Here is a 72,089-nt window from a genome sequence, read left to right as displayed (position 1 = left end):
ACACAGGCTTGCGGGGAATGAGATTTTAATATCAATTTATGATCAATTTAATAACTTATCTCATTCGACAATTTCGGATCGCTTATTATCTGTCATTGAGTAAAAGACAAACCCCGCATAGGTTAGATAAACCCCATAAACTGACGCCACTCTGAAGAACCACTTACAACTGATAAAGTTTTAAAAGTTTTATATAAAATCAAAGTTAAAATGCATATACAATCCTCTCAGGATAAATCTCGAAAAGTATACAAAAGAATACAAAATCAATTCCAGAATCAGCAAATTAAAAGCATCGGTATAAAGTGGTTCCTTTGCGTCATCTACAGAAAGAGAAAAATAATCAAGTTAAATAATGTCCCTACTCTATACTACGTGACATCCCTACTTCGCAAGTTCCTAACCTAAAAAGGTGTCAGCAGTTTGACTCCCTAAAGAAGTTCAAACTCTCTTAGCCTCTAAAGGTAACTTAAGTTTAAGAAGCAGTACCCTTTCTGCCTACCCATCCGCTCTCTAAGGGTCCTCGGCCTACTGCTCTCTTGCGCTCTGATCTCTCTCAGCGCATCTGCTCAAGTCATCTGCTCTTCTCTCTTCTCCCTGTTCTCGCTCCGAGCAATTAGCTTCGCTGTTCCCTTCGCTGATTGCTATCTTCTCCCCGGGGTACTGTCCCTAAAATACACAATCACAGTGTGGGTGGAACGCCCCTTCGACGCCCACCACGGACTTTCCCCGTGAGGTCATCTTCTAGCTTTTTCCTTGCTTCGTCTCTTTCGCGTCGTCCGTTAAGTTGACCTTTCTTCTTTAGACGCCATCTTCGTCTTCTCGTTGATGACTTCATTGACACTTTCAGATCAAAAGTTTATAACCTTAGTAGAACTTTAATCTTTATGGCTATGTATATAACCTTTCTTGGTCCTGTGAATGGTCATTTCAAAACAAGACTCAAATTCCAAGCGTCTCCTCTCACGTTTAGGCAATAAACTTTGTCCGGCATTGTCACCTTAAATCTAACAAGAACTAGACTCCTTGGCTCTCACGTTCACATCAAGGCTATTCACGACTCCTGTGAGCCCACTAAATTACCAACAGCGGACTACACTCCTGTGAACCCTTGGTCAGTCAGGTTAAAATCACAAATGACCTAAACCCTTCTAACATTCTTACAAGAAGCCTTTTACACAGTATAACCTTTAACATACATTTATATACAATTGCATTTAGCAAATCCTTTACGTATAAGTGAATATATTGTACATAGAATATAACTACGTAGAGTATAACTTTTATATTCTCATTTGTTACATCGCCGTGTATGCTCTCTGCACATTTCTTCACGTTACATTTCACGCCATTTCTCCATTTCAAGTTACTCACGTACATGAATTCTACTTTGTTCGTTCTACATTTCGTAAGCATTTCTACACATTTCGACATCAGCCCACTACGTATACGGGCCTTCTAAATCTACTACATGTTCTAAAGTGAATACAGTTACATTTCCTATATTACTTTTGATTATCTCAGTTAGCTTTATGCTATAAGTGTCAACTTCCCATTACGATATACATTTCATTCCTACGTTATACAATGTGCTTGTAAATATGGCTCGCATATATGTTTTATTCAAATTGCGCTCTCTCAGTTCCCCCCTTTGATGACTTCTGGGAGTCATCACTAAATGCAATTTGAATAAGTCCTTTACACAGAACTAGTTACAACATTCCCTCTTTTCATCGTTTCGAGAGCTCTTAAGCTTTTGTACTGTTGATCTTGTAACGCAGCCAATCTCCTTTCTTGTTCTCTCATTGATCTTTGTAACCGGTTCGACCTATACCATTTATATAGTTTCACTAATCCTAATAATGTGATTATACAAATTAATACTATTAATACAGGTTTTAGTATATACCATACTATGCTTTTACCAAGGTTGGCAAACCAACTCCCAACCTTTCCTACTCCATGACCTACTTTTTCCCAAACATTTATTTTTGATAAATCTTCGATTTCTTGATGAATCTGTGTAATGTTTTGTATGACTTTCTCAAGTGGTTTTGAATTATCAGGAATATAAGTACAACATTCCTGAACCTTCAAAGCCTTACAAACTCCGCCTTCTTTTGCTAGCAGTACATCTAAAGCAAGTCGGTTCTGAAGAACCATTGCTCTAATCGACTGCATCTCACCTTCTACTAGCATTAATGACCTTGCAGTACTTGCAGATAATCTATCTACAACTGTAGCTAGTCTCCTGATCTTAACATCGTTAAGTATTAGACCTAACATAGGAAACATCGCTCCAAATATGTCTCCAACTACTTCTGCATCTCCTACTTCCCTTTTCGCTCTCGTCGAAGCCTTTCCTTCTATTATCGCTAAATCCTTTGCATGATATATTTTGGGGAAGACAATTGCCAAGTAACACGAACCATACCAATTGTCAGGTAGTTTTACATAGGCATTTCTTCCACATACAAAATACACATTCGGAATAGCTTGCATCCCTTTCATGAAATCTTTCGTATAGTACTCTAATCTAAAAGCATGTTCGCAATTTACTTCACCTACAAATACACTCTCATAATATGTCTTGCTTCGAGTTAAACATAACTTCCCTTTTTGCGTTCTATCCAAAGCTATTGGACCATTGCTACCTTTCTTTTTATGTGCCTTCTCTTCTTCGGTCCAATCTGTTTTCCATTGTCCTGACATTTTTAGAATCTTCTGCCTTCTGTATCGGTCATCTACTTGTCCTATGAACTTTTTCTCTACCTCTGACACTTTGCAAGTTAGATTATTTCTGCGTGCGTATGATGTATCTAATGTATCCCAAGGAAGAAAGAATTTGGCTAATCTATCCTCCTTTTTGTAATAGTCCCACTTATTCATTTGCTTATAATTCGGAACTTCAGGCAGTACCGAATCATAATTTGAAAAGTAGTACTCAAATCCTTCCCTACCATAAAATATACTAAGCAGTAAACTACATGTTATCCCATAAGTCAGTGGGAGATGATGATATCTAATGCCTTCGTCTACAGAAACCGGCAATTGCATACAAACGTAGCATTCTTTGGCCTCCATGGCATCGATATGCTCGTACAATAGTTTAGCATATGCGTTTGACCTAAAGTTTCCCTGTGACTCGTCTATGTGTAACCTACGAGCTTCATCTGCCAGTAACGCCTTTTCACGTATTACATTGCTCTCCTCCTTCTTCCCCACAAGAGCAGGTCTCAAAGTCGTTACAGGCTTTACATCTGCTGTTTCTTTATCGCTTTCATGTCCTATTATGTATGATATTGTCACTACTGTAATTATGAGAAAAATTACTACTGCTATTAGTGTACCTACTATGCATCTAGCTTTTCTGTTTGGGTTGCCGTTCTCCATGTCATCAAAAACAGCGTAGCTCGTTCCTTAGCGAAAAGTTTTCTTTTTCAGTCTTTGCCTTATTTGCTTTCTCAGTCTGTAAAGTGCTCTTCATCAACAAAAGTCTCTTTTTCGCAACCAATGTCTTTTTCTCTTTAGCAACAGACAACCCTAACCCTTCTCCGTCCGCTAAATGCAATCCCTAATTTTATTCTTCTTTCCACTCGGTACTAGGTTATCTTCTTCTTTATAGCTTATATACAAAAAGTCTTTATGCATCAACAATTATTCTCGTACCTGCAGCTTTCACAACAATTTCCAATAATTCAAAACGAATGACTTTTTCTTTTTCCTCTGGAATTTGATGACCAAAAGTCGGAAACTGTAATCTATTTAGCACTAGATCTTGAATTTGACTCAAATATGGGGGTATGGGAAGTGTGAAAGTCAGTAACCCCTCAGTCTCGAGTCCAGGCGTCAACATCCATATCTCCACTGCCACAAATGGATCGTGATCGATTACTTTCACTTTCTTCACTCTCCCAGACTTCTGTCCCCAAGACATCTGCTAGATAAGTCCACTCTGGGGTGGCGTACCTTCTGCAGGGCACACGTACCCTTCTCGATCTTCTTGGACTCTCAGTTCCTGAGTCTGTAGTTTCCTCTTCCTGATCCGATTCTTCAGCGATCGGGACAAGAGCTTTTTCTTGATCTGCTTTTAAGCTTGGCCTTCTCCTTCTCTCCGGCCAACTAGCTTCGTCACTCTTTGTCCTCCCGCTCCTTGTTCTTGGACTTGTCTCCTGGTCACTCACGACTTGTTCTGTATCTAATTCGATCTCCCAATTACTCTCTGCTCGGAACTAGATTGGGGTATTTCCTCACCTTTCTTGGTATCCCACTCTGTTACTGGGATCGATTTATATTCCCCCCATCTAGCTCCGTCTTCCTGTTGTAATATGGGACTTGCGGCCCCTCCGCTGTACGGAGGTGGTCTATCCGTTAATAGCCTCTCTATCAGATCCTCCTCCGTCTCGCTTTCCTCATCTTCCTCTAGAGGTTTCTTTTCTCCCGTAACTTCTAGCATCGGGTACAGTTTGTCTGCTTCTATCTTTTGTACCCTCCACTTTTTGGCTTCCTCATCCCATTTAGCATCCTGCACTGCCTTTACTGATCGTCTCACTCTTTCTTGGCGCCTCTTTACGCTCTTTTCGTGTGCTGCTCTAAACCATGCACTAAGGGCTTCGAACTGTGTTGGCCTCGGTAGAGGTCTCGTTGCAAGCATTACCGCTTTCAGTTCGTTCAACACGTCTAGCTTAAACGTTCTGAATCTCGGAAACGTCAGTTCCTTATTCCCTTCAGTTAGCTTATTCCACTCGGAGATCCATAGTATCGAGTGTAAGCCTACATTTACTGCCATATGATAAGCTGGCGTGCCTTCTGGTGGAGCTTCTTCTCCGGCATATAAGTTTCTTCTATTCCTCCTAAAGATTGTTCTTAAACTCTTAAAACACTTCATTTTCGCTACTCTACTATTTTCCTCTTTCTCTTCCTTGTTTATGTCCCAACGATAAACCAACCAATCCCTACTCGGCTCTCGCTAAATCGGCCTATCCCAGCGCGACTCTACGCTGACCGACCAATCTCAGCGCGGCTCTACGCTGACGTATGACAAACTAACCAATCTCAGCGCGGTTCTATGCTGACGTCACTCGTTCCCTCTGCAGCAGTTCTCCTCCGTTCTCAACTCGTCTCACGATCTCGCATGCGTTTTCATTCATACACCGAAAAATGACTACTTCCGTCCAAGCGATCACTTTTCTCTGACTGTACGGCCACAGTCTAACTGTAATTGCTACCTCAACTGGCGAAACGTCTTTCCTCTGACGGTCAGACACTTGCCTTAACTGATAGGTTACTTACACACAGTAAACGTACGACCAGCGTCCGTTACTCATACACTCACTCTTACGCTCCCCCTATCATCGGTCTGTCGGGCGATCAATGGTACCTCATGACCCCTTTTCAATGGTAGACAAATTACTCTGGGTGTTCGATACACCCGAACCACTTAAGTCCTTCCCTGGAGCTTAAGATTTCATCCGGTTGCGCGCGCTCACAACCTTCCCTCAATCACACTACAGGCATTCAACTCCGCTTGACATTACAACACAGGAACAACATAAAACACCGCAATCTTACAACGCATGACCCTTATACTCACTCTCGACCGACTCTGCTGCTTTTTTCCTCGACACACCGTCAGCACCGTCTTCGGCAGGGATTCTTCTTCTGGTCGTCGATGACTAGGGACCTTGGGGTAAACTAAACCTGGCCTAGGTTGTCTTCCTCAAGAAGAAAACCATCTTTCTCTGCTACCAACTGCGGGGAATGAGATTTTAATATCAATTTATGATCAATTTAATAACTTATCTCATTCGACAATTTCGGATCGCTTATTATCTGTCATTGAGTAAAAGACAAACCCCGCATAGGTTAGATAAACCCCATAAACTGACGCCACTCTGAAGAACCAGTTACAACTGATAAAGTTTTAAAAGTTTTATATAAAATCAAAGTTAAAATGCATATACAATCCTCTCAGGATAAATCTTGAAAAGTATACAAAAGAATACAAAATCAATTCCAGAATCAGCAAATTAAAAGCATCGGTATAAAGTGGTTCCTTTGCGTCATCTACAGAAAGAGAAAAATAATCAAGTTAAATCTGTCCCTACTCTATACTACGTGACATCCCTACTTCGCAAGTTCCTAACCTAAAAAGGTGTCAGCAGTTTGACTCCCTAAAGAAGTTCAAACTCTCTTAGCCTCTAAAGGTAACTTAAGTTTAAGAAGCAGTACCCTTTCTGCCTACCCATCCGCTCTCTAAGGGTCCTCGGCCTACTGCTCTCTTGCGCTCTGATCTCTCTCAGCGCATCTGCTTAAGTCATCTGCTCTTCTCTCTTCTCCCTGTTCTCGCTCCGAGCAATTAGCTTCGCTGTTCCCTTCGCTGATTGCTATCTTCTCCCCGGGGTACTGTCCCTAAAATACACAATCACAGTGTGGGTGGAACGCCCCTTCGACGCCCACCACGGACTTTCCCCGTGAGGTCATCTTCTAGCTTTTTCCTTGCTTCGTCTCTTTCGCGTCGTCCGTTAAGTTGACCTTTCTTCTTTAGACGCCATCTTCGTCTTCTCGTTGATGACTTCATTGACACTTTCAGATCAAAAGTTTATAACCTTAGTAGAACTTTAATCTTTATGGCTATGTATATAACCTTTCTTGGTCCTGTGAATGGTCATTTCAAAACAAGACTCAAATTCCAAGCGTCTCCTCTCACGTTTAGGCAATAAACTTTGTCCGGCATTGTCACCTTAAATCTAACAAGAACTAGACTCCTTGGCTCTCACGTTCACATCAAGGCTATTCACGACTCCTGTGAGCCCACTAAATTACCAACAGCGGACTACACTCCTGTGAACCCTTGGTCAGTCAGGTTAAAATCACAAATGACCTAAACCCTTCTAACATTCTTACAAGAAGCCTTTTACACAGTATAACCTTTAACATACATTTATATACAATTGCATTTAGCAAATCCTTTACGTATAAGTGAATATATTGTACATAGAATATAACTACGTAGAGTATAACTTTTATATTCTCATTTGTTACATCGCCGTGTATGCTCTCTGCACATTTCTTCACGTTACATTTCACGCCATTTCTCCATTTCAAGTTACTCACGTACATGAATTCTACTTTGTTCGTTCTACATTTCGTAAGCATTTCTACACATTTCGACATCAGCCCACTACGTATACGGGCCTTCTAAATCTACTACATGTTCTAAAGTGAATACAGTTACATTTCCTATATTACTTTTGATTATCTCAGTTAGCTTTATGCTATAAGTGTCAACTTCCCATTACGATATACATTTCATTCCTACGTTATACAATGTGCTTGTACATATGGCTCGCATATATGTTTTATTCAAATTGCGCTCTCTCAGGCTCATGATCCAAAATACATACAGCAACCCTAATAAGTGATTGTCCAGCCAGATACTTGCTCTTATGTGCATGTAGTATTTATATATATGAACACAAAGTTAAATATGGCACACCACAAACAATATACACAGTCTTCCAAAGGCAGATAGGCTACTGTTACTCGGTTCAGCATCTTGAGCTCCATCTCCTCTATAAGGATTGTGGTTATTCCCCCATTCATATGAGGCAACACGCAGGCTAGACCATGCTAGCGAATTTCAGCCTTAGAGGTTCTGCAATATCTCTTTGGACAGTCAAAGAATCCCCACCCTGTAGCGCTTTAGTCAGAGCAAGCTCCCCCAGATGCCAGGTGATTCAGTATTTATTCTAACCTGCTGCATTTGTGGTTCGGGGCACCAGACGTGCATCACATAGGGCTCGATGCTGAGGTCAAGGAAGCAGACATCCACAGCTCAAATCCAGTCTGGCGGTAGGTTACCCTCAGTCCGATTACAGGTCTTGGGCACTCTGGTTTCAGGTGAATCGGTGCTCTTCCTCCATGGGTCGCAGCCAACAACCTCTTCGTTGTTCACCCTGCCCGAGGGCAACGGCCCTCTATCCTTGCCACGGCTACTTTTTGCGATACGGGATTACTCACAGTGACACAATGGTCAACGACTCCCTCACGTTACCAAGCTGCACTGGGTGAAAGCCCTCTACTCAGCACAGTGGTACACTAGGGTGACTGCCCTTAATCTTTTTCATGGCCCCCACCTGGCATACAGGCATTATGTACAGTACACTAAAGGTGGTGGCCCTATGCAGGTGACAGCACTGCACAGGACGATTGTGAGAAGTTGGCCCGATATGCAGCGTTCGCTATTCTAGCGACCACTATGTATCGTTCCAACGACCCTTATGGTGATTGGTTGTAAGTCAACCTTAGACCAGCTATCCTAGTAGCGTGGATACGAGCAGTCTTCGGGCTAAACTCTAGAGGGCGTGTTAAGCCAGCTGTAATACCATCACATACCCCTTGAACACCAAGTGAAAGGACACCACACAAGTGTTATGAAAATAAACAGTATATTTATTAGAATCACAACAGCCCTGTACTCTTTATGAGGACAGGGTACTAAGCACAGAACCAAAGCTCTTAGAAAATACTTCAAGTGCACAATTTAAAACAAGTGCCCGAGGTCACTGAAAGTTTAGTGGTCTCGGGCGGACCCGATAAGGCAAGTCGGAAGCGAGGGACTCGGGACCCTAGAGTAAGGAGGCTATGCAGGCACCGAAATTCCGAAGTTACCTAGCCACGAGGGCTGTGGCTGCACAAGTCTTACAGGCGTCGGGGTCTTCGCTGACGAGCCAGGAGCCGGAAGAAAAGGAGTTGCTGGCCGGCGACCAGTGATGAATAGTTCGTAGAGATCCAAGCCTGGATCAGTGATCGTTGATACCTGAAAGCAGAGGGGACCAAGTTCGTACTACTAGCCAGTAGTCAGAGGGTACCAGGAAGGCACCGGATGGCTGTCACCTCGACTAGGTGAGTGGGCGACGCTAGGCTCTGCAGTCTCACGGACCAGGAGGTGTTGTCGGCGACCAGGATGGAGGTGCGAGCTGTCCCACGAAGGTTGATGCTGTCGGCGTCGCTGGGCCCAGGATTGGGGCAACAAGCCTTGGCAGATCTCAGGGCCACGTGGTGGGCCTAAGATGGCGTCTTGAGTGGACCAGGGGGGTCCGGGGTGCTCCTCTCGAAAAAGGGAGCAAGGGCCGATCTGGAGCAACCAGACCAGCAGTGTTGGTTGTCGGATGTCGTTAAAGAAGGGCACAAGCCAGCGGCTAGTGACCAGACAACGGGCTGAGCAGCGAGCAGAAGGGCCCCACGCAGATCGTGGAGATGCTGGGAGACTGCACTTCGGTGCTGGAGCTACTCAGGGTCGGGGCTTCTCGGACCCCGGAGCACTCACCAGAGAATTGCTTCGATGGTCGTGCTGGTTAAGAAAGCGTGCAGATTTTGATGATGGCAGGTCCCTGATAGGAACTCGGGTGTCCATTTTAAGGTTAGGTATAGGGATACTATACCTACAGCAACGGGCGAGTACGCCACGTTGCCCCAGCTGTCGTGCAGCCAGTTGTGTCAGATTTAGATGGCCATCCAGGGGTGGCATAATACATGCTTCAGCCCCTGGTAAGCCCTGGGTACACCGATGCCCTGAGTTACAGGGTCTGATAAGGTGGCCCAGTCCCAATTGGAAATGTACCTAAGGTACATGGAATCCATTTTAGAGAGAGAGCAGTAGGCCTGGGGTCCTGATTGGCAGGGCCCCAGGTCAACTAAGTCGGAAAACCAGCAAAACACCAGGCAAAAAGTCGGGGGTAACCATAGTCAGGTATCTACCTTCCTACAACGATGACCCTATCTTCCTCACAGCGCTGCACAAGGGCGACGGCTCTTAAGTTTCCCTCCTGCACCCAGCTAACATACAGGGGTGAAAACAATGCAAACAGGTGGATGGTCCAGTTGGTTTGATAGTACCAATATACCAGAATCTCACACTGAGCTCCCAGAACCCACTAAGCAGGATCCCCTCTAGACCTACTTCTTCTAGAAAGTCTCCTTCTCTTCACAGGATCCTATGGTCACATGTAAGGTCCTGGTGGTCCAGGTTTCAGGGTGAGTGGTCTTGATTCTCCTTGTTGATGTCCCCTAACCCAGCAGGGAGACTGGCAGACCCGCAGTCCACAGTCCTGGTCACAACAGACAGAAGTCATGCTGAAGTTCTCTACACTAATGTACAGCTTCAGTTTGACATTTTTGTCATCAGTTTTCAGAAATGAATGTCATTTATTGCCTGAGTCTTTCAAGTTTGTGTTTTGGGGGTTGCCCTCTCTAAATTTCCATTATTTTGTCTTATCCTTCCTCCAGAGGCAGGTATGTCACAGCAGGAGTGTCTCCAAACTTGTTAGCCCCCAAAACACAGGTCATGGGAGTGACTAGAGGATCACACCTGGATATCAGCCTCTGTGATATATTTGTATTGCAAGGTTGCAAAAGCCCCAATCCCTACTCTTCATGATTCCATTATCACCCCCATCTTCTTCATGAGATGTGTTCAGCCCGCTGTGACACGTGGGGTAGAGGGGTATTTTTAGGGTTCAGGGGTAGGTTTGGTTTTGGGGTACAGGGGTATTTTAAGGGTTCAGGGCTAGGTTTGGGTTTTGGGGTACAGGGGTATTTTAGGGTTCAGGGGTGGGTTTGGGTTTTGGGGTACAGTGGCATTTTTAGGGTTCATGGCTAGGTTTGGGTTTTGGGGTACAGGGGTATTTTTAGGGTTCAGGGGTAGGTTTGGGTTTTGAGGTACAGGGGTATTTATAAGGTTCAGGGCTAGGTTTGGGTTTTGGGGTGCAGGGGTATTTTTAGGGTTTAGGGATAGGTTTGGGGTTTGGGGTACAGGGTATATTTATAGGGTTAAGATGGGTTAGTTTTTAAGGGTGTTGGGGTATTTTAAGGAGAAAGGGATGGTTGTGATTATGGGGTGCAGGGGTATTTAAAGGGAGCAGGGTGGGATTAGCACACAATATGAGACATGGCGTGAAGGGCGGAACGTACCACGCGCCCCCAGCGTTTGTCACGCCACACAGCACACACCCACAGCACAACGCAGACATGGCCACAAGGGACTACTTTGCTGGCACGTTTTTTTTACCTTTAAAATGTATATAGTGGGCGTCAGCATAGCCTATGTCCTTCTGCTGAAACTGCCCTTTCCAACGCTGTATTGGGTGTTGTGATTGGTGTTGTGGTTCCTGAGATTACCCGCCTCAAAGGTTTGGGCTCTCTCTTTATTATATTAGTATAGATATCACAACAAGGTATCCTAAGTGAAAAAGAAAGATTAGTTGTCACAAGTCCACAATCTTTTTGGTTTGTTTGTTAGATCCTCACACATTCTATTGGGGCCATGCTTCATCATCAGATCTCATTTTGGTCCCTAAAAACCAAGATGAGCTCAGCCATATTCCAGGGAGCACTTTGGATGATTTCCTGTGAGGGCCTCTTTAATACCAATGCACAGCAGCACCTAGGTATTCCTTTATTCTTGGTGTTCCTGGTATGATTAAAAATGTAGGGGAAGGGTGTCTGTGAAAGTAATGGTCCTATACCATATATAAAGCCCTAAGCAATAAGGCCAAAGGGTCCTCGGATTTCATCAGGACTAAATAAATTCAATGCCATGGAGTAATGTCAATTTGAAATATTCGGTGCACTGAAGTCATAGATTTTCACCGGCGGCAGTGAAGACCACAGGTGAGTTTTTGCTCCGCCGGCAGTTGGGGTTTTGGCATCAGTGGAATGGTAAAAGTTTCTTGTTTCCAACAATGCCTTTTTAACATGTTTCCTTGGATAGCAGCGCAACCATGATCCACAGCCAGGAAAATCACTCGGTGATGAGGGACCTTTGTTGAGGGTGTGAGCCCTCATGGCAATGGGCTGATGCCCCCCCCCCCACCCCAGGTGGGAATTGGGGTCAGCCGTACTTCCACATGGGCTGACCCCCTGTGGGCTCTAATTTAGTTTTTAAGAAAATGTGTGTTTTCCTGGAGAGGGGGAGTATCGTGGCTCCTATGGGAATCCACATATTACCTTAAAAGAACTTAAGAGGCAGGGGATCATTTTCGCCAATTTGAGGTGCAAACATTAATTTATATGTAAATCTGCAGATTATGCATAAATTATAGATTATGCAGCATTTGTTTTATAAATGTGAGTTTTCACCTGGGGAACATTGCGCTTTCCGGAAGAGCACATAGTTATTAAAAGAAAATGCCACATAATCTGTTATCCCTGTGGGTTGTTTTTGATTGCTATACTGGTGCTATTGAGTGAAATCTTTGCCCAGGTAGTATTATGTTTTGAAATCACAGAAAAAGTAATGCTGTCAAAAAAGTGCAGCATTGTGTCACTTAATTTGACTTTTCTTTCCGCATAATTTAGTCAACCCTATCTCATACTTTGGTGCTCTTTCGCTGCATAATTCTAGTGATGCTTGTGACAGTACTGTGAGTTTTCACAAGGAGTATGCGTGCCCACAAAGTTGCAAGGGCAACTGTGTGAATGTAGGCTTTTTAACAACAATGGTAGATTTTTGGATTTTCAGAAATTACTTTTATACTGGCAATGGCCCAGCAGGTCCCCCAACAATAACGTTTTGAATAAGCCATGACTAAAGTATGCTGTGGTACTGGGCATGTGGCAAGGTGAGTAATAAGTAATACTGTAACTTTTGTTTAGTGTCATTGAAGAGCCTGCAGATTTAGGGAACCAGATAAGTATTTTTGAGTTTGTTTACTGTTGCACACATCTCACATGCACACACCCACTGACTGATTTTAGAAAAAATCCTTATGCCTTCCACGTAGGACAGTGTTTTAGAAGGAAGGTTTTAGTCATTCAGCAGAGATGGCATCTTGTGTAAATGACTGCTACCCAGGCTCTAACTTGGGTTATGGAGGACAACTATGAGACAAGTTCAGAGACTGAGACTGCAGATACTGAGACAACATTTGAGGAAGAGGAAAATGGAGCAATATCTGGAAGTGATTTTTCAGTCAGCTTAGTTACATCCGATGACTCATCCTCCAGCAATTCTGAGAGACATTATGATGGCAGTTGTGCTACCCCTTCACAAGCACAGTCTGCAGTGGAGCAAGGGGGCACTAGGTGGCACTCACGCAAGATGGCCGCACAACTGTGAGGCTCCTGCAGCTCAGCGTGATTATCCTCTCATTTATCATGCTTTGAGGTCCCAAAGATGTGTTAAACTATGGCCTCTTGGAGAATTAGAAAGTGTCATGTGTAACAAACACTAACATTGACTAACATAACCATTAAACATGAGATATGAATCAAGTTAATGACAAGTATTGTCCTTTATTTTACAATACCGTATTATAGTCAATATAAAAATACATGTCTACTTAAGAGCCCCAGAGGGGGAGGAAAGGAAAGGGAAGGGAAGTGCTCAGGGCAGTGTCAAGTCAGAAAGGAATACACACAATCATAAAAGTTCACAAATTGTAACAGTTTGTAATTCAAAATCAAAACAAATCTAATACAACAACCCAAATTGTGGGCATCCACTTGAAAGCTAATATAACGTGGACATTCAACGGACACATGCACAATTGCAATTGATCAGGGGCATGTGCCGGAGGTCTATGAAGAAAAAGGCCGTCGGCGTTTCGACCCCTAGCCGTAGAATATGTTAAATCCTTATACGGGGTCTTCATCAGGACGTGTGCAGGAAAAGGGGGGGGGAGGTGGCAGGGGCAATTCTTTCTGTGGAATTTAAAAACAAGAATCAGAATAATGTATATATAGAATCGTCATTTTATTTGACATCATCACCAATATAGTCAGCGGGGATAATATACCATGGGATCTGCCCCTGTCCAAGTTCCAACAGATTTCATACTCGAACTGTTGAGTATTGCTATGAAGCAAAAATTTTTCATTTTTCAGGAAGATTTCTACGTTCAGACGAAGGGGGTGGCCATGGGGGCTACTTTTGCCCCAAATCTGGCCATCATTTTTATGGACCATTTTGAGCAACAGCATATTTTCTCACCCAACAATCCGTTTCAAGATTATCTGGCCCTATGGGTCAGATATATTGATGATGTCCTGTGCATCTGGAATGGTAGTAAACAACAACTAAACGAGTTTCATGACTGGCTCAATCTTAGAAATTTGCATATTCAATTTACAATGGAATCCAGCAATGAATCCATTCCTTTCCTGGACATCTCGATTTATGTGGGCAAAGATCATTTACAGACTACGCTTTTCAGGAAACCTACTGAAAGAAACTCTCTGCTGCAGTATGGGAGCCATCATCCCCGTGGTCTAAAAGACAATCTGCCGGTGGGGCAATTTCTGAGGATCAGAAGAAATTGCTCCACTCGAGCTAATTACATTAAAGAATCGGAGACCTTGAATGAGCGTTTGGTGGCCCGTGGATATCCAGCACGAATGGTTAGGAGAGCCCAAAAACGGGCCTGGTATAACCCCGTGAGAGCCTGTTGAACCCTGAAACCACTAACCCAACTGAACTGGAACGTATTATCTGTGTCACCTCCTTCTCTACATGAAGCAATGAAATCAAACAAATTATTAATAAGAACTGGCCTCTGGTAGCTGACGAGATTAAACAACCGGACCTGCCACTCCACTCCTTTAAAGGGGCCAAGAATATAAGGGACTTGGTGGTTCATTCCTATCTCGAACCAGTGAGTCAACCGACTCTTACTACCTTATGGAATTTACCTCCTTTGATTGGACATCACAGATGTGGCACATGCACTGCATGTGATACTACCATCCAGACCAAGACATTTGCTCATGGTGGACGTGTCTACACCTTGAAACATTACACTAATTGTAATTCAACCTGTGTAATTTATATCATTCTATGCCCATGCAATCACTTATACGTGGGACAAACACAACAAAAAATTTAATCTCGCATCTCATCTCATTGTAGTAGACTACGATGCAATGTGGTAGGAGCACCACTGGTAGAACACTGGCAAAAGGCAGGACATACAGTGTCTGATTTGAAATGGTTGGTCATCGAGAAGGTATCCCTGGGGAGAAGAGGGGTAACCTGTTGTCGATTCTGAACACACGCGAATCCAAATGGATGTCCCTTTTGGACTCCATAAAAAATGGATTAAATGAACAGGACAGTAGTCTGGCACAATTAGCGGCGCTCGGCTAATACCTTTAATATTCTATCGTCCCATAGCTAACCAGTGCCCAAATATAGACTCAACATCCCTGTTGTAAAGTCTTCCAAAAAGATAAATGTGTACCTTTGACTCGTTTACACTCTCATGCTAGAGAAGTGCACGAGCAAGTCTTTTAATGATATTTGTCAATATATAGGTAATTGACTCGTCTACACTCTCGTGTCTGAGTAGTGCACGAGTGCTACTTTTTGGGTTGTTTATTATAAGCCTGGCACATGTGAAAAACACAATATGAAAACTGTTAATTTAACTTTAATTCAGATTGTGTCCCTTGATAATACTGTTGGATGATATTTTATCACCACAACATGAATACTGTTAATTTAATTGTGTCACAGTGATGTCTCGCGTACAACCTCCTGCGTGAGAGTTGCTCGAGGTGATGATAATACTGGTATTCACCATCATTTCCATCGATATGGAATTACTTGCAAGACATTTATAATTTAACCAATTGTGCCCCCACTTTGCATTAAGCCTTGTGTTAATACTGATGGTATCTGGTAAGCATTATATGTAAACTGTCAATTTAATTGTGTTACACTGATGTCTCACGTACAACTTCCTGTGTGAGATTTATCTGAGGGCATTATTTATGGTTCTGTGGTACTACTGGCAATCACTATTATCCCCATCGATATGGAATTACTATGTAAACTAGTTATGAACTATCTGTGCCGACAATTTGTATTAGGTTTTGCCCATTAAAGTTCCCCCTTTTTTTAAGGTGGTGTAAGTTCGACCATGCCCTCAAATTTCGCGGGTTTAAATCGCGTTATTGGAACAACTAGTGCTGTTGAGTGATTCTTCTATGTCTTTCCGAGGTGGTTAGAGTGGTGGCCCCGCCTCCTATGTTGCGTAGCTGCTTGAATCAGTAACCTTTAAATAAGGTGGTGAGTCAGTAGCCCCGCCCCCAACTCCGCGTAGTTGGCTCACGGAGCAGACCACAGACGAGCTGCAAAGCGAAATGTAAGTGGCCCCAACAATTCCTATCCTAGCATTCATTTATTAAGTAGCCTCTGTATTCTGAATGGGTCCATTCACGCTTCTTTAACCAAGCCGTTTTCCTATTTAGGATACGGCCGTATTGACATATTTGTCAACAACAGCTCGAACGCGCCTTCAACTTCGAAGAGCTGTTTCACGTAGCTGACAACAGACGAGCTGCAAAACGAAATGTAAGTGGCTCTACAATCCCTATTCCAGAATTTATCTATGAATTAGCCTCTGCATTCTGAATGAGGTCCTTTGACACGTCTTTAACTAAGCCAGTTTCCTATTCAGGATACGGTCATATTGACATATTTGTCAACAACAGCTCCAACGCGGTATTTAACTACGACTAGTCTGCGCCCTCTGATGATACTGACGTACCCCCGAATAATCTAGAAGTGGCCTTGAACCCTTGTCTGGTATGTACAGGCGACTTAGCCCCTCTAAAATATAACGGTTAATAATTGTAGAGGTTTTAAATAACCGGAATGTATGTGCAATATGAGACTCTGCATGCGTATCAGTGAAATTACACGCCCATAACGCAGTCGTTTTTCTACCTAGGAATTGATCACACTGATGACTTTGCAAACTCCAGAATCGAGTGCTTGATTTAATCACCTCTACCCGCTGTACACGAAAATAACTATCTCACATGTAGATCTTTGTCAGAAAAGTACCTCCATAAATGTGTAGGTGAGCTTTGGAATGTATTGGTAATTTGCCTTGTCTAGCAAGTCCACTCTTTTTTAAACCACCAGCTTTCCTTCATTTAGGATTTGGGTACTGTGGTATCCTTGAACTACTGGTCCAGCTCGTGACTCGAGGGTCCGATATAATTGCCGCTGAAGTTCTCTAACCAACTTAGAGGTATGCCATCTAATTTTGGCGCTCATCAGTTGTAATTATTTTGGAGGTTTCTCCTCAACCCTAGAGTTCTCTCATAGGCGCCTTGAGTCCCAATATCATACAGCGCCCTTCACCTGTGTACTAAGTGTTAGTAATATGTGTCTAGCTGTAAATGTAGCCTGACCCTATTGAATTCCATTGTAGGACAGAACAGTCTGCCCCACTTTGGTTAATTTTTCACTCTGTTTAATTGAATACTGACGAGTTTTGACCCTGACAACGGGCTGGTCTCACTCATATTCCTTGTTCTGAGGCCTGGTCTTGGCCCAGACCCCATGGTATATTATCCCCGCTGACTATATTGGTGATGATGTCAAATAAAATGACGATTCTATATATACATTATTCTGATTCTTGTTTTTAAATTCCACAGAAAGAATTGCCCCTGCCACCTCCCCCCCCCTTTTCCTGCACACGTCCTGATGAAGACCCCGTATAAGGATTTAACATAGCCTACGGCTAGGGGTCCAAACTTCGACGGCCTTTTTCTTCATAGACCTCCGGCACATGCCCCTGATCAATTGCAATTGTGCATGTGTCCGTTGAATGTCCACGTTATATTAGCTTTCAAGTGGATGCCCACAATTTGGGTTGTTGTATTAGATTTGTTTTGATTTTGAATTACAAACTGTTACAATTTGTGAACTTTTATGATTGTGTGTATTCCTTTCTGACTTGACACTGCCCTGAGCACTTCCCTTCCCTTTCCTTTCCTCCCCCTCTGGGGCTCTTAAGTAGACATGTATTTTTATATTGACTATAATACGGTATTGTAAAATAAAGGACAATACTTGTCATTAACTTGATTCATATCTCATGTTTAATGGTTATGTTAGTCAATGTTAGTGTGTGTTACACATGACACTTTCTCCTTGTGGGGACCCCTTTCTACACTTACCACTTAAACGCCCAGGTCCCCCCGACTGCATGGGTTAAAAACCCCCCTTTTGTAACCTCTTGGAGAATTAGACCCAATGACGAATCGCTGTGAAAACTAGCCGGATTGGGCTGACCCTACTCCTGCTGCGGAGGCGAGAAGATTCGGCCGAGGGTGAGAGGTGAAACGTTGTGACTCCTCAGTGCGGCCACAAGAGCTGGGAAACGCCACTGCCCCACATGAGGCGACTAGGCCCTGGGACGCGGGTTGGGTGGAGGCGCTGGGGGTACCGACCCGACTTGCCTAATCAGCACTCGCATTGACTACATCGCTGGAAGCACTGTCTTCCTGCTGCCTAGAATGGAACGTGCTTACAGCACCTAAACTGGGGAGGACAGGTGAGCGACGGCGCGAAGTAGGCACTGAAGACGCACTGGGCTCTATTGAGGTAGGAGCACCGCCATCGATATCTTAAGTGGGGGTCCGGTGCAAGGTGACGGACTGGAGTGTATGCGACACCCTTACATGCATTAGAACTGATGAATTGGCACTGGGATATACGCGTGCCACTGAATGCTGCACCGGTGGGGCTCTGAGTGCTGGAGGCCTCCCGCGGACGCTGCTCTGCTCCCGCCGCACTACAGGTACAGTTCAGAAGTTAAGGCTGGCCTTTCTTGTCCTGTGCACTGGTTTGCAGGCGTGATCCATTCTCCCCGTTGAAGGTAGCGGGGGACGGGGCACGTGATTGCAGGACGGCCTTGTAGTAACGGCCCCTGGTAAACTGTGTATAGACGCCTGGGTGCTGCTGGGTGCCTTTTTGTGTGACAGAAAATTGGTGGTGCAGGGCACTCACCCTATGTGCGCTGCTTCTCTCTGGAATGGGGAGCTACTGCTGGATGTGGCGGTGAATGCAGAGGTGGGGCAGGATTCAGGACGGCTCTCCAAAGGTGCCCTTTGACTTTCTACTACGCCTCTTGTGCAGTGGGGCATGCTTTGAGGATCTCCTGAGGATGACTGTCTGCGGATGAGTGGGAACACGTCTGTTGTGTGGCCCACTGTACTCATCAGGCTGACTGGAGTCCAGCTGTGGCAAAGTGTGCGACTGAGGACAAAGACACCGGAATACTCTACACAGCTCATTGCTGGCTATCTGGAGAGGCTGAATCCTGTCTGAAGCCTGGGTGCCGTGTGATATACCCGCTGTGCCGCTGTCTTTCCTGTACCTGGGCCACATAGACCAGTGTGCATGTCGTATCCTTCCTCTGGGGACAGAGAGGGGTGGCAGCTGAGTTGGACGAGCAGTCCGTGGATACAGGACACCCAACAACCTAAACTGAACTTTGAGGCGGCAAAAAGGGGTACCCGTAACATGCAGGAGAGTCAGGATCTGGACGGGAGGTAGGAGATCCAGGTTAGGGCGACTGCACAGAACGCTGATGTACAAAGTATACTCCAGGAGGTGCGACAAGGATTCGCCACTATAGTGGATAAAGTGGATAGAATTTCATCGCGTAAGGATGCCATTGCGCAGAAGCTGGAAGGACATGAGGACTGCATCAAGGAGGCGGAAAGGGGCATATCGGCCACTGAAGATATGACAACTCGAGTTTCAACACAAGTCGCACGCATGGATAAGCTCCTGAAACTCATTGAAGCAAAAAAGGAGGACTTAGAAGCGCGCAGTCAGCGCAATAATATTCGCATTGTAGGTATCCCGGAGTCCACAAACACGGGGAAGATGAAGGAATATGTGGAGAAAATGTTGCTATCATCAATTGGAGCGCAATCCTTCTCCAGCCAGTTTATCATAGAGCGTGTGCATAAGTCTCTGGGGCCGCGCACTCCGCCAGGCAGCACACCATATTCCATAGTGGTGAGACTTTTGAACTACCGGGATAGGGACGTTGCACTCCCACAGTGCAGGAGGAAAGGCGCAAATTCATAGATGTAAAAAACAAACTACGACTGGCACAGATTGATTATGCGCTACTATACCCCGCACGCCTTAGAGTCACTCACCAAGGCAAGCAAAGATTTTTCACCAAGTCACAGCAGGTGGAAGAGTTTCTGAAGCACTTGAAACGTGTGAATGGCACTAATGGGACACCAGCATCGTCGCAGCAGTCTTCTTCAATAGGGGCGGAAGATGACTCACAGTGACCTTGTGCATTGCTCTACACTGTTTGCTGAAAGGCGGAATGAGAAGAAAAAATTAGGCTGATTGTCGCAGCCACTTCGCGGGTCAAATAATTTTTTTCAACTGTTGGGCCAATCTAAGCTGGACCGTGTTTGTGATAGGCTGATCAATGGCTAATACAGACTCCGGGAACCTGAATATTGTTACATGGAATATAAGGGGGCTGGGGAATCAGCGGAAAAGGCGGCACATACTAGCCTATTTTGGACAGGCATCGATACATATAGCGATGTTGCAAGAAACACATTTTCACCCTCAAAGTGTCAATACTTTTGCATGTAAATGGGTGGACCACAGAATTTTTTCATCCTACTCGTCTTATGCAAGGGGGACAGCCATACTTATTAAAAAACGGACACCCTTTCACCTGGCCGGGACTTCCTGGGATGCGCAAGTGTGGTACTGTCTGGCGTGGGGGCGATTGGGGTCTGAGTTGGTCACTCTGGCCTGCTGCTACGGGTCGAATGTGGATGCCCCGGATTTTTTTACCTCCTTGTGGGCTAAGATTTTTTAAATAGGCTCCAATCATATAATCAGGGGAGGGGATTTTAATGTTGTGTGTAACCCAAGTGTTGACAGGTCTCACCCTGCCCCTCATCACTACACCAAAGCACGCACTGTCCTGCAGGACTCGCTAACCTCTTATCAGTTGATTGATGCCTGGAGGCACACCCACCTCCATGGGCTAGAGGGGACGCACTACACTGCGCAAGCAGCCACTTGGGCAAGGCTGGACTATTTGTCCAGAGGGCTAGGCCCAGCCATATCTCATGTACAACACCTGGCCCGCACATACTCGGATCACGCTCCTGTCAGGCTCACACTTTCCTCGTCAGATTATGGCCCCCTACAAAATAATTGGAGATTACATGCCCCTATTCTCTTGGATACAGTTTTCCAGGAGGAATTGTGGGAAGAAGTGGGGGATTTATTCATGAGGCATAAGGGTTCTGTCGAAAGTGTGGAAACTATATGGGAGGCATTCAAGGTTACACTGCGGGGGTACTGCATATCAAAAGGTTCTGGAGTGCTAAAAGACATCACTAACACACTGTCCAAATTGGAAAAAGAACTTAAAGCGCTGGAAGCGAACCTGGCCTCAGATCCGGATAGCTCCACCCGATCTAAATTTAGAGAGACACTCACTGAATAAATGGAGTTAGCGAAAAGGGAAACAAGATTCAGGGGTAGGTACTGGATGGCTCGTCGCTATGGTAAGGGGGAGAGGCCAGACAAAGCATTAGCAGACACGATTAGGAAGCAGCGCTATTCCAATTATGTGTTAGAACTTGAGGGTCCGGGCGAGGTGGTCTACAGGGACACCGCAAACATACTGAATGCTTTTACCTTCCATTATGCTCAACATCTATACCATGAACAGGACAGGTAGTTTAAACTTGGAGAATTATCAGAGAGATGTGACACTGGGCTGGTTGAGCGATGTGCAACAAAGGTTTTTATGTGTCCCGTTCCCATTGAGGTCCGGGAAGGCGTCATGCACATGCAATCTGGGAAGGCAACTGGCACAGATGGCATCCCAATATAGTTCTATAAAACCTATATGGAACAGATGGCCCCCATACTGCGTGAGGTGTATGAGGACTCCTTGGACACTGGATGCCTCACCCCCTCCATGAGAGAGGCTCTCATCATTTCACTGTTGAAGCCTGGAAAAACATCCCTCCGGTGCGACTCCTAAAGACCACTGTCCCTCGTTAATTGTGACGCAAAAATATTGGCCAAGCTCATTGCTACCCGGCTCAGCTAGTTGATGGAGAATCTGATTATCACTGACCAGTCGGGTTTTGTACCCGGAAGGGCCACCTCCCATAACTTGAGAACCCTATTCACCATTTTAAATAATGTCCCACCTGAATTACCTTTGGCGGCTGGTGTTTTAGAAGCCGCAAAGGCTTTTGACTCAATTGAGTGGGACTATATCTTCGGAGTGATGTTGTGCATGGGTTTTCCATCCTTCTTTCTTTCCTGGATACGATTATTATATAACTAGCAGCCCGTCCCGACGTTGTCCGGGGAATCAAAGTGTTAAACTCTGTTTGAGATGAAAGTTAGTGGATTGTGGTGAGAGAACAGTGCTATTGATGAAAGCGCCATGAATTATCATATAGCACTGTGTGTGGCCAAGTAAAATTAGCGGTACCGAAATCGTTATGTTTTTTTTATGTTAGCCCCCTTTCAGAAGGTTTGAAGTACTCCAAAGGGTGAAAGTCAGTTGTATTTCACGCAGTAATTGTAGAGAGTGGCAGTGCGAGGATGCCTTTCTCCGTAATTCAGCAATACTGGCCTCTCTCAAAAATGATTGTATTGTTGGCAAGGTGTGAATGAGAATGCGAGTGTGTTCGTTGCGTCAGAAGGGTCTTTCTCGTTTCCCTCGTCTAGCCTCCTATTTGGAAGGTTGTTGTTTGACAAATACGTTAAGGGTTTGCATAGTAGCAGCCCGTCCCGACGCAACCGCCACCTTCAGGGCCTCCAAGCAGCTGCGCACGGGCCGCGTGCACAGACCTCTGGCAGCATTTCGTTCTTTACCTGTCCAGTTGAGATGTGCACGTTACGCCACTTCGAGGCCCCACAACGCGCCCAAATGAGCAGGGCAGCCTGACCGCTGACTCGCCTGTGCACCCGCCTCATTACCCGCACCTGACGCCATCGCCCACACACCATGTTGCCTCTCGTTGTATGCAGACGCCTTGACGCCATCACCCACACGCCATCTTGCCTCTCGCAAGCGTTGTATACGCCCAATGCGCCTAACTCCGCGTTCACATCACTGTATGCATACGCCCATGCCCCAACGGATTACTTTTCCCCTAACGTTCTTTCACCCCCCCTAATGTATAGGGTGTGGTGCTGTATAGCCTATGCCCATCTGCTTAAACTACCCTTTCCAATGGAGTATTGGGTGTTGTGATTGGTGCTGTAGTTCTTCAGTTTACCCGCCTCAAAGGTTTCCAGTTCTCTATTTATAATAGTAGTATAGATTTACCAACTGCTAAGGTACTCATAAATGGATGTGTGTCCCAGGTGTTCCCAATCACCCGGGGGACCCGGCAAGGTTGCCCCTTGTCCCCCTTATTATTTGCGCTCGTGGTTGAGCCGCTGGCTGCAAAATTGAGGCAGCATCACAATGATAAAGTATTACGTTGCAATATGAGACAGATACTCTTGTCCTTATATGCGGATGATATCACTCTGTATGTTCGTGACCCGCAGCAGAACCTCAACCCAATTCTTAGATAGTTCATTGTTTTTGGGGAACTGTCCGGGGTTAAAATCAATTGGAGTAAATCCTGTATTTTTCCCTTAACGACTGCAACTACTCGCTTTGCGCTGGACTATCCCTTAGAGTGGTGTGATGAAGATTTGAGATATTTGGGCATTCGTGTCACTAATGACAGGGATGAGCTGATGCGCCTCAATTATAGTACAGCGCTGACTCGCATAACGGACAGGCACGGCCCGTGCCGGGTGTTATACTGGGGCGGTGACGTCAGGCAGGGGAGGGTCAGGGTGGGGGATTGTAAAATGCGGGATATGGACCATTAGAGGTAAGTACCGATAAAAATAAATAAAACAAATTTCGTTGCCCACCCTGCATCATGCAGCATGGGCAACGAAATTTGTTTTATTTATTTTTGTCGGTACTTAGCTTTAATGGTCCATATTCCGCATCTCACAAATCCCCACCCTGACCCTCCCCTGCTTGACGTCACCGCCCCAGTATAACGCCCGGCACGGGCCGTGCCTGATAACGGACTGTGTCACCCGCTGGATTACACTTCCTCTTCTGATGGCGGGACGGGTGTCCTGATAAAAATTGTGATATTGCCCCAGCTGCTCTATCTGTTTTCGAATATTCCGTTCCATCCAGGGGGTTTCTTTTTTAAATCACTCCGGGCAGAGCTGGTGTGGAATGTTATTACTAGGCCTTATTCACAAAGGGGATTTGGCGTACCCAATTTTGAATTCTTTTATTTCAGTGCCCAAGCACATTATGCATATTACTGGGTGTATCAGCCGCAATGTATGTCTCACGTGTTTATAGTCATTTTCATGCTGTTATGGAGCCAAAACTCAAGATTTGGCGCATGGTTAAAAGTGACTTAAAAGGACCCAAATGCTCAGTTCGAGAGCTCGAGAGCTCGAAACTTGTTTATTCACTGCGGGAAGAGATATAAACAACATTCCGCCTCTTAGAGAAAGGGAGCTCACCACTGTTACAACTACGGTCACAGCGTGGCATCGCATAAGTCAAATATGGATCACTGACATAATATCGAGGGATATCGAGTTTGTATCTACAAACAGGTAAGTACAAAAATATCGAGTACAAAATATCGTTTACAAAAATATAGTTTATAAAAATATAGACTTTATTAAAAACAGTGTTAAATTAAAATAATATTAAAAATTAATTACTAAAATATACTTAAAAATAATTACATTAACTTATAATAATTAAATAATTAATGAAAATTATTAAAAAAATACAATCATATTTGTTAAAACATATATATATATATATATATATATATATATATATATATATATATATAGTAACATTATATAAGTAAATAATATCCAATATTATTACCGTATGATAGCAGAATTGTAAAAAACACTATTCCCACTCCAGTGGGTGCAACAGTAGAGAAAGCGTTGGATAGCGTAGGGGTAAAAATTACTATTCCCACTCCAGTGGGTGCAACAGTAGGGAAAGCCTTGGTAGCGTAGGGGTAAAAATTAATATTCCCACTCCAGTGGGTGCAACAGTAGGGAAAGCCTTGGATAGCGTAGGGGTACAAATTACTATTCCCACTCCAGTGGGTGCAACAGTAGGGAAAGAGTTGGATAGCGTAGGGGTAAAAATTACTATTCCCTCTCCAGTGGGTGCAACAGTAGGGAAAGCGTTGGATAGCGTAGGGGTAAAAATTACTATTCCCACTCCGGTGGGTGCAACAATAGGGAAAGCGTTGGATAGCGTAGGGGTACAAATTACTATTCCCATTTCAGTGGGTGCAACAGTAGGGAAATCGTTGGATAGCGAAGGGGTAAAAATGACTATTCCCACTCCAGTGGGTGCAACAGTAGGGAAAGCGCTGGATAGCGTAGGGGTAAAAATTACTATTCCAACTCCAAAAAGTGCAACAGTAGGGAAAGCGTTGGATAGCGTAGGGGTAAAAATGACTATTCCCACTCCAAATAGTGCAACAGTAGGGAAAGCGTTGCATAGCGTAGGGGTTAAAATTACTATTCCCACTCCCGAGAGTGCAACACTAGGGAAAGTAAATACTTCATATATTATTTATAAAAATATAAATTAATATCTATAAAAAATAAATTAAAAGTTATTACCAATTCAATATAATTTAATAATTGACCTATTAAAATTACTAATTAACATTAAATATTACAATTAGTTACCTATTAATACAAATTAATTACAAATGAACAAATAATTATTTAACAATTAAAAATTAATTAACAATTGATTCAAATTAAATACAATTAAATACATTTCATTATTTAATTAATTATAAATAAATTACTTCCCACCCTATTCCCCTATAAACCCACAACCCGCTACAGAAAATAAATTAGTAAAATTAACATAATTAGCAATTATTCAATTAAATTAAATTAATTGGCAATTAAAATTTCATTATTTACACATAAAAACGTAATTAACAATTAATTCTAAATAAATCCCAATAATTAATTTTACATATTCAATTAATTATAATTAAATTACTTCCCACCCCATTCCCCTATAAACCCACAACCCGCTACAGAAAATAAATTAGTAAAATTACCATAATTAGCAATTAATCAATTATTTAAAATTAATTGCCAATTAATATTTAATTAATTACCAAACATAAATTAAATAAAAATTAATTAAACATTAATACCAATAAATAAATGTACATATTTAATTAATTATAATTAAATTACTTCCCACCCTATTCCCCTATAAACCCACAACCCGCTACAGAATTAAATGACGCAAAAATTAAAAAACACAAAAATCATTATTTTAAAATTATTTATAACATAAATACACACTTTTCACACATATAATAACATAAAAACCACTATACAAAATTCGATATTATTAAAAGTTTGATAATTTTAATAATCTATAATATATACTTCGATATTTTAACTTTCTATATTTTTTACATTCGATATTACATTACTTACCTTAAAAACGATATTTTTGCTGTCTATATTCTGTCCATTCGATATTTTGTCCAATCTATATATTGAAAATCGATATTATGTCCAACCGATATTTTGGACTCGATATTTTGTCTGTTTACCGTCAAATATTGGACACCTTGCTGCTCTATTCCCCGCTATTGCCTCTCACATACTTTTCGAGCATGCCTCTCCTACAGGAGACGATATTTCACAAGTTTGCGGAACAAATGCACAGCAAGATCTGGCGCGACCTATATCATGAGGGCCAATTTCACACAGCCCAACATGTCTTTCAGGGCACACAGCGTACTCCAATGGATGTTTTCTTACAAGTGCCACTTAGACAGGGCATTCGCTCTCTAACTCCGGAATTTCCGTTTGAAACCCCCAACTCTTGCTCCCCTACACCCAATGCTTAGGAACACGACACCCAAGCGCCTTGTTTCCCTCATATACCACACTGTGCACACACACAAAGACGAGCCGGCTGCACTGGCACGCATGCGCTGGAGTGTGGAGCTGGGCTTCGATGTGACGAATGATTCAGTGAACTCATTGAATTGTGATACATCATTCAACAGGACCTAAATTGCTGTAATCGTTTCTCGTGGGCAGTACTAGTAACTCATTGTGTCTCGTTGTCCCCTGGGCATATGTACTTGTCTATCTGGAAGAGGTCCTGAGGAAGGTGGCCCTGTGCTGCCAAAAAGCGCGTCGACCAAGTGCGAAGTCTCACACTGTGTTTTGAGATTCACCGATTGCCAGGGTGCACTGCCAATTGGATCCAGTTCCTTTTTTTTCAGATTTTGTTGGCATGAGTGTGGTCAGGGTATGACTGTGTGAGTATGTTTGTGATGGATTGTTGGTTACCAGGGGGAAAATTATTTTGGTGTATTGTGCCTTTTTGTATATAGACCTGTATCTTATATTATGTATATACTGATTTGTCTTTCTTTTTTCTTTTTTGAATGAAATACCAATGCATTTGGATTTGTGAGATTTATATATCTATTATGAAAGTGGTTATAAATCAGAAAACAAAAAAACTCTTTTAAAAAAATGAATTTCCTCTTTGAATTAATATGAAAAAGGATTCGTACAAAAAGAAATAATATGGAAATAATGAATAAAACGTTATACTTTTTTAAAGAAAGCTAATAAGACTGTTGTGTATTTGTCACCCATACTGAATTGACTGCTAAAACAAAGACTAGAAAAGTATATACTTGTACTAATACATTGTGGCCATCAAGGGAAAATCGTTTTTCTTATTGTAACCCCCATCTTTGCACCACACATGGGCAGAAGTTGTGTTTTGCTATTGCAGTATATGCTGCAATTCAATGACCATCCAGGCCATGACAGGTTGTTTTATAATCCAGCCTGTTGTGGAACATTTATCAACCAGTTTTCCAGAGATTTATACTTGTGGAAAGAATTTACCAATCATTGAGGTCTTGATCCAGTACAAAGGGCAGCTGCTGTTCAGAATGTACATTGTGAGCAACACAGCTTGCTATAGCATCAGGTCATACATGCTGTGTGAGAGCTCCACTGGCTATGTGTACAGATTGAGAGGGTATACAGGGCAGTATTCAACTTTAAACCCTCTAGATTGCCTTCCTACACTAGGAGTCACAGGAAAGATTGTATGGTAGCTTGCTCAGCCTCTCCTTCACAATGGTTATAACCTTTATGTGGATAACTTCTATACAGTAGAGCTGTTCAGGGGGATGTGCAAAGATGACACTGTGGCATGGGGCACAGTTTATTGATGCCGCAAAGGATACCCACAGAAGCTTGTTTGTAAGAAGCTTCAAAAATCTCAGAACACTGCAATGCAGTCCAACAAACCGCCTGCCTCAAAGTCTCTTAGAGGTTTGAGGTGCACATGCTCATTACAATTCATAATGAGAGCACTTCCCCCATCACAGTTTGGGGGTCACATGGCCGAATCTCATAAATCCACCTGTATACTTCTTTACAACAAGTACACGGGTGGATTGAATAAGAATGGCCAGGTTCTTTAAGCCATACAATTCAAGTTGTAACATTTCCACTAGATATAGTAAGCTGTTTATTCATCTGATCCAGATGACAACATAAAATTCTTAATGTTGTTTATTGTCAGACCACCACAGGAAGACCTATGACCTTTCTTGACTTTCAGTTGACCATCATTCAAAACCTTACTGCTACAGAAGCATCAGCGTCCACTTCATATGCTCTGCTGGGCGTGCAAAGGCTGAAGGTTCAACACTTTGCTGATCGCATTCCTGAAACAGCTAAAAAGACTAGGCCATGTTGTTGTTGTACAGTCTTCTCTAAGGAAGGAAAGAGGCAGGAGAGTTATATTTACTGTCCCCAGTGACTCTCCTCGCCAGTCCTGTGTTTTTCTACTTGTTTTATGTTGTACCATACAAAGCAAAGTATTGGAAAATTGACTGAGGTGGAGCTGCCATAAGGGAAACCTATCAATGGTGGTGCATGGATAACTACCTTCCACGGGTCACTACTTCATTAGGCAAGCAGCCATCAAATGTTTGTTCCTTTACTTGAGGGAATCATGGACCTGCTTATGGCCTGCTCGATTTGCCGATTGACAAGTGCATTATAGTCCTCACACTGCACACAATGGTAGATAGAACATAAGCCACATTGCCATGTGTGGCAAAAATTTTAAGTCTTGGCTAGTTTTTGAAGTGCTTTTTAGGGAACGTATGTATATAACACAAGGACCACCCTGATTGCCCACGAGAACCAGAGTAAGTGTAGTAAGCCAAACAAATGTCCCATGGGGCTCTTCCACCAATACGTCTACTTGCTTTGAAAGAGTGCAAACTCAATTAGTAACTTGTATCATAATCAATGTTATTGAAAGAGGATACATGATGATGATTTTCACATTTTTAGTATTAAGACAATATACATTTCAGTATATATCTAAATTAGTGCAGATGACGCAGAGCTCAGAAAATGAACAAATATGTATACAACATAGAACAAGACAGTGAACACATTCCAAGGTTGTATATGATTTTATATTGATGAAACATAAGTGTAGATCTTGTCTGTCCATATATGGTATTTCCTGGTGAACCCTAACATGTTTTGAAAGCAACTTAAGAAGGGGATGTTGAAGATTCGACCTGTAGTTAGTCTTCAGGTCTCATCAGAGCAAAAGTCGCCTGACTAAAGGTCCCTAGAAACAGTGGAATCTTGGGAACTATGATAAATCATCATGTAAGCAATATGTGCAAGAATACTTGAAGAATGAGTCTACAATGTATATCAGGCTGCTAAACTAGTTGGGCGGTTCCGACGTGTAAACAAATTATTCTGCAGAAATATACCTTTGTATTCTGTGGAGAAAGTGATCACAACTACACATACAGGAGTACTCCTGAATAAATCCAACGATGCAAAATGGGCCGTTTGGTTTCTTAGATGGTTCCATAGAGGTAAATGGATCACTTGGGACAAGCACACGTTTGCATTGTGTCACACCACCAAGATGATTGTAGATCCTTACCAGGGAACTCTCATTGACCTTGGTTTGATCTGTATCTGTAGCGGGCACTAGGACCATCAACACAAGTGGGGCAAAGTTTTTATCGCATTAGTGGGGTAATGCTGGGTGGGACATATTTTTCTGAGGATTCCAGTAGTTTCCATCACAGAAATGTAAGGAAAATGCACAGTTTCAGGCAATGTTTTAGTTTTGCAGGGCATTGTGGACAAGAAAAACGTGTGGGATCCATGCAAGGCACACCACCCTGGACTTCCATCATAGTCTAATTTTTTTAAATGTCAGTGGTTTGTAGATTTGCATGGGTGGCACCACACCATGGCCCAAAATACAGCAGCTACTCCTATTGCTTATCTCTCAATGTTGCCTTTGTGTTGTGGTCTCTTTGCCCACCCACACAAGTGGGGCACTGTTTTTATCAGGATATGTGCGGGAACTCAGAGTGGTAGAAAATGTACGGCTCCCTGCAGATTCCAGAAGTTTTCCACGTAGAAATGTTTGTAAAATGTATGTTTTTAGTAGAATTTCAAGGTTTGCAAGGGCTTCCGGATAAAAGGACCTTATAGGAGATATGCCATCCACACACCCCTGCCATCACTGGTTGTCTAGATTTTAAAAATGTGCAGGTTTACTAGGTTTGCCTAGGTCCTGGCTAACTTAGGGCCCAAAATCCACAACTACCCACTTCACAAAAAAAGGTCAATTTTCAGTGCAAAAATGTGATGTATCCATGTTGCGTTTTGGAACGTTTCATGTTGTGGGCACTAGGCCTATCCACACAATGGAGGTATCATTTTTCTCGGGAGACCCACCGAATGCTGGGCGGAAGGAAATGTGTAGTTCCCTGCAGATTACAGAAATTTCCATCACAGAAATGTGAGGAAATTTTTTTTTCAGTCAAAGTTTGAAGTTTGTAGGGGATTCTGCGTAAAAAAAAACATGTATCAGCCATACAAGTTAAACCACCTCAGATTTCCCCAGGTGTCTAGTTATCAAAAATTTGCACATTTGCTATGTTCCCCTAGGTGCCAGCTAGGGCACAATATACACAGCTACCCAATTTGCAAAAAGAGGGTCCGTTTTGAGTGGGAAAATGTGATATCTCCATGTTGTGTTTTGGGACGTTTCCTGTCTCGGGCACTAGGCTTACCCACACAAGTAAGGTACCATTTTTATTGGGAGACTTTAAGGATTGCTGGGTAGAAGGAAGTTCGTGGCCCCCACATTTCCAAACCCTTACATCACAGAAATGTGGGGAAAATATGTTTTTAGTCAATGTTTGGGGTTTGCAAGGGATTCTGGGTAAAACAAACTGGCAAGAGCCACTCAAGTCATTCCGCCCTGTATTCCCCATGTGTCTAATTTCCCTAGTTGCCGGTGAGCTAGGACCCAAAATCCACAGCTACCTACTTTGCAAAAAAAGAGTCAGTTTTGAATGAGAAAATGTGATGTATCCATTTTGCATTTTGGGCCGTTTCGTGTTGTGGGCTCTAGGCCTACCACACATATGAGGTACCATTTTTATCGGGAGAATTGGGGGAATGCTTGGTGGAAGAAAATTTGGGGCTCCCCATGGATTCCAGACTTTTCCATCACAGAAATATGAGGAAAAATTGTTTTTTTAGTCAAAGTTTGAGGTTTGCAAGTATTCTGGCTAAACATACCTGGTGAAACCCACACGAGTCAGCCCACCCTGGATTTTACCAGGTGTCTAGTTTTCAAAAATGTGCACGTTTGCTAGGTTTCCCTAGATTCTGGTTGAGCTAGGGCCCAAAGTCCACAGCTACCCACTTTGCAAAAAAGGGTCAACTTTGAGTGGGAAGATGTGATGTATCCATGTTGCATTTTGGGATCTTTGTGACCCGGGCACTAGGCCGACTCACACAAGTGAGGTACTATTTTCATCAAGAGACATGAGGAAATGCTTAGTGGAAGGACATTTGTAGCTCCCTTAAGATTTCAGACCCTAACATCACAGGAATGTGAGGGATGTGTTCTTAGTCAACACTTAAGGAATCATTGAGAGCAAGTGGAGGAGGAGCTTAGTGCTTTGAAAAGCGCTGATGCTCCACCCTGGCACTGGAAGGCTTGCAGACTTTGTTGCTGGCAGGTGGTGGGACCCCATGTCCCAGGAATCATTGAGAGCAAGTGGAGGAGGAGCCTAGTTTTCAACCGCACCGTGTCGTGCTTTGAAAAGCGCTGCTGCTCAACAGCAGCGCGGGACGCACCCTGGCAAAGCCCGGGCGAAGTGTGGGCCCGTCCGTGCCAGTCAGAGACAAAAGGAGGCCAGGCTGGGTTCACTTTCTTGGTCTCCTGCTCCAACCCTCCCTCGACACTCACAGCAGACATTTCGTTTTTGGAGAGCTGTCATTGGAGTGCTTGGAAAGTGGGCGAGCATCATCCTTTTGAGGACACAAGGTGGGCAAAGCAGGGTTTTCAGCTATAACAACGGGCATCTAGCACTTGACACTGTTCTTGCGGTGTAGACATTGTCCTCTCTTGCACCACAATGCCTCAGGCAAGCTTAGTTAAGCTAAAGTTAAGCTCAAAACTCAAGTCAATTGCACCATCCTACCTTGACACTTTCAACTTTTGATACTAACCTGAAAGGTATCGTGGTAACTGCTCTTGGTCTCATGGGGAAGCAAAAGGTGGTAGTATCAGCCCCTGTGGTCTCTGTGGCCCCGGCTATAATGACAACGGACTCTTTTCTGCAGCGGGGGTCTTAGATAAGGAGACCGAGCTTGTGGCATGCAGAGTCTCTCGTTCACCAACAAACCAACTGCTCCCATGCTTATCCAGTCAACGAAGAGGGCCAGGCTTCATTTTGCCCAGCCAAGAGACGGTGGACCCAATGGAGCCTGCTGAGGGGTCCACTCATGTATCACCTATGGGTAAGGTTCTTTTGGTTGTCCCGGGCATCATGGATAAGGACAGAAGGGCTAACCTAGCAACCCTTCAGGTTTCAAAGGAATACTGGGTAAAAAACCTGAGAGCCACACAAGTCACCCCATCCTGATTTTCCCTGTGTGTCTAGTTTTCAGAATTGTGCACATTTGCTAGGTTTCCCTAGATTCTGGCTGAGCTAGGAACCAAAATCCACAGCTACCTACTTTGCAAAAAAAGAGTCAGTTTTGAGTGGGAAAATGTGATGTATCCATGATAATTTTGGGCCATTTCTGTTGTGAGCTCTAGGCCTACCACACATATGAGGTACCATTTTTATCGGGAGACTTGGTGGAATGCTGAGTGGAAGGACATTTGTGGCTCCCCATGAATTCCAGAACATTCTATCACAGAAATGTGAGGAAAATCAGTTTTTTTACTCAAAGTTTGAGGTTTGCAAGTATTCTGGCTAAACATACCTGGTGAAAGCCACACGAGTCAGCCCACCTTGGATTTTACCAGGTGTCTATTTCCTGCTACTGGGACTAGGCCTACCCACACATGTGAGGTAACATTTTATTCGGAATGCTGGGTGGAAGGAAGTTTGTGGCTCCCCACAGATCCAGAACTTTTCATTACAGAAATGTGAGGAAAATGTATGTTTTGGGTTAATTTTTGAGGTTTATCAAGGGATTCTGGGTAAATAAAACTTGGTGAGAGACACATTTCACCTCACTCTGGATTCCCCCAGGTGTCTAGATTTAAAAATGGGAACATTTTCTAGGTTTCCCTAGGTGCGAGCTAAACTAGGGCCCAAAATCCACAGCGAACCACTTTGCAAAAAAAGGTCAGTTTTGAGTGAAAAAAGTGATGTATCCATGTTGCATTTTGGGCTGTTTCCTGTCTCGGGCACTGGGTCTACCCACACAAGTGAAGTACCATTTTTATCAGAAGACTTGGAGGAATGCTGAGTGGAAGGACATTTGTGGCTCCCCATAAATTCCAGTCAATTCCATCACAGAAATGTGAGGAAAATCCGTTTTTTTACTCAAAGTTTGAGGTTTGCAAGTATTCTGGCTAAACATACCAGAATATGCAAGGAATTCTGGGTAAAGAAATTCTAGTGAGATCCATGCAAGTCACCCCTCCCTGGATTATCACAGGCATCCAGTTTAAAAATCGTTCAGCTTTATTAGGCTTCCCCAGGGACCGGATGAGCAATAGTCCAAAATCCACAGCTATCCACATTGGAGAAAAAGGGACAGTTTTCAGTGGAAAAAATATGATGCGTCCATGTTGTGTTTTGGGCCATTTCCTGTCGCGGGCACTAAGCCTACCCACACCAGTGAGATACTATTTTTATCGGACGGAAGATGTGGGAGCATTGAACATTAGAATTTGCTATTTCTGATTGAATTTCACTGCATCTCTGCCTTCCAAATGTAAACTAGTGTGTAAGAAGGAAGGCATTTCGAAACATATCCCCTAAATCAAATTCTAGTACTGGTACCCACAAATTCTGAGATGTACAGATAGCAACTGCTCCTAAACTCTATATCCTTTGCCCATTTCAGAAATACATAGGTTTCCTTGATACACATTTTTCACTCTACATATTTCAACATATGAATTTGTCTATACTCGGTACACAGTGAAAAAACATTTTATAGTGCCGCTCAGTTGTTGACTCTGGGCAGGGCCAGCTTTATGGCCGTTTGACTGGTTCAACTGCACCTCGTGTTGACTTTGGTGGGGGGCACTGTATTTAAAATTAACTTATGTGTTTAAAAGCAGTGAACTTCCTTGTGCATCCAGCAGTTTCAGACATCAATATAAATGTCAAGATAACTCTGGTGATTAACGTTACAGCTGGTGAGAGATCAGAATGTTGTCTAGTGGCAGTTTTGACTCATCATAAAGTAGCAGGATGAATAATGTGCCTGCTGCAAAGAATGTGTACCATGCAGATCACAAAACTGAGTGTGTGTCAACTATGAGTAGCGCTTTAAAATAAATAAATGTATGTCAGAGAGGGACTATGGTGAGATGAGGGACACTTTTGGAGAATGGTAGTGAGGGAATTCGTGAAGACCTAAGTCATGAGGAGGGGGTGCCAAAAAGGACTGTGGCACTGGGCACCACCAGCGCTAATGCCGGCCGTGGCTCTGGGCACTTTGGTTTCTTGGAAAATATATAAACCCTATATAACTCCAAAACAAGAACGGTCCAGCGGAGGTAATGGTAAATTGCTTTTGTAAATCGGCCATGACAAAAAGTTGCTAATTACGTGACAAATGGCATTTTTTTACTTCTCATTTTAAATATTTCTTTATTTCAACATTCAGTTTCTTTGGGAAAGCCTTGCTGGATCTACAAATATAATCCCTTGTTGGGTTTGGAATTTTTACTTTTTAGAAATCTATAGCTTTTCTGGATCACCCATGGATTTCACCCTGGTTTTTACCACAAACTGGATGTAGGTTGAGAGCACAAACAAATAGAAAAAAATGGACATCCTCTTTAAAAAAATGCCAAACCTGTGGTAAAAAACGTATTTCTTTGTTTTACTTCACTTCTGCAAGTTCCTGAAAGCTGGGAAGATGGTGACTTTACCACAGCAAACCGTTCATTGATGCCATTTTTAGGAGAAAAAACAGACACTTTCATTGGAAGCACTTTTCTTCCTATTTCCCCAACAAACTCAAACTTTTGCTATATATTGCCAATTTTCTCGGTCCCCTCCTGGGGAATCCACAAAACCTGGGTACCTTTAGAATTCCCATGATGTTTGGAAAAAAGGGCGCAGATTTGGTTTGGATACCTTTTACGGAAAAAAAGCTTATGAAGTCCTAAGCGTGAACTACCCCAAAAAGCCAAAAAGAGCTAGGACTTGGGTGGAGGGGGGAAAGCCCCAGAAATTAAGGGGTTACATTGGAATTTGAAAACAGGAACATATTGCTATTGATATGTCCACCCAGGTAGTGTTTATGTGGCACTTCCATTTTGTTGCTGCCATTGACTTAGTGTAAAAGATGCAGTTAAAGAAACGTCTACTCTATGGAATGGTATGCACATCGGAGGGCGCTTTGTTATAATCTGTTTGGTTCAGTACCTGTCTCACACTGTTTTGTCCATGCTGGTTAGGGCAGTGGTGTATGCAAATATTGTTATGTGTTGCAGTGACATTTGTATAGTGCCTCATACACCTGACAAAGTCGTGAAGCACTTCTTGGTATATGGGCAGGTTGGTAGAGTGTGGGTTCATATTGAGTTCTGTGTGCGAACAATTTTATTGCTATTTTTGATGGTCGGAGTGGTGCTCTCATCATGCTGTGTTGCACTTTTAGCTGTCTAAGGCAAAGAGAAGTGAAATATGTAACCAAAAGTTGTGTTAAAATGTACTATGTTTGTGCTGGCATCTCATATATTTTGGTGACCAAGGTAGGTACCTTGCATGACGGAATTTTGTAAATAAAGATATCTCAGCCCTGCCACGTATTCCGCATCAAGGGTTACATTAACGTATTTTAGGGCTGGTGTCAGCATCACAGCACTAAATTAATTTAGTCATGCATAATAGCTCCTGGGACCTTGAACGAGGCGCTCAATGGGGCTGCATAACAAAAGCAACTAGAGCAATTAGCTTGCTCTGGCTGATACTGCTGCTGCTGGCTGCCCAGAGCCTCAATTATCATCACACAGCAGGCCAGGTCAGCAAAGTGTCAGAAAGTAATGTGCTACTTAGATTTTTACTTGAGGTTTCTTGCGTGATGTGCACCTAGTCTGGCCTCAGTCCCTGTGTGGGCCACTTGGTCATCCAACGACGCAACATCTGAGCATTTGGTGCACATACATTTATTGATTTATCTGCACATAAACCTTCAAAGAAGTTGGTCATTTACAATTTAAGGCCCTATTATGATGTCCGGTGGAGATTCCTCTGCCCGACATTGTCTCGGTCAAGGGACTGACCGACACCCGGTCGGCGCTTCGACTGACTAATTAGGATGCGACCGAACACTTTGGTCGCATGCCTATACTTTACAATGGGAGCATGCATCCCGACCAGAATGCATGCTCCGATTATTAAAAAAATGCGAGGTACAGTTCACCCCTGTACACAGGGCCGGACAGGGAACCAAAACCGGCCCTGGCAAAGTGCCCGGCCGGCCCCCCCTCTGGGGGGTTGGGTATGCCGTCGACCTGTTTGTCAGGGCCGGTTTTCGGCCGATTTTGTTACAGGGCCGATTTTGCAGCTATGCTGCAAAAACGGCCCTGTAACAAAAACGGCCCCCAGGGGCCAAAACCAGCCCCCACCCGTGCTGCGTACCGGGGGATTGCCCGGTGCCCTCAAGGGCCAGTCCGGCCCTGCATGTACAGCACAGAAAGGCTGTCTCCACCCAACATCATAATCCCAAGGGTGGAAAGAGCCACCCTTGGGATTACTAAAAGCATTCTGACTGGCGGACGAGCTCTCCAAGACCATCGGAAGCCAATCAGAATGACCAGTTACATTCCTTTCTGACCAACTCCATCGTAATGGGTCAGTTGGAAAGGAATCCAACCGGCTGATTACGATGAGGTCGGAACGACTCCAACGAACGGTTGAAGAGGTTTCCGACCGCATCGTAATTGGCCCCTTACTTTAAAGCTGCAATTTGAAAAGTGTAGGTGTACTGAAAATCTTTAGGAGAAATAGCGAGATGGGATGGCAAGGGAGCATCTAGGAGGGAAGGAAACAGACAACATGGAAACAGAAATTATGAAATAGAAAATGTGGGCGACAGAAGCAGGGAAGGAGAAAGGATCAAAGAAAAAGAGAGAAGGGGATAAAACAAATGCGAGATAATGGAAGGAAGACTCTTTGTGAGCAAAAGGATTGTAGCAATAGAGAGGAGGAGAGCTGAAAAATGTGGGCGTGAGATAGATATGAGTGGAATGAACTGGAGAATTAACAAGAATGCAGACTACTTTTACATAGGGCTTCAAGTCTCTGGACATGTAAGCACAACAGTTGTCAGCCACTTTCACGCTTAATGCCTCCGACTAAAATAAGGGTTGCAAGATATGGTGCCATTCTTGGGCCATAGTGTATACAATGGATCAAGGGTCAATAATTAGAGTAGACGTTTAGTGGCAGACTAACCTTAGCTCTGAATAGAATATTTCATTTATTGTATTTATGCTGGAAATTAGCATTTTGCCCTATTTAAGCATGATGCTGTGGAGATGGTGGTTAAGTGCTATGCCACATCTTTTACAGGTCATTAAACTGCACAAAACGATCTAATTTCTGAAACGTACCTAGTTGCATGGTCATACCAGTTATTTGTTGCGTCACAAAGTAATATCACACATAAGCAGCCTGACAACTTGGTAGCTATGATATTTAGTGCAACATCCGCTCAGAGCAGGAACATGGCGTCCTTAGCGTGCCCAATAGTCAATGACACCTTGACGTTTGGCACGTGAACTTTGTGAGGAATTTTTTGTGTTCGCCGAGTTTTTCGCCGGTGCTTTGTGGATCTGTCAGTCAATGGTGTGTTAGAGTGGTTGGGTTTTGGGTATCATTGTGCTTCCATTCGTTTTTTTTATTTTTAAACTTGTTTTTATTAGCATTTCGATATTGCACAATACAGACCATATCATGAGACATATACACAATAGGGTGCATAAACAACAGTGGAGGTCGAGAATGGAGGAACAGTGGCGTGTGGGTCGGATCCGTGTGATTGTGCTTCCATTCGTTGTCGCTACTTGCGTCATGCAGGTGCTGAAGTCCACAGAAAACCACTGCGTCACAGATAATAACCATAGAGAAGCTTGTCTCTGGCGGACTGAAAGGCGGTTTTTACACCTTCAGGATCTGAACTCCGGCTTTTGTAGACTGCCTCTGGCGTCCATGATGCGAGTGAGCCTGGCGAATGATCTTTCTATCTATTTCGCTCCTTTCCTCCTTATGGATCCAAAATGTTGATTTTTAATGTGTCTCACAAGACTTCCAGCTCATCCTTCTGGCTCCCAGTTCTATAGCTTCTGTATTTATCTTTTTAAGTCTATTGGAAACTGGTCGCCTGACCACTAGAGGGCACTGGCGGCTCGTGCTAAATATTGTTGTAAAACTATTTTCATGTTTTCATATACTTTTCTAAACATAGATTGTAAGTCAATCCAATTATAATAATTGGACATGAATAGTCGGTTTCCTTTTCTAGAGACCAATAAAAAAAGCTGATCGTCTGTTTCTAGGTCTCGTGATACATCTTTTTCAGAAATGTTTGCTTTTGACAAGTTTCAGTTCTCAAAATACGTTCATTCCTATCATTTGTCTTATAACATATAACAAGAATGTTCTGTAGCATTTTCTTAATTACAAAACAAACTTTTTTTTTAGGTCTTCATTTAGAGGATGGTGTTAATGAGATATTTCGCAAATTAAGATAGAGTGCAAGGGAATGTGATTTTCCCCACAATGCCCGTTCGGAGATCAGGAAATGCTTGTGTTGAGCTAAACGCCAGTGCAAAATGGGGTGAGAGGAGCCACCTAATTTAGGAAAGAGTCTTTGACATGCCCACCGATGTTGTTTCTGTCTGGGCTCTCCAGATCTACTAAGGAGTAAGCCTGAGCGGTGAACTCTGATCCATTCGCAAAGTTGTATGCAATCCGCGCTCCGCGGAGCTCGCGGAGTTCCAAAAAACTCAGCTCCCCATAGCAGAGTTTTTTCCACGCTCAAGCTTGCTAACGGTAAGTTGGTGAGCGCAAGCGAGGAAAATACAACGCTAGACCACTTCCCAGCAAGATTTCTCGACGTGGACGGTTGCGGATGGTCACAATAGCTCACTTTGAGAACTTTCCGTTTGCGTTGAGGAAGCTGCTGCTTGAGTAGAACTTCTACTCAAGCTGCAGAAAGAAGCAGCTCCCTCTTGCAATGTGTGAGATGTCGTTTGTGCTGGACAAACACCCAGCACTAAAAATCAGTGCGAACGGCGCAAGGTAACCCACTCTGCCATTTGCAGAACTCCGCTTAGCTTGGCAGAGTTTTTTTGTCAGTTCGCAAAGTTCCACGCAAACTCCGTCCAGGCTTACTAAGGAGGTCTCAAACAGGAACAAATCTATAAATGCTCCCATACTCTGGGAGAAAGCTCACAGAGGGAGAAATTAGAGCATTTCAGGGTTCTATTTTCTGAATAACGTAGCTGACCAAAGATTTTCCTTGTTCACACAGCCTTGCAGACCTGCCAGCGTGCTTTTTGCTATGAAGCTGCTCCCACCATTGGTGCACTTGTGGTATTAGGTTAATAATTGTGGCCGACGAGTCAGCCAAGTCTACATTTGATGGGCTACCTATGGCTAGTCTGATACACTAGCCATGTCACAGATATTCACCAAACTCTATGTAACCCCCCTTTTTAAAAAAAAAGTTCTAACTACAGCAAACTAGGACAATAATGTATGGTATCGGTTTGTTAATTGAAATTGGGACCTGATTTAGCATTTGACAGAAAGGGTACGCTGTCACAAACATGACTACCCTGTCTGCCCGCTCTGTTCGGAGTCAGGAAGATCATCATTTATTGATAATGGTTCCCGACTAGTAGAAAACGTACTCAAACAGCCCTACTGAGTAGGGGTTGTCGGAAATAGGACATCAGACAACCTGTCCTGTTGAGACTAGCAGTGGCGGCTCCTTCGCTAAGACAGAGGAGCGTCTCCCCACTGCCTTTCAGCAGTGAAATAAATTTAAAAGATAATCATAATAATTTGGTGTTATTATCATTTTATTTTGTCCTGCTACTGCAGCTTTGCAGGATGAGCCACCTCTGCTCTCAGAGCGGGGGGGGGGGGATTGGTGGGCACACTCTGTAAGTGCGCATGAATGTTTGGGCGCCCGGCGCCCAAACATTCATGCGCACTTTGCATGTTCTCCACTCAGTGCTCAGACCAATCACAACGCTACATAACAGCGTTGTTGTCGGCTATGGGGAGCCTATGTGCTTCCAGACTCTTCAGCAACGACGGAGAAGGCCGCAACACAAGGAGGTAAGTGTTGTTTTTTTTATGTGTCCCCCACCTGAGCCCCCTGCCACCCCACCCCCAATTTCTGGCAGGTCCCACTGACTTGGCCTCTGCGGGATAATTCTATTGAAGAATGATTCAAGTTGAGGGAACATTTATGATTTAGGAATTTATCAACCAGCCCTCCAGTCAACGTTTCGCGCCATGTCGAAATCACACATCAACTGAAAGTTAAGGTATTTCTGTCCTTTGAAGTAGCTGAAGGCGCCCTTGTGGCCCTCACAATATTTAAAGGATGAACGTTTATTACTTTCACAAATTCTTTAAAATATGCGTCTACTAAATTGACCCATGAAAAAGTACTTCTTTTTTCACTTGATAATATAAACTGAATGTTATTTGCCAACTTAGTTAATTTCTATCTGAGAATGGGTTTTGCAAGGTCCAGAAAGCTTAAACAAATATCCATAACAGATTAACTTCCTGATTTGGTTCAAAGAAAAATATTTAATTATCCGAAGTCAAAAAAATATACTACAATGAATAATCATAGGTGTTAAATTGTGTTGATTTTGCTAGATTTTTCCACAAAGAATGGCTTATTAATTTCATAAAAAGGTTTTAGCCTCTGCACATTTCCGGTACATATCCTTCAGTAGCAGACAATTCTTTTTAAGAATATGTTTGTAATAACAAACATAAAACTAAGCAACAATTACGAGCAGCACGCAGAACACAGGGAAACCGAGGGGTTGAAATGCTTAGCTTAGAGGTCATGTTAAACCAAGTATTTCTCAATTCAAGTATGTGAACTATGGGGATCCGAATTTAAAGTATCACCCCGCTGATCGTCTGGAAGATTGTATTATCTTTTAATGCATCATCTCATGAAACAGGGTTAATCAAACTACCCATAAGCGCTGAAAATATGTGCAATTTAAATGACTTCAAATGAATGAAGAAATGATTGACATTCTTAGAACAGGAGCCTGGTTGCCAAACAACAGAAAATGATGTAGTTTATATATGAAGTTTATATTACGTGTTTCACTGCTTTTATTTTATAAACTCCATATTTCACAGTAATCGAATATGGGAAATATTTCGCAGTTGTCTAGAAAATAAAGATTTTATCCTAATGACATCCCCCAAACCACTCTTCAGTGCTCTATCACTACCAGGGCCACCAGAATTATGTGGCACGGTGCCCAAATTATGCTCCAAAGTTTTCTAAGGTTTTTTTTTGTTTAAATTTGTTTATTGAGCTTTTTCATGAAAACATAAAGAAAAAATTCAGAACTCATTGCACTGTTGTTATACATCGTATTACAATCATTGTATGGCATGCAGCCGGCACAGGTCGACAATTGATCGTGTCATCACCCTTCGACTAATATCGTCCCCTTGCGGTCGGGCATAGCATATGGGGGTGGGTAGCCCCTGCATTGCATTGTCCATGTTTGTTGTGATTGCAGTCATGGGTGCACTTGCTATCGTCAGGCTTGTGAGGCCCTGTTAGCTATGTATACCTGCTCATGTTGTGCGTAATTTATCTGTGCTTAAGTGTGGTTGTGTCCCCAATAAAGTAACGGTAACATCTGAAGTTCTGGTGTAGAACTGTAAACCAAGAACTGTGTGGGCTTGGATTGGATTGGGTTGGCAGGGGGCTTTCATAGGTCAACAGAATGCAATTTGCTGTGTGGGCAAGGGCGTAATTTCTGTGATATGTGGTTATCTCTAAACCTATAATCTGAAACGCAGGGAGGGGTCCAGGCGTGGGGCGGGTCTAAGCAAGCGATTTCGTGTGTAAGGGAGGCACACCACCGCTTCGTATACGCTGACTGGGACCTAGGTGCTTTCCCGTGCCCCTGAAGTGTTCACGGCGGGCCCTCTAGGGGATGCGTGTGTGGGCTGATGTTGGGGGCTTGCTGGTGCGGTCTCGGGGGTGGTTTCGTATGTGAAGGTATACAGTAATTATGCCCACTCGAGAGAAATGAGATGTTTGCTGGTACCCTTTGCTTCTTAGTCCCGTAGAACCTCCTCCTCCGCCTTCCCCCATCTTTTCACAGCTCCTTTCCAGGCCGCCACCGGCGAGCCTGCCGGGGCTCGCCAGTACATGGCTATGCCCCTTTTGGCTCAGAGGATAGCAAGGGATAGGAAACAGTACTGAATTTTGTGAGTCTTCCGTCTACGGAGTAATCCTAGGGCGCACGGCTCCCAGGTGAAGAAGGTTGTGATGTTAGTTGTGGTTCTGAGCGTTTGGTGGACCCGGTCCCAGTATTCCTGAAGTGTAGGGAAATCCCAGAACATGTGTTTGAAGTCTGCACCCGGCAGTTGACAACGGGGGCAGGTAAAGCCTGTGTCTGGGTAAAGTTTGTGAAGCCGGTGGGATGTAAGGTAGGTCCGATGGAGGATGTTAAATTGTATATTGCGGAAGCGAGCATTTCTGGATACTGTTTTAGGAAACTCGAGAGCCATCTCCCACTCTTTATCGTGTAATGCCCTTCCCATTTCCATTTCCCACTTCTGACGAAGCGGTTGCAGGGAGGGAAGTATGAGTGACCGTATAGCTTTGTACAGCCACGTAACTAGGTGGCGCCCTATCCCCATATGTAAAATCGTATGGATCACTGGGTGTGCTGGCGGTTCCCCCGCTGTTGGGTCCCAGGACCTACGGCTACTGTCGATCAGCTGTCTGTGGAGCAGGAATTGTCTGGGAGGAAGCCCGTACTGTTCCGATAGGTGGGCGTATGTTTTAGGTTGGCCATCCTCAAACAGGGCTTCCATCTCCGTGATTGCCAGATCGGTCCAAGTCTGGAGGGCGTTGGCAGTGTAATACGCATCGTCCCTGGGGAAATCCACCAGCGGGAGTAAGGGTGAGTATGGGGGCCTGTCTCGGGACATGCGATGGATGTGTAGCATGCAAGTACGAGGTATGGACAGCTGCAGAGGTCGCGTACGTATGGGCCTTGTGCCCAGGAGCAGCAGCCGGCGAATAGCTGGTAGTGGTGTGCGGCCTGCTGTGGTGACGGTCTCCCCCGTGTGCCGCTCTGCCGTCCAATATGACAGCCATTGCAGCTGAGCCGCAAGGAAGTATGCCTCAAAGGAGGGTGCACCCCGCCCCCCTTCCTTCGTGGGGATGTATAGTGTAGTCAGGGCTACCCTGTGTCGTCCCCCACCATATTAGTTCAGCAAGCAGGGAGTCTAGCTCCTTAAAGAATGTCCGCGGTGGTATAACTGGGATGTTAGCAAAGTGATATAGCATGCGTGGGACCATAATCATTTTGGCTAGTGCCACTCGGACTATGCGGGCCAGGGGTAGCGATTTCCAGAACCCCACCGCGGACCGGAGACCTGCCAAGGCTCTGCGGTGATTCCCGTCGTACATGTCTGTCGGGAAGTGGTATAGGTGCACTCCCAGATATCTGGGTGCCTCAGCGTTCCATGCGAGCGATTTGGTCCCTATCTGTATCTCGAATGGAGCTATATGTGGGCTAAGTGGATACAGGGTGGATTTTCCCCAATTAACCCCTAGGCCCGAGGCCTCCGCGAAGTCGTGTAGTGTTTGCCATATGGGTGTGAGGTCTTGGGTGACATCGCGGATATATATCAAAAGGTCGTCCGCGTAGAGGGACACACAGTGTGTTGTGCCTGCCAATGGAATGCCCCACTCCTCCCCCTCCTGACACAAGTGTATTGCCAGGGGTTCCACCGCTAGGGTGAACAGGAGAGGGGACAAGGGGCAACCTTGCCTCGTTCCCCTCTCCACCGCGAACGGTGAGGAAATGTATTTGCCTATCCTGACTCTCGACCTGAGATTAGTATAAAGGAGTTTCGTATAGGCTACTAGTGTGGGGCCTATATTTACCCTGCCGAGGACCGTGAACAAGTAGGGCCATAGCTATGTGTCGAAGGCCTTTTCAAGGCAGGCAGCGCATGGGAAGTGTATCTGGGTTTCGTCTTGTATATGAAATAGCCTTCGCAGGTTTTGTGAGGTTGTGCGCCTTGGTATTAATCCACATTGATCTGGGTGGACTAATGTTGTCAGAATTTGGGTGTGTCGTTCCGCTAAAATTCTCCCTAGTATCTTACAATCTGTGTTTAGGAGAGTTATTGGGCAATATGAAAAGGGTAGGGTGGGATCCCTATGCGGTTTGGGGAAAGTGACTATGATGGATTCTCTGAGGGAGCCGGGGAATACCCCTCTATCCAACGCGTCATTATACATGATTGCCATGCGGGGGGTCAATTGGGTTGTGTACGCGCTGTAGTACTCTACCGGGAAGCCGTCCATTCCTGGGGCTTTATGACGCACTAGCGCCCTGATTGCTTGGGTCACGTCTGTCGGTTTAATCCGCGTCTCTAATTGTTTTCTTGCTTCTGGCGGATTTGAGGAATTGCCAACGGGTCTAGGAAATTGGCACTTGCCCGGCTACTGTCCCGTACTGGGGCTTTATAAATGTCAGCGTAGTAGCCCTGGAAGACATGTAGGATTTCTAATTGTGAGTGGCGGAGAACCCCTGTGATATCCATCACCTCTGTGATCGGCTTGATCTCCGTATCTTGCTTAGCTAACCAAGCCAGGAGCGCGCCCCCCCTATTACCCTCCCGGTGAACCTTTGCTGCATACAGTCGGAAATTGTATTGACGGAGGTCTGCAAGGGTTTCTGCTTACAGCCTTTTTGCCCCTTCCATTTGTGCTGGCGTGGTCTTACTCCGATCTGCCTGCATAGAAAGGTTCGCCAGGGTATGTTCAGCTTTTTGGAGCGCTTCTTCTAGCGTTTTAGGGATCCCTACTATTTGTTGAATACAGTGCCCCCTCACCACTACTTTATATGCGTCCCATTCTATCAGGCGTGACGTCGCTGTGCCGGTCTTTATTGTGAAGTGTTCCTGAATGTGTTCCCCGTGATCTTGTTTGAACACTGGATCTGTGAGACAGTCTCTCAGTAGCTTCCATGTGGGGATGGGGGATGTGGCGATCTCCATCTCCGGGTCAATGTATGCGCGTCGTGGTCTGAGAGCACCCTCTCCAGGTAGTCTGTATGCTGCACTCTTGATAGTATAGTGGCCGAGCAGAGGAATCTGTCCAGGCGTACCCGCAGGTCATGTGGGATGGAATGAAATGAGCATATTCTGGTGCTTGGGTTGCATTGCCGCCATGCGTCTGTCAATGCCCAGTGTGCTACCCATTTGCTAAATGCCTCCGTTTGTTTAAGCGCAGTGGAATGGGTGGGGGGATGAGATCTATCTAGGGATGTGTCTAGGACACAATTGTAGTCGCCCCCGAGGGTCCACGGGGTGTGCATATAATTTGTTAGTATTCCGGTGAGACGAGGCCAGAAGGGGGGCTGTTCCACATTCGGGGCATATATACTTCCCAGCAGTACAGGCTGTCCCTCTAAGAGGCCCTTCAACACAGCGAATCGCCCCTCTTTATCTACCTCTCTCATTATTTCTTTGAATGGGGTACCCGGCCGGATCCAAATTAGGACCCCCCTGGCAAAGGCGGAGTACGCCGTAGCGCATATGATACCTCGCCATTTCCTACACAAGCGCTCTACCTCTGGTGCCGTCAAGTGCGTTTCCTGCAATTGGGCTATCTGTGCTTGCTGCCTCTTTATGTAAGCGTACACCGCATATCTTTTACTCCTTAGTGTATCCCCCGTACATTTGGTGTGAGGATTGTGATGTCAGTATTAGGGACACGCAAGGTCATGCTCTAGGTGTGTGAGGTGGGGATCGGATACATGTCTGCCCGCCAACTGTTCGGAGTCCCCTCCCATCTGCACGAGTGCCCACTACTGAGTCTATTCCCTGCCATCTGTGAATTGCTGTAGGGGTATTTAACCCCTTCGACGCTCATGACGAGCTCAGCTCGTCATGAGGTACACCCCTCGTACACTCATGACGAGCTGAGCTCGTCATGAACAATGGGATTTACAGATTTTCAGCGCAGGGGGGGAAAATCATAAGAGTTGAAGGTGTTAAGGGTTGCCCATGGGGTATTGGGGATTGTAACAAGGACTGTGGGAAACTTTCCCAACTAGGGAGACTTATTACTCTAGGCAATAGGTCGAAACTGCACATTGTGTGCTAACTGTGATTCCTTAGGTTAGGTGGGGTGGTGCGTGTGTGCCTTGGATGATCCCGCATTAGCCGCCGCTGCTACATGGTGGGTACAAGAAGCTCAGGGATGTTAGTGTTCCAGTCCGTGTCGCCTCAGTCAGAGGGATGTCCAGGATAGCGTCCCCGTGTGCCTCCACCGCAGAGGCGGGCTCAAGTTGGACAAAAGGATCTCCCAGGGGGAACAGCGAGGATGGAGTTGCCATGGCTTTTCCGATACCCTCTCCTTGTGGTCGCAGTCAGATTAGGGTATCCGCTGTCTGGGGTGTCACTAGCGGCGGTGTCACTGACCCATCGCGAGATGTCGCGGCATCACTGCGTTCCTCGTCTGATGTGAATAGGTGGGGGGCTCTTTCTCTGTCGGAGCTGTTGCCTGTCAGTCCCTTCACCAGCGCTGCCTCTCTTAGAGGTCTCCTGCGTTCCGCAATTATTTGTTCTAGGTCCGGGTTTTTTTTGCCTTGTGTTTCTTCTCACTTAGGTAGTTGTGTCAGGGTGAGTCGTTTCCAATGTCGCTGTCGCTTGTGTGATGACTGTCGACCCTGTGAACCCTCATGATCACCCAGGTCTCTCAGGTGTTGTTCCACCCAGTCATTTGCCGCCACGGGATCCGTAAAGAAGGTCGTGGTGTTTTCATGGATCATCTTGAGACGGGCGGGGACTAGGAGTGCATATTGTATGTTGTGTTGACGCAATACGCGTTTCACCGCCAAGAAGGAGGCCCTCTGGCGTTGTACGGCCTGCGAGTAATCAGGGAACAGCATGACCTGTTTGTCCTCTACTCGGAGTGAGGCCACTTGCTGAGCCGCCCGGAGCACCGTGTCCCTGTCCTGATAATGGAGCAACTTCATTAGGAACGTCCACGATGACGATCCCGGGGGCGGTCGTCTGGCTGGGAACCTATGAGCTCTCTCCACAGAGAAGTATGGGGTTAGTTCCTGTTCAATCAATCAATCAATCAATCATCGTATTTATATAGCGCACTACATACCCAGAGGGTCTCAAGGCGCTGGGGGGGCGGGATCCGCTACTGCTCGAACAACCAGGTCTTGAGTTGCTTCCTGAAGGCGAGGTGGTCCTGGGTCAGGCGGAGGTGGGTGCGGAGGGAGTTCCATGTCTTGGCGGCGAGGTAGGAGAAGGACCGTCCCCCTGTGGTGGCTCTGCGGATGCGGGGGACGGCGGCGAGGGCATGGCTGGTCGAACGAAGCTGGCGTTTGGGAGCGTAGAAGTTGAGGCGGCTGTTGAGGTATCCTGGGCCTTGGCTGTGTAGGGCTTTGTGTGCGTGGGTGAGGAGACAGAAGGTGATTCTCTTGTTGACCGGGAGCCAATGCAGATCTCTCAGGTGTCCGGTGATGTGGCTGCGACGGGGAATGTCCAGGATGAGTCGTGCTGAGGTGTTCTGGATCCGCTGGAGTCTCTTCTGGAGTTTGGCGGTGGTTCCCGGGTAGAGGGTGTTGCCGTAGTCCAGACGGCTGGTGATGAGGGCCTGGGTGACCGTCTTCCTGGTCTCGGTGGGGATCCACCGGAAGATCTTACGTAGCATGCGCAGGATATTGAAGCACGACGAGGAGACGGCGTTGACTTGTCTGGTCATGGAGAGGGAGGAGTCCAGGATGAAGCCCAGGTTGCGTGCGTGGTCTGTTGGTTTGGGTGCGCAGCCTAGGGCGGGAGGCCACCAGGAGTCGTCCCAGGTGGAGGGTGAGGGTCCCAGGATGAGGACTTCCGTCTTGTCCGAGTTCAGTTTCAGGCGGCTGTTCTTCATCCATTCGGCTACCTCTTTCATCCCTTCGTGAAGGTTGGCTCTGGCGGTGGCGGGGTCGTTGGTCAGGGAGAGGATCAGCTGGGTGTCGTCGGCGTAGGAGATGATGTTGAGGTTGTGCTGGCGTGCGATGTCTGCGTGGGGGCTCATGTAGATGTTGAAGAGGGTTGGACTGAGTGAGGAGCCTTGAGGGACGCCGCAGATGACTTCGGTGGCTTCAGATCTGAACGGGGAGAGGCGGACTCTCTGTGTTCTTCCGGCGAGGAAGGAGATGATCCACTCCAGTGCCTTCTCCTGGACTCCGACGTTGCTGAGGCGTTGTGCTAGGGTACGGTGGCAAACAGTGTCGAAGGCCGCGGAGAGGTCGAGGAGGATGAGGGCCGCTGTTTCGCCGTTGTCGAGCAGCGCTAGGATGTCATCTGTGACTGCGATCAGGGCGGTCTCGGTGCTGTGGTTGGCCCGGAAGCCAGACTGCGAGGGGTCGAGGGATCCCTTGTGAAGGTTTTGATCCATGCCTCTATGTAGCTGACGGGATGCTCTCCTTCCGCTCCCTCCGGCAGGTTGAGGACGCGAATATTGCTCCTGCGCGATCTCCCTTCTAAGTCATCTGTTTTGCTCTTCAGGGGTTTCACTCTCAATTGTAGTTCTTTTAGGGTCTCTTGGTGCACCTTCAATTGGGGTTCCATCATTTGGAGTGCCTTCTCGCCCTGGTTAACTTTATCTGTTAATTTTCTGTGGTCATCCCGCAGTAGATTGAGGTCCGTGGCTAGTTCTCCAAATTTATTCTCCATGGTCACACGTCAGAGTTCGATTGCTGCAAGGACTTGGTCTAGTTTGGCTGATGTGCCATCCGTGCCCGGTGGTGCTTTCGTTGATCGTGAAGGCGTCGGGTCTATAGATAGGTTGCGGGTCGCCATCAGGGTAGTCGATGCTATAGTCGCTCGCTGTCGTCCCATGACTTTCCACAATCCTGTAGGATCACGTATGCGCCTCAGCCGTTTCTGCCTTGTGGGAAGCGGCGCTTCCGTGGTCCCTTGGCGCGATTTGTAATCTGACGTGGCACACTGGAGACATGTTGGCGTCTGTCCCCTGTGGATCTGCCTAGGTATATGAGAACTGTTGGGAGTATTCATGCCTCCAGGCCGGGTCAGCGACTCCTGGGAACCCACTCCTCCGTCGCCCAGGCACCTTGGGTGTCGCTGTTGTAGGGTGGAGTTTGGGCCCCGTTATTTCGCCTCAGGCCACTCTGGCTGGTAGGACCGCGTACGGGGAAGCCCCCGGTGACAGCACCTGCCTTGGTCCTTAGTCCCACGGGACTGCACAATAGGGCAGAGGAGAGGGAGACTTTCTCTGTTCCTCTGTAGACGATGGTGTGCCCGCCCAGGGGTGGGGGCCTATGTTGTAATGTACCACAGTGGGGCCCCTCCGCCATCCGGCCCCCCGCGGGGGGGGAGTCGCCGTAGACTCTTGGTTGGTAGGGCCGTCTAAGCAGGCTATTCCCCCAAACGTCAGTGGTCTCCCCGCGTCTCGATAGGTGATGCCGATCGGGGGGGGGTATCCGGGTGTAGGGTGCTGTCCACTCTACCTGACAGATCCCGTGTACCCCATCGCTCTTTGGCCACGAGGCCTCTCCAGGTGCACCCCTCGCTAGTGCTTCCGCACCACTGTGCGTCCTGATGTCGGCCTCCAGGTAATGGGCCCCCCTCTCCCTCTCTCGGCGGCAATGGAGGGGGCCGCCTGCTTACCGGCGTGGGGGTCACATTGTTGGCCGCTCCCCGGGGGTCGTCTATCACTTATGGAAGGGGTGCTCCCCCTGCACCCACCGTGAAGGCCTGCCTGTCGGGGCCGCACCAGTTAGCGGTTCACGGCGATGGTGCCTCGGGCCTTAGGGGGCTGTGTACCGGTCTCTGGTCTTCTCGACCCCGATGGGTCAGTGTGGGGCGGGTACTGCCATGTTGCTGATGCCACTCTGTGGCGTCGGATCTCCGCCCGCAGATATGTCCGTGCGACGAGCCCTCTTCCCTCTGCAGCAGTGGAGGGGGGGCCAGGAGCTCACCTGCTCGGGAGCCGCGTTGTAGGCCGCTCCCCGGGGGGCCGCCTGCCGACAGCGGGATGGGCGCCCCCTGGGTCCTCACCAGCAGTGTCGCCCCGTCGGGGCCACGCAAGTCAGCGGCACCGCAGTGTTTGCACCTCTGGTTCCAGGGATCATACGTGGGTTCCGGTCTCCTTCACCCCCGCCCGGTCCGGTCTCTAGCCTGTAGTGGGTGCCGCCATGTTTGCCGTGAGGCCCGGGGGCGCGGTGACAGCGGAGGGGGTCGAGAGCTCACCTCAGCGAGTGGCACGTTGCAGGCCGCTCTCCCAAAGGTTGCCCACCAGCAGGGGGCCAGGTACTGGCTGGACGTCTCCCGTGTGGGTTGTCGCACCGGGGGCCGCGCAGACCAGCGGCTTTGCTCTGCATGCGCCTCATGCCTCGGGCCGTGTTCAGAACCCGGGTCTCTTCACTACCGCTGGGTCCGGCCATTATTGTGCGACGGGCGCCGCCATCTTGGGTGCAAGGCTCAGAAGCGCTGAGTCGCAGTAAAGCCGCTCTAAGGCGGCGCTGGAGCCGCTCTTCGGTCCCATACCGGTCCGCCGATGATGCCCTGCAGATCCGGTGCTCCGGTGTCAGTGGACCCTGGGCATTAATTCGCGTTTATGGGCTTCTAGCGCGAGTGGTCATGCGGAGCTCTAGGGGAGTGCGTCCGCCATCTTGGCCAGCTTAGCCACGCCCCCGAGTGCAGCAAAGTTTTCTAAGTTATTTGGCAAAAAAATGCTAATTATTCAGCTCATTCTTTGGTAGTGTTATTTTCATCAATTTTTAGCAAGTTAGAACATACTTGCAAATGCCGTTAATTGATAATTATGCTGTAAACTCTGCAGCTAAAGATAGAATAAATCCCCTGGCCCTCACCATTGTCCATTGTTTTATCAACAGTTTATTCATGAACCGTAAGCCTAAACGTTCTAATACCAATCAATTCCCATTATTAGCCACTCATAAAAAAACATCTTTTTACACTTAACCACACTTAAAAAAAACAAGTGATATAAAAAAATACATAATGGTCGTTAGAATAGACCCATCTGTGCTTATGCAATGCCTTATGTAAGTTAGCATTTGCTGCAGCATTTTCTTTTCAGGCGCCCTTTTAGGCTGTTCAAAACTGATCTTGTTCAATCCTGATAAAATGCCCCCTCCTGAGTTTCGTTTCTGAAACGTTAGGTTTTGTTTCAGTAATGTGTACATTGTTTATGTAAGCGCATAGCTTTCTCACTAGATAGAGGCCCACTCCTACTTGTCTGGTGGGGAGCTCAGGATGGAACGACCTTGGACTATGTTAGTTTGTGTAAGATATGAGTGCTGAAACCTTTTTTTTGTATTTCACTGTCTAGCTGTACCTGCTTGGAAAATTCCACTGTGAGTGTGTTTTTGCCCGTCTATGAAACGTACATAATGTATCTTTATGCTTGTTGATTTCAATTCACTCTGTACCACTCCTCGAGATTGGGCTCTACCCTGAGTGCATCTGAATAAAAAAATTATGGGTATATTCTCCACTGTTCTTCTGACTCTTCACTTGGTATGGAAGGCTGAGAAGTGGTCCGAGGAGACCCGGGTGGCCCCAAGCCGGTCACTTCCTTCAGTTGGAGCCCAAACAGGGACTCCTTCGGGAGATTAATCCATCACCTTTCGGCAGATGGGGGGGGGTCAAGGACATCGTCGGATCGGACTGACAGCTCAGGGATCCCTGCACGAAGTTTCTGTTACTTGCAGCTGCTCCTTCTGTCCCGCTTCATGGTGCCTTGCCCGTTGGTCCTCCCGACTGGAGTCCTGAACGGTGAAACCTTTGATTTGACTGTTTGGTCTGAGGAATCGGCAGTGGAGAAATGGTTCATTTGTACTTCTGATATCAGGTGAATCTGTTTTGGTTCTATGTGGATATGGTACCATTGTGGTTTGAGTTTGGCATGGTTTAAGGACTGTCTCGATAAAAAGTGTTGCCAAATACTTTGCCAGGTAAAAATAACACTTTTGTCTTTCTTTTGCAATGCCTGGCCTTAGTAAGTTTTGGAATTTGTATTGTTGTTGTTGTTCTGCAGATGCTTGGTTGGAAGAAGCTCAGCCTGCGCCTCCTGAAGGCACCCTAATTTTGATATGTATGTGAAACATGGTCTTGGCCCTATTATGTTTAATACATTATGGCACAAATATACGAGGGGCAATGCAGAGTTACAGTGGTCTTTGACAGGCTCTTTCGATGAACAGAAGGTTGGCTTTTTACAGGAACAGTTGTTAAAGAGATGAAGTAGACAGTTGATGTTTGACTCTCTTCAAACTTGGCAGAAGGAGGCTAAGCAAAGGAGGTTAAAAAAGGAGAAGGAGGCACGGAAAGGGAGAATGCAGACATTGACACAGAAATCTGTAGCGTATGATAGAGAAAAACAGGAAACAGGAATTGAATGTGAGGATAGGAGATTTGGGTTGCACATTGACAAGTCCTATCTGGCCAAAGAGGAAAATTACACTTTTGTAGAGGAGTTGTTAGATACTCGACCCTCACCTCCTTGTGCCCCGTAGAAGATCTATCCCACTGTTCCTTTACAGCCACAGCAGCCTGGTTCATCTGCTCTGGTTACCCCTGTACCAACGGCTGTTATTTCAACTACTCTGGTTATGGCACACCCTGTCCTTTCTCTTTCCTCACCATCTTTGACGACTGTGACACCTGGTACATCTACTGTCCTGACTCCTTTGGCCTCTGTTCTTTCTCCTCTGGTGCAAATATTGGCCACAGCCACACCCACTACTTATATTACTCCTCCTTGGATGTTGAAATGCCTGTACGAGGTTTTGTAGTCAGCGGTTGGGCAAGATTTAGGGAACAAGTGGGTCCTTTGTGCGCTCCGGAGTAGGTGAGGATGAGAAGGAGGTATTAGTTAGACAGGCTATGAAGTAGGCTAATAATGTGGTTTATAGCACTGAGGTTATTTGGCAAGTTGTGCGTGAGTACGAGCATTTTCTACAGCAGCATGTTCTCCATCACGTCTGCTATATTGATAGACCTTTGGCGCACGCACATCAAAATGGAGGCCCCACAAGTGTTATTTGATATTAGAGATCATGTTGATGTAGCTGATTTAGCACCAGGACAGGTGCTCGCAAATCTTGCCACTATAGTCTCCTATAGAAGTCGATTGTATGATAAGAGTCCCACTAAAATGATTCAGTTTCCTATGCTTGAAGTCCACCCAGTTTATCATCCAGAAATACCTGAGTTGAAGTATCGGAACAGAGAGGTCACTAGACCGGCCGTGGCTGCTTGCTTCCAGGAGCAATGAGTTTATACTCCATGGAAAAGAAGTAAGGTTTTAGCCCTTAAGGCTACGTGCCCGATCCTAAAAAAAATCCCACTGCCTATTATAAGGAATTAACAGAGGCTGCCTCTTCTACTGTAATGACTGTTGCTGATATTGAAATGTTTTTGGTCTTCTTGTTCCGGTCAATATTTGGCGGCAGGTGCATACTGAAGATCATGTTGCCGAGTTGGGTGGTACATGGTATGTGATTAAGGGATGGGGTCAAGAAAAGGAAGCCAGGAGATAAGCCACCCGCGGAGATACTTGCCTTGCCTGGTCGTATTATTACATATATGCATACATACCATTATTACACCGAAGAAAGTAAGTTTGGATAGATTGGCAGCTTATCAACAGAAGAAGTATGAGAGTGTATCTAATTTCTTCACTAGGTTTGAAGATACATTTTCAGATCACAGTGGGCAGGATATGTCCACGGAGGGAGGAGTTTATTTGTTTGTTGACAGGTTTTGTTACTAATCTTCCTGAAATAATGACTTGTTTGCAGGCATCTGAAAGTACTTGGTCTACGTCTTCTTCCTCTGTTATCTTGAATATGGCTCAATATTATGAGCATTGAGATCAGGAGGAGAAGGATAAAACTGATAAAAAACACAAGGACTTAAAGACGAAAGTGCTATTGCAACAGGCCTTTCGAGGAAATATTAGGGGACTGGGAAGTCCTTCTTGACAACTCCCACGTACTACCAATCAAAAGGGGGACCCCTGTAGACAATAAATAGGCAGGTGTAGCAGGGGAAAATTAGTAAAGACAACACTAGCAAAAGGCACCGGCTTATAAGTGAAGATACAAATGGCCCAAACGAGCGGGTCCCAATATTATATATCACTGACTGGAGTTGACCCAAACATATTTTCAAGCCATATAACCACAAGTTTGATTAGCAAAAATAATTTTTCTTTTTATTCTCATAATATCAAAACATAATTAGCAAATTTGGACAAAACATATATAAATACAGAACAAACATACACTGATACTTTGTAGTGTCCCACACATTGCTTCTTTCATACTAACATTCACTCATACTAGCATACATTCATTCAGCAAAGCCACACAGTGTCCAAAGGACATCACACATCAATCAAAGTGGTGAAATTGCCCCATGATGTTGACATAAACAACTCCTTGTGCAACATCCCAATGGCAAATAGGGACAAGATCCAAAACCACAAATGAGTTCAGACGCCTACGCGCGTTTCGGTGTACAGCCCGGGACAGGGCCACACCTTCATCAGGGCAAAGATGGATAGGTGGTGGGGGGGACACAAACACACTTCAAAACTGTCTGCGGGGAGATATAGTCAATAAGGTTCTCTTTAAAGAAACAGGAGTATACCTGACGTTCCAATAATGCAGAATCCAGAACCCGTAGCGTCCCATAATAATCAGTGAAGGGTCAACTCCGGGGCTGCCAAGAATTTCAGAGGAGGATGCAACATGGAGTAGATCTCTCAGAGTAACTGGTGCGGGTCTCAATTCTAGTACATTTTAAGAGAGTCCGGCCGGGTGAAAATATTTTCAGTGGCGTGCCTCAAAGCAGGTAAGCCTCTAGCCGTCTACTCCCACGTACTAGGCAGCCTTCAACTACACCTTTGGGACAAAATCAGTGTGCATATTGTAAGGAGGAAAGACATTGGCATAGCCAGTGCCCTGTGCTTTTACAGAAGATCGCATTCCCTATCAGGATGGGGTTCTGGTGGTAAAGGCCATGGGACTGATCGAAATCAGAATGCCACAGCTGATGGGGGCCACTCTGATAATAATTATTTCGATGACTGCAGATATGGGCACGGGGGTGCTGTTCCTAAAGGTAAATTGGAAGGGGTAGGGGGAAAGACAAAACGTTTGTCATGTTGCCCTCACACACCCCAAGAGGTGTCATGCTTCATCATTGGGCCTTGCTCCTCATCTGGACAGTGCTGCAATGCTGGACGGGCTCACCGTGTCCGGGGCTCTTTGTCGGAGATCATTTTTGGAGATGTCGTTGGGTGCGTGCGGGTTAGGGGGCAGTATAAGGTAGTGTGCACGTGTAAGGTGATCGAAAATAGGTAAGGGTCAGTCCTAAGCTCAATCAGTTTCATGAACAAGATAGATCCTCCCTAAATAAAATAAACTAGTCTCCTTGTTAGGATGTAATGTTCCTACCGGGTGGTCTCTAAGGTGGGGTCGACATGTTTCGTGCCTAGGTGTTCCAAAGGAATCGGTTGGCACTTCTTCAGGACCTATTTGTGAAAATAATAAAGTGCACGATTAGCAAGCAGGCTCAAAGATTTTTGAGAATAGCCTGTTGTGGGGCCCTAGTAGTCAAGTACTGGGCATTGTTGAACCCAAAGTATCAGGAACTACTGCCCGACGGACGTGGTTAGGAGAACAAAGTTGCTCCACTCAAAAGGGTGGCCGCAACTCGTCCGGATCCCCGGGGATCCAGTTTCATTAAACCGATTGAGCTTAGGACTGACCCTCACCTATTTTAGATCACCTTACATGTGCACACTACCTTATATTGCCCCTTACCTGCACGCACCCTACGGCTTCTCCAAAAAAGATCTCCACAAAGAGCCCCGGAAACTGTGAGCCCGTTGAGCATTGCAGCCCCGGCCCGACGAGGAGCAAGGCCCAATGATGAAGCATGACACCTCTTGGGGTGTGTGAGGGCAACATGACAATAGTTTTGTCTTTTCCCCTTCCCCTTTCAATTTACCTTTAGGAACTGCACCCCCGTGTCTGAAACGTTCTCCTCGGAGCCACAAGTGCAGGACCTGCTTAAAGATTGGCTCCTGGTCCCACCCTCTTTCTTTCTCATGCAGATATGGGCATTATTATCATGATGATTATGATGTGGATGATGTGACAGGTATGTCTTATAGTTCAGGACCAGTTCAGATACCCGTGGATCAGTGTGATCCTTATGCACCCAGTGGATTTGCCAATTTTGACTAAGGAATTTTTGAAGGACACAGGTGTGATAAAGAGTTCTATTGCTCGACATATGCTCCCTCTGGCAGACCTGTCTGGCCAAAATATTGTTCCAGTAGGTTTATCAGGTGTACCCGTTGTCAGCCCCATTTCATGCCCCCTTGCACTTTCTGTTGGTCCTTCCACTGTGGAGTCTCCATTCTTGTTATCATCTAATTGTGGTGACAATTTGATGGGTTTAGACTTATTGAAGAAGTTACATGCTACTATTTATTTCTCCCTTGCTGGTGTTTATATTACCAGGGGTGCAGATGTAAGTATTAGACAGTGTTTGTCTCAGGATGAGCTCCTACCAGCTGAATTCGCTGAGGTACCACCCACGCTATGGGCCACAAGTGATACAAATGTGGGTTTGTTGCATATACCACCAGTTTCCATACAGGTTAAAGATAACGATATTGTGCCCTGTATTCCCCAATATAAAATACTGCAGGCAGGTGAATGGGCCCTTCTTCAGAATATTCAGGATTTGATACCAAAGAGAGTGAATGAAGAAACTTCTGCCAACATTTGCAATAGTCTTATTCTTCCCGTCCTTAAGAGGGCACCCTCGGGTTCCTCTGAGACTATTGATGATGTCTATCGCTATGTGATTGATTTGCGAGAGGTTAATAAAATTGTAGTTCCGCAGGTTTCGGGGGCTCCTGACTTAACTACGCTTTTAACGATGATCCCATCTACTGCTAAGTTCTTTTCTGTTATTGATTTGAAAAATGCATTCATTTGTATTTCTATCCACCCGGACAGTAGGTATTTGTTTGGATTTACACAGGCAACATAAGCTTTAGATTCTGTTGTGCTCCTCAAGGCTATACAGGGAGTCCTAGTTTCTATAGTCAGGCATTAAAGAGTCAGTTGAATTCACTCTCACTTTCTCAAGGTAATGTATTGGTGCAGTATGTCGATGATTTGTTAATTGCTTCTGATACGAAACAAGGTTGTAAGGATAGTACAGTAAAATTGATGTTGCATTTTGCACATCATGGACATAAGGTCTCTGCTTTGAAATTTCAGACAGGATGTTACCTACTTAGGCCACCTACTGTTGAAGGAGGGTAGGAGGCTGACTTCTGAGCGCTTCGGTACCATTAATAAAATGCCCATTCCACAAACTCAGAAAGATATACGCACTTTTATGGGTATCACTTCCTACTGTCACCAATGGATCTCAAGTTATTCTTTACTAATCAAACCTTTATTTGCGCTAACAACGAAAGCAGTGCATGAACCTTTGCCTTGGACACCGGAATGTCAGCAGTCTTTTGAGCAATTAAAAACTGCACTTTGTTCTACTCCAGTGCTTTGCACACCTAATTATAGATAGCCGTTTGTGCTCTATGTTCATGAGATGGCTGGTTGCACACTCTCTGTCTTAACACAAAGATGTGGGGGCAAACGAAGCCCGTGCGCTTATTTTTGTGCTGTGCTTGACCCTGTTGCTAGGGCCCTTCTGAATTGTCTGAGAGCGGTTGCGGCTGTGGCCACTTCAATCAGGCAATCGGCTGGACTCCTACTTGATACAGACCTCACAGTGATGGTACCCCCTGCAGTGGATACACTTTTGAATAAGACAAAGACACAGCACCTCACTAGTGCACGTCTTACTGGTTATGAATTGACATTGTTTGCTAAACATATTACGATCAAAAGAGGTGCCACTCTGAACCCAGCCACGTTACTACCCCTCCCTTCTGAGAACAATGCAGTTTACAAACATGACAATTTTTTCTGGACAGAAGAAGAGACGAAAGGACGGGTAGACCTGACTGATGTTTCCTTATCTGACCCTCAAAGGGAACTATATGTTGATGGCTCCTGTTGTAAATTACCAGATGGCACCACCACTACAGCATATGCTATCACTACGTTGCGTACTGTGGTAGAGAAATCACGGGTCCCTCATCAGTTAGCTCAGGCCGCTGAGCTTGCTGCCCTTATATGAGCTTGTGAATTGAGTGAAGGACTGATTGTCAATGTTTATAATGAAAGCCAGTATGCATTTGGGGTTGTGCATAATTTTGGGGCGATTCTGGGCGGAGAAAGGGTTCCTTACCTCTCATGGTACCATGATTTAACATGTACACCTTATATTGTGGCTTTTGTCTGCTTTAATGCTCCCCAAGTGATTAGAAATAATTAAGTGCACTGCATATAGGAAGGTTACTGATGACGTGGGTAGAGGAAATGCATTTTCAGATCGGGTAGCCAAGGAGACAGCCCAAAGTAAAATGAAACACATGTTTGTTGCAGGTCCAGCTAGGTGGGTTCCTGAAGTTATGTTTGAAAACACTGTTAAAAGTGTGAAGGAGATACGGAGTGAAGCCACAATAGCGGATTTAGCAGGAGAGTACAGTGCAGTTAAATGAGAAAGGGTGTTCAATTGATAACTCTAGACAACAGAAATGGATATTGCCTGATGCATATGTAATTCCTGTGGTTACAATGACTCATAATCCAGCTCATACAAGTGCGAAAGGCATTTGTAAATTGTTAGCCCCGGAATGGCATAACGATAACATCTCTAAGACAGCAGCACATTTGGTGAAACATTGCATGGTCTGTATGATACATAATCCAGGGAAGGGTACCTCTACACCACCTGGTAATGTTGCACCACCTACTTTTCGTTTTGAAGTCCTCCAGATGGATTACATTGAACTAGAGAGATGTAATAATCTTAAGTATGTTTTAGTGGTTATTTGTGCATTCAGGAAGTGGGTTGAGGCTTACCCCACTAAGGATAATACAGCCATTATCACTGCGAAGGTATTCCTTAAGGAGTACTTTCCTCTTTTCAGCATGTCCCGAATTATCTGGAGTGACAACAGGAGTAATTTTAATGCAAAAGTGATTACATTGATTTGTGAAGGTTTGCACATTAGACAGAAATTTCATGTACCAATCACCCGCAGTCAGCGGGTTTGGTTGAGAAGTACAATGGTACTCTCAAACTGAAATTGGCAAAAATTCAGGAGACGGCAGGGTTGAAATTGCCAGATGCTCTACTGTTAGCTCTTCTGTTATCAAGAACTACAGCCCATTCTAGAACTGGATTGTCACCTTATGAGGTCATGTTTGGATGCCCGGCAAATGTATGGTATGTCCCACATCCTCGTAAATATTCCAATATTGAATATCCTGTGTTTCTTGAATATCTTGGCCAGTTAACAGAAAGTTTACGTTCTATTCACCAACAGGTGTTGGAGTCCCTACATCCTATACCAGAGGGACCTGGCCATGGCACTCAGCCTGGGGACTACATACTGGTGCTGAACTTCCAGAGGAAGAAAAGTCTGGAGCCCCACTGGAAAGGTCCTGAGCATGACCACTGTGCCTTTAACTAGGCCGGGTCACCCCTCCTGCTTCCGACGCCTTCCTGCTGCCGACGCCTTCCTGCTGCCACTGCTCCGAGCGACCCAGCCGCCGCTGAGCCGCCCGTCTGGGCCGATTTCCCGCCGCTGCCTCCCTGCGGCCCTGCCCACCACAAGCCCATTGGCCGCCCCGCTCCCGCCTCCCAGCTGACCCGCCCTCCCGGCTCCTGATTTAAGGGGACCGCAGTGCGAGTTTCAGGAGTGACCACTGTGCCTTTAACTAGGCCGGGTCACCCCTCCTGCTGTCGACGCCTTCCTGCTGCCGACGCCTTCCTGCTGCCGCTGCTCCGAGCAACTCAGCCGCCGCTGAGCCGCCCGTCTGTGCCGATTTCCCATCGCTGCCTCCCTGCGGCCCCGCCCACCACCAGCCCATTGGCCGCCCCGCTCCCGCCTCCCAGCTGACCCGCCCTCCCGGCTCCTGATTTAAGGGGACCGCAGTGCGAGTTTCAGGAGTGACCACTGTGCCTTTAACTAGGCCGGGTCACCCCTCCTGCTGCCGACGCCTTCCTGCTGCCGACGCCTTCCTGCTGCCGCTGCTCCGAGCGACCCAGTCGCCGCTGAGCCGCCCGTCTGTGCCGATTTCCCGCCACTGCCTCCCTGCGGCCCCGCCCACCACCAGCCCATTGGCCGCCCCGCTCCCGCCTCCCAGCTGACCCGCCCTCCCGGCTCCTGATTTATGACGCCCCCAGAGCGACCGCGCAGCGGACGCGCGCAGCGGGAGCACCGATTGAGCGTCGAAGGTGCGCCAAAGGTAAGCCCGTCTGCGCCCGTCCGTGCCTGGACCGCGCCCAGCGCCAGGACCCCTGGCCCCCGCAGACCCCCGCCCACCCGCCGGACGTACGACGCCGCCACCCTCAACGCACTCAACGCCGGCCGATTCCCGGGCTGCTACCGAGCCACCCCGAGACGCACCTACGGACCCTTCTGCTGCAACTCCTGCAAGTTCACCTGCATCCGGACCTGCACTACTCCAGCACCAACCAAGACCAAGATGAGCAACAGCAGCAGCCACCTGAAATGCATCCTGCTCAACACCCGCTCCGTCCACAGACACGCCGTCGAGCTCTGGAACCTGCTCGACACAACTTCACCAGACGTCGCCTTCCTCACGGAAACCTGGATGAACGCCTCTTCAGCGCCCGACATCGCCATCGCCATCCCAGACGGCTACAAGATCATCCGAAGGGACCGCATCAACCACACCGGAGGAGGCATCGCCATCATCCACAGGAACACCATCCGCATCACGACCAACACCGACGACACCCTCGCACCCGCCGAGCACCTGCACTTCCAGGTCCACATCAACCCCAAGACCACCCTCAGAGGCACCCTCATCTACAGACCCCCGGGACCACGCACACAATTCAGCGAAGACATCGCCGACTTCATCAGCCCTCACGCCCTCTGCTCCGCTGACTACATCCTCCTCGGGGACCTCAAGTTCCACCTGGAGAACAACAACGACCGCAACACCACCACCCTGCTGGACAACGTCGCAAACCTGGGACTCAAGCAGCTGGTCACCACCCCCACCCACTACGCCGGACACACACTCGACCCCGTCTTCTCATCCAGCAAGGACATCGCCTTCAGCCATGCCACCGGACTCCACTGGACGGACCACAGCTGCGTCCACTTCAGCTTCAGAAGGACCACGATCCACCACCACCAGCAACAGGTTGCACGCAGGAGCTGGAACAAGATCACAGCCGACCAGCTCGCGACCTCCCTGAGCATGAACCCTCCCACCAGCGCAACAAACCCAAGCCAGGCGGCCACCAACCTCACGAAGTGGATCAGCGACTGCGCAGACGACCTCGCCCCCCTGAGGACCCCGCCTAGCAGACCCGGTAGCAAGAAAGCCCCATGGTTCACCGACGAACTCAAGAGCTCCAAGAAGAACTGCAGAGCCCTCGAGAGAACCTGGCGCAGAGACCCAACTCCGGACAACATGACTGCCCTCAAGCTCGCCACCGGAAAGCACCACCAACTCATCCACGCCACCAAGAAAACCACATTCAAGGAACGACTGGACAACAACACACACAACAGCAGGAAACTCTTCAACATCGTCAAAGAGCTCTCCAACCCCAACGCCGGAAACAACGACATCACCCCTTCGCAAGACCTCTGCAACTCCCTCGCCTCCTACTTCCACAACAAGATCGCGGACATACACAACAGCTTCAGCACTCAACCGACGCACGCCACGACTGAACCACTGCCCCCCACCACCACCCTCTGCGCCTGGACCCCGATCAGCACCGAAGACACCGTCCGCACGATGAACTCCATCCACTCCGGATCTCCGACCGACCCCTGCCCTCACCACATCTTCAACAAGGCCGACGCTGTCATCGCACCCGACCTGCGGGACATCATCAACACCTCCTTCGACACCGCTACCTTCCCGGAGAGCTGGAAGCACGCCGAACTCAGCGCCCTACTCAAGCAGCCATCAGCCTACCCCACCGACCTCAAGAACTACCGTCCCATCTCGCTGCTCCCGTTTCCTGCAAAAGTCATCGAGAAGACCGTCAACAAGCAGCTGGCCGCCTTCCTCGAGACGAACGGATCCCTCGACCCCTCGCAGTCTGGCTTCCGGGCCAACCACAGCACCGAGACCGCCCTGATCGCAGCCACCGATGACATCCGAGCTCTGCTCAACAACGGAGAAACAGCGGCCCTCATCCTCCTAGACCTCTCCGCGGCCTTTGACACTGTCTGCCACCGTACCCTAGTACAGCGCCTCAGCAACGTCGGAGTCCAGGAGAAGGCACTGGAGTGGATCATCTCCTTCCTCGCCGAAAGGACACAGAGAGTCCGCCTCCCCCCGTTCAGATCCGAAGCCACGAAGTCATCTGCGGCGTTCCCCAAGGCTCCTCGCTCAGTCCAACCCTCTTCAACGTCTACATGAGCCCCCTCGCAGACATCGCACGCCAGCACAACCTCAACATCATCTCCTACGCCGACGACACCCAGCTGATCCTCTCCCTCACCAACGACCCCGCCACCGCCAGAGCCAACCTTCACGAAGGGATGAAAGAGGTAGCCGAATGGATGAAGAACAGCCGCCTGAAACTGAACTCGGACAAGACGGAAGTCCTCATCCTGGGATCCTCAACCTCCGCCTGGGACGACTCCTGGTGCCCCCCCGCCCTAGGCAGCGCACCCAAACCAACAGACCACGCACGCAACCTGGGCTTCATCCTGGACTCCTCCCTCTCCATGACCAGACATGTCAACGCCGTCTCCTCGTCGTGCTTCAACATCCTGCGCATGCTACGTAAGATCTTCCGGTGGATCCCCACCGAGACCAGGAAGACGGTCACCCAGGCCCTCGTCACCAGCCGTCTGGACTACGGCAACTCCCTCTACGGCGGAACCACCGCCAAACTCCAGAAGAGACTCCAGCGGATCCAGAACGCCTCAGCACGACTCATCCTGGACATCCCCTGTCGCAGCCACATCTCCGGACACCTGAGAGACCTGCACTGGCTCCCGGTCAACAAGAGAATCACCTTCCGACTCCTCACCCATGCACACAAAGCCCTACACAACCAAGGCCCAGGATACCTCAACAGCCTCCTCAACTTCTACGCTCCCAAACGCCAGCTTCGATCGACCTGCCATGCCCTCGCCGCCGTCCCCCGCATCCGAAGGGCCACCACAGGGGGACGGTCCTTCTCCTACCTCGCTGCCAAGACATGGAACTCCCTCCCGACCCACCTCCACCTGACCCAGGACCACCTCGCCTTCAGGAAGCAACTCAAGACCTGGCTGTTCGAGCAGTAGCGGACCCCCCTCCCCTAGCGCCTTGAGACCCTCTGGGTGAGTAGTGCGCTATATAAATGCTTTGATTGATTGATTGATTGATTGGTTCTGTTGGTGACACGGACGGCTGTACAAATTGCTAATCAAAGGAACTGGGTGCATGCCACCCACTGTCAGAGGATTCCTTTACCGTTGCCATATGACCAGTGAGTCAAAGAGGGAATAGGCGACACCGAATGTGATCAAGTGCCCAGGTTTGTTCCTTTCAGTGATGCCAAGTTGACCTAGACACAGACAGATGAGGAGAACGAGGATGTTTTGAATGAAGCTGTTCCACCAGAAATATGAGCTATTCAGGAGCCTTTGTTCACTGATAATACTGTGCCTGGGGCTGCCAGGTACAAATTTTGCCCTCGGCTAGGGGCTACTGCTTCCAAGGAAAAGAAAGATTAGGGATGGACTGTAAAGAAAGATAGTACTGAGTAACAGTACCAACAAAATAATTGAAAAGAGTGGAAATTCTGTGCTTACTTGCCTTTGTTGTTTGAACATTAGTTAGGGAAAGTAAAAGTATACTTTGAAGGTATACCACCTGCATTGGTGTTGGATAGGTAGGAAGAGCTTAGGACAGAGCAAGCTCCACCGCCGGTGCTCAAGAATGCCAACTTATTGATGGGCAATAGGAGCCTGTACCAGTGAGGCTCTGACGGACACTGGGAACTTTATATTTTCTTGTATTTTACTCCTTAGAATTTATTATGCACCCTTTTGGCAGAAAGGTTAAAGAGGAGAATCAGCTAATGGTCCCTACTGCACAGCATAGTATGATGTGGTCAAGAAAAAGCAAAATAATATGTGTTGTTCTTTTGATTTTGCTGATAATAATACTGTGTGTGGTATCATGGGTTTTGGAAGATTCTCAAAGTGTGCCTTTACGAGTAAGGGTATGGTCATTTCCCCGGGCGAATTAAAAGAACAGTTCCAAGTAATGTATTTTTGGAAACACATAAGAGATTCTTTGGCAAAGGGATCGCTTGTTACCCCACTCAATCTGTCACTAGCCTGTGAACTGCATATCCATTGTCACTCATACATTACACATATATTCGACCACCACAATTTATGGAAGTGAAAGGAGTGTTTGGTTGTGGACCATGTTTATACCATAGAAACCCACTGAAGAAGAGGTAACACATAAGCTCAAGTCTCAATCGAATAAAACGACGAGTGTTCAGAAAGGTATTGATTTTGAGAAAGAGGCCTTCTTATCAGCAAAAAAAGAGAAGTATAATAGGAAGCAAACCCAACAGGATAAGGAGATTCATGTAACCTCAAAATTAGCAAAGACACAGGCTCGGCAGCCCCCCAGCAAAAATAAAAGTAATGCAAACCGGGAAAGTAGCCCTAAAGTGATAACTAGATTAAATACACTATATTATCAAGGTGTTACAAAGTCAGAAGAAGTGGTTGATAGAGGGAATAAGTGGCTTTACTTTGAACACGTAAAATTGGGAAGGGGTGGCAAAAAATCTAAAAAGAGTGGGTATTTAAATAGAGCACACCTACTCAAGGTTTTTGCCCATTGCCCAAGTTTAAATGGAATAGGCTCTCGAGATCTAAGAAAGGTGGGGTTCCAAACAATTGGGGAGGGCAAGGAGGTCACCAAAGTACAGCTTTATTCGGGCTTGTTGACGTCCGCAATAGAAAACGCAGAGCAAGAAATCCGTAAAGAGGGGATTCGCCTAGTGTCCAAAGAAGAGTTCGCGCCAGTGTTTAAGGTGCCCCAGTAGAAACCTTTCTTAAGGTATCATGCGGGCTTAAGCAAGAGGCAGGTGAGGCTCCCCGATGAGGAAATAGAGGAAGGGAGAGAACATTTTAATATAGTAATAAACAATACAGATATGTTGGAGGCATGGAAGAATTGGAGTAACACCTCCAGCTTAGCAGGACCTTCATATAGTTACAGGGAAGATTCAGTAGTGAATGGGCCTTTAAGTGATGTAGAATAGGCAATGGGGCAGCCACAGAGCATACAATTGGTCTCTTGGAACATAAATGGATTGGGAACACTTCTAAAACGTGAAACTGTGAAAGAACTTGCAAAAGAGAATGAAATTATTTGTAGACAAGAGACCTGGCTCTGTGGTGTTCCCCAAATAGTTGAAGGGTTCCGACAAGTCCACCGTGCAGCTGTAAAATCAAACTCCGGGCGCCCCGCAGGTGGCTTTTTTGACAATGATATCAACAACCCTAACAACTAAAACCATTTTGATATCTGTAAAGTGTAAGTGGCTTCTAGCCTGCAGAATCCAAACCACACTTGCGGATAAGAAATAAAAATTTATACTGATCCTAAATATGTATATGCAATGGAATTCAACAAAGGAATATGGGGTCGAATTGTTACATTTTAAGAATGATATGGATGCACTTTGTGATATGTATGGAAATGACCTGATTGTGTTAACGGGAGATTTTAACCATAAACTAAATCCAAAATTGTCGGATCAATGGTACTCAGAAATTCTAGATGCATATGATATAAAAAATGCAGAGTTTATGGAAACAAAAACCTTTACAGATGCGGTGGAATTGGGCAACTATTTATCAAATAAAAGTTTCTTTTGTTTAAATGGAAGGATAGTCCATGACCGCCCGGCAAAGAAAACCTTTAAATATGGGGCACATAATTGCCCAATAGACTATGTGTTTTTGCCGGCATGGAATTTCGAGTTAGTGAAAGATTTTAGCATTAACCTCATGGAATGTAGTGATCACAATTTAATAAAGTTAGAATTGGGAATAGCACAATATATGGTTTGCGACAGAGTTATCTGGCAAGAGACAGAGTACCCGAAGCGGATGACCACTAGGTTATCTGAAAAATCTATAGAGAAGTTAGCAAGCCTGCAACATAAGATTCAGCTAGGTTTGTTTGAGGGGCCAAGACCTATGTGGAAAAAATAAAACAAGTAGTAGAAAGTATAAGTATAGAACTAAGGCCCACTGCAAAAGAACAGAATAAGAAAGGAAATACTCAAAGTAAGAAAGGAACATGGTTTAATCAGGATTGTTTATTGAAAAAAAGAGAAGTTAGGAGAGAAGAGCGTAGCCTACGCAAAAAATTTACACGAGCAAAGGCGGAAAACTTAATAAAAATAAAGAGAGAATATAATATGTTAATCCGCAATGTAAAAAGGATTCATAAAGAATCTTGCTGGGGCAAATTATTGGAATCCATTGAAAATAAGAACCTACGGCAATTCTGGAAGCTAATACAGTCAGCCAGGGAACCCTTGATTGCACCAATGACCTGTGTAGTAGAGGAAGATGTATGGGCTGAGTATATTCAGAAATTGTATGCCCCGGGGAGGTTGTCGGATAATTTGGTACCAAAGCAGTGGAGAGATCCAGTAGGGGATCTCAAACATGATTGCTCAGTAATAAACATCCTTAGGATAATTAGGACTTTAAATTTAACTAGAGCGGCAGGCCCGGATGATATGCCGGCCCTGATATTAAATTCAAACCAGCCTTGGTGGGCGGAATTCTTCTAAAAAATGTTTACTTTAATACTAGAGCAAGGGCTAATACATGCAAACTGGAAGGGTGCAATAATAAGGCCTCTGCATAAAAAAGGAGATGTACATGCCCCTAAAAACTACAGGCTAATTAACCTATTAGATATAGGAGAAAATATTTTTGCTAAGATGATACTCGGTAAGTTAAAAGAGTGGGCGGATCTTCGGTCAATCGTACCAGTGGAACAGGGTGGGTTTAAAGAAGGCCACTCTATGATTGATCATTGTTTTGCACTGTGGGCCTTAGCTAGGAAATCAATTGAACAAAATGGCAAATTATGCTGCTGTTTCGTCGATTTCCGAGCTGCCTTTGACTCAGTAGATAGAAGCAGCCTTTGGGAAGTGCTAGAAAATTATGCATTGCCGGAGGGCATATTAAATATTCTAAAAGAATTACATAGTGGCAACTGGGCCCAGGTCATTAGAGATTCAAAGGGCTCATTAACGCAGAAAATCCCTGTAAAGAATGGCTTGAGACAAGGGTGCGTTTTGGCACTCTTGCTCTTTTCAATCTTCCTATCAGACCTTCCCGTGGTTTTGGAAGTTGAAAAGAGTGCGAGCCCGCGCATGAATAATAAGAAAGTTGCATGCCTTTTATATGCTGATGATCTAGTGATCGTGGACCAAACTGAAATGGGCCTCCAAAGGAAATTAAATGCTTTTAAAATATATTGTGACAAAAAGTTTCTATCGGTGAATATGGAGAAAACAAAGATCCTATGTTTCGGGAAGAGGGTAAACATTTTTTAATGGTTTTTAGGTTTAGACAAATTAGAGGTAGTAAATTAATACAAATATCTAGGCCTGTGGTTTGACAGGGCATTAAAGTGGAATACCCACGTGGCGGCACAAACTTCAAAGGCGTCCTCATCGGTCTGTGGATTGAAAAAATTTAATAAGGACTATGGTGACATGTCTCACAGACAGTTACTAAAGGCATTTGAAGCTATGATACCCCCACAAGTTCTCTACGGCGCTGAAGTGCTCTATCTGAGTGGTAAAAGGGGTTGGGACCTGGAGGAAGGAAAGATAATTAAAATGCTGTTGTCCCTACCCAATTGATCCATGTTGCAAGCTATTAGATTGGAGGTAGGCTTGACGGCATGGGAGGTAAAGGCACAAATGTCATTGCTAAGATTTTGGAACCGCCAGACGCCCGGTGGTGAACAGAAGGTGTCAATTTGGTGCAGAAAGGAAATACAAGCAAGCAGTTTACATTGGGCACGGGAAGTGAGGAAAACCCTTCAGCTAGTGACTGCGCAATTAAATTCGAACAACCCTTATTGGACCTAGTTTTTACTAAGAAAATGCTTAGGGACCGAGGGCAAGAATATTCCAGATCACAAGATCTGGAGTACCTGAAGTTGAAAAAATCAGTGAACTGGGTAAGGAATGAATGGGAAAAGGAGGTCCGGTTCCCTTATTTGGATGTGTTACCCAGTAAATGGTTAAGGTACGAAATCATGAAGGTTCGGGTAGGCTTAAATCCATGGAAGATTGATAGTAAATTAAAAGTAGCCCTGATCCAACCTGATGGTATTTGTAAATGTGGCCTAGGTGTGAAGAATGATATTTTACAAATATTACTGGACTGTACATGGATTTTAACAGAGCGTAAAATGTTTTTACGTCCAATATTTTTAAAGTATATGGTAAACACACGATCAGAGGCTGTTGTTCTCCTTACTGAAATGTCGTTTTTAGATATCACAATTGCGTTGGGGAAATTTTTGAAAGCAATAAGAGAAGCTGTAAAGGAGACAACCAAGGAAGTTGGGAAATTTTAAGATATTAAGATTTAAAAAAATGGAAAATATCAATTTAGTGCTTTTATGGTTTTAAATGTGTACTGAGTGTTAAAATGAACTATGATGTAAAAATTTCAATTGCTAAGTGGATCCATGATCTTGTGTATGGTTTATAGACTATTGTCTAAATAAACTTTGATTTTACTACTACACTGGGGGTGGGTTATCCGGGTTGTGATAACAATACATATTGCAATAATTTTTATATGGAAGAACAGAATGTAACATTAGTAGGATGGCATTATAAGGAGTTGACAGTCCCTCGAGAAGCTGGTTATTACCGTGCTTGTTGTCCTATTGTGAACAGTACGGATACTTCATTGTATATAAATTGTTCAGGAATAGAGCTGCACAAACACACGATCCCTTTAGTGAATAAAGAGGATCCAAGTACATTTGGAATACATTCTAGGTATGCTGTAAGTGGATTATGAGGGATTGATTTATGCATACTCAGGGTTTTTCTTTTTTGTCTAATTGGACTTGATCCAATGTCTATAATGGTAGATGATATAGCTCTTGGAATGGTATTGTCTTTGGGTGTGCCTTGTAAATACGCCAAGCTTAAAATACGATGGGTTAAAAGGACACTAACAAAAGAATTATGTGAGGAAGTGACTGATGTAGAGTTCAATAATTACAGTAATGGTATCACTTTTGAATACAGCCTTTCCTCTATTTTCTATTTTCACATTGGGTGATACTTCCATGGCCAGGAGTGAGAAAGCTAGAGAATACTTTGGAGGCAAGCTGCAAATTCTATCTTATACTACAGTGGCAGCTTTGCGTGACATCACCACTCAGTTGGAAAGTATGCAGATATATTCGGTACAGACTAGATATGCAGTGGATTTTATCCTAGCCAAAATTGGTGGTGTATGCATGGTAGTTGGTGATCAATGTGTGGTCGGGATCAAGAATATGGAAAAGAATATTACCAAACACATTCTGGATATTCTTGAAACGTTAAGGGAATGGAGAGTGGGAATTGTGGTTGGTCCCTTTTTGGTAGCTGGGGCTGGATTCTCAAAAAGTCAATTTATCTTATTGTGGTATTGGTGCTTTGCTGTGTTTTTGTTCAGTGTCTTCCTTTTTGCTGTTCTTATTGCACCGCTATTCTCACACCTAAAATGATACCAATTCATGATACAAATGCCACTATAAGGCTTCAAAAGGATGTTGATGATCTGATGAATATCGATGAGGGAATATTTGAGAATGCATCCCTGCTTGCTGTTTCGCTCTCTGATGCTGACAATATGGAGTGCTCATAACTGAGCAATATGCACTAAAATGAAAAGATGCAATTAACAAACTACCATGCTGAGACATACATGATTATTTCTCATTTTAAACATCACAATACAAACTGATTCAGAACAAAGGTGGGCTAAAATCTTGAGTAAGCTAAGACACAAGATATTACCTATAGCATAAAAATAACCTTATATACCTGTTTCTACAACCGAAAATCAACCTAGTATCCCTTTTACCTTTATCTCAAAGGCAACCTTATTTACCTTCCACTTTTTCTAACAAGATAAGGAGATACATCTAAACTGGAGAAAACTTGTTTGTCTTTTACCTATCTCCATTTACAGTTCTTGTTTCATGTTGGTTTGGGAATGGTAGAGTGAACCCTTGAGATTGTTGAGTCCACAATCTTTGAAAAATGTTTCTACTTCAGTAGAAACGAATTGGACCCCATTATCCGAGACCATTGTTTCAGGAAACCCCTCCCGCATGAAAATCTCTCTTGAAAAATATATAACAGCTTTGAAATTAGCCTCAACCACAAATTTTACCTCAGGCCATCTGGAGTAACAATCAACCAGCGCTAAGGTAAAACGTGAGTGATAAGATAAGGAATGAAATGGTCCCATAAGATCAATTCCCAACTTTTTTGAAGGAAGTGGAATGGGAGCCAGGGGCGGGATAGACACTTGTAATGCCTTGTCATATCTCGAACAAATAACACATTTGAGTACCATGCTATCAAAACCTCTGTCCATCTGTGGCTACCAAAAATACTCACATACTCTATGCTTTGTGCGGGCTTCTCCCCGATGCCTTCATGAGCCTTTGTTGGAAGAATATTTCTTACATTTCCAGGAGGAATTATTTTCTCTGATCTAATCACCAACCCATTTTCCACTGACATTCATCCCAAACCTTGACATAAGGCTGTATGTGTTCATCATCGTTTCTCTCTCTTGGCCATTCTTTAACAATACATTTGGTTACACTTTTCAAAATACTATCATGTTCAATAGCTTCTCTCCATACTTCCTCTGAAACTGCACACGTGTTTTTAGTTTCCAATGCTGCAACTATGCAGTCATCAAAATCATCATCATTACAGACAACAGAGTTTAATTTTTCACTCTCTGACTCTTCTAACTTTATTGGGAAACATGGGAGAAAGTCAAAGCTCAAATGTTCTTCCCACTAGGAATGTGTTGGAAG

The sequence above is a fragment of the Lissotriton vulgaris genome, chromosome 1_1 (genome assembly GCF_964263255.1).
Source record: "Lissotriton vulgaris chromosome 1_1, aLisVul1.2, whole genome shotgun sequence".
Taxonomy (NCBI): domain Eukaryota; kingdom Metazoa; phylum Chordata; class Amphibia; order Caudata; family Salamandridae; genus Lissotriton; species Lissotriton vulgaris.
This window is presented reverse-complemented; position numbering follows the sequence as displayed.